Source organism: Moschus berezovskii, chromosome 16 (assembly GCF_049115385.1).
Source record: "Moschus berezovskii isolate FMDL1 chromosome 16, NW_MosBer_1.0, whole genome shotgun sequence".
Lineage (NCBI taxonomy): Eukaryota > Metazoa > Chordata > Mammalia > Artiodactyla > Moschidae > Moschus > Moschus berezovskii.
This window is the reverse complement of record NC_142475.1, coordinates 84,662,612-84,734,700: the sequence shown is the minus strand read 5'-3', so window position 1 is coordinate 84,734,700 and position 72,089 is coordinate 84,662,612. Positions and strand designations below refer to the sequence as shown.

General features: G+C 39.9%; 2 protein-coding genes and 3 pseudogenes across 2 annotated transcripts; 3 read left to right on the top strand and 2 right to left on the bottom strand.

The window, feature by feature from the left end:
* Window positions 1-32,502: 32,502 nt before the first annotated feature.
* Window positions 32,503-33,397, top strand: LOC129560382 (olfactory receptor 4C5-like). Its single transcript, XM_055432489.2, is given in 2 exon segments — window positions 32,503-33,114; window positions 33,116-33,397. Coding segments are annotated over 2 exon segments (894 nt in total).
* A 15,471-nt stretch (window positions 33,398-48,868) lies between these two features.
* Window positions 48,869-49,766, top strand: LOC129560470 (olfactory receptor 4C45-like; annotated as a pseudogene).
* A 3,815-nt stretch (window positions 49,767-53,581) lies between these two features.
* On the top strand, window positions 53,582-54,503 carry LOC129560454 (olfactory receptor 4C3-like; annotated as a pseudogene).
* A 6,009-nt stretch (window positions 54,504-60,512) lies between these two features.
* LOC129560408 (olfactory receptor 4C45-like) lies at window positions 60,513-62,774 on the bottom strand. The gene is made up of 2 exons (XM_088844630.1): window positions 61,967-62,774; window positions 60,513-60,616 (listed from the first exon to the last, which is right to left on the bottom strand). The coding sequence occupies exons 1-2, from the start codon at window positions 62,772-62,774 to the stop codon at window positions 60,513-60,515; spliced, it is 912 nt and encodes a 303-aa protein (XP_088700756.1).
* A 7,743-nt stretch (window positions 62,775-70,517) lies between these two features.
* LOC129560472 (olfactory receptor 4C3D-like) lies at window positions 70,518-71,424 on the bottom strand (annotated as a pseudogene).
* Between the last annotated feature and the right edge of the window lie 665 nt (window positions 71,425-72,089).

Here is a 72,089-nt window from a genome sequence, read left to right as displayed (position 1 = left end):
GAATATAATAACTGCTCTAATGTACTAGAAATTGTTATCAATTCGCCAACTAGACATAGAGTGAGACCACAACTGGCACTCACTGACTTCAGAAAATTAGGATGAAGGGTGAGGCTGCCCCGACTGCCCCATGGGTCCCATCTTTATTCTACCAAGCCAAAATTTTGACCTCTGCTTTTAACTTATACTGTTTATACTTGTAGCCAATAAATCCTCTGAATAATCAACCATATCAGTTTAAAGCAAAGTCTATTTCAACTTACTTGAAGTAATAGTAATACACACATTATTCAATTAAACTTTAAGGTAGCATATAAAACTAAGTTTTATAGGGCATTAATAATGGCATTATTAATGTTCACTTTTTTCCTGGATCTCAGATTCCATTATTCTCTTCAGATATTCTTAAAGCAAAAAGACAGTGAATAGTAAGATGATTTCTCCCAGTTTACACATGGTCAAGTTGAATAATGAGTTATGTGGAAAGGAAATCTCTCCCAGATGATCCCACAAACTCTCCATTGAGAAGCCAGCTTTAGAGTTACAAGCCCCAGGATGGTGGTCTCCCTTCTGGATAGCCCAGTGCATCACAGAATCCTTCCAGGGACAAGAACACTTGAGGAACAAGTTGAATATACTTCTAATTGCTAACTCTTCCCTAGAGAAGATGGCCTTTGGGAGAACCAAGAACCAAATAATATGTTTTTATAATTTCCTGAAGGTCTGTACCAAAGGTTGGGTTTCATGACCAAAATCAGATAGAAAATTCCAAACATGACCCACCTGTTCTCATTATTTCACTTATTGCTTCAGTTTCTTACAAACCTTGAAGTAATTAGAACTATGTTAAAAATAGTCCTATCTTATCAATGTTTTTGATATCCTCTATTAACTGACAGACTCAAACACATGATCATTTTCTTCTTCTGTACTAGACTTATCTGTGCCTATTAACACTCAAATCCTCTATGGTACATATTTTTGGAGAAATGAGAAACAGTGTAAATCTCACAGAGTAATTTTTATCTTTTATAAAGGTATTAATACTGCAACTGAGAGGCAATAACTTAAGCAGATAAACTTCCTTCCAAGCAGAGAAACCTTTATTACTTGTTTAAATTCCATATACTCAAACATTATAAGATACAAACTTTTACTATCAATCTGCTTTTTCTCATTCTTAATAGAATGCAGAGATTAATTTTCCACCATGTAGTTCTTATGGGCTTCCCAGGTGGCACTAGAGGTAAAGAACCTGCCTGCCAGTACAGGAGACATAAGAGACACAGGTTCAGTCCCTGGGTCAGGATGATCCCCGGAGGAGGGCATGGCAACCCACTCTAGTATTTTTGCCTGGAGAATCCCCAAGGACAAAGGAGCCTGACCAGCGATAGTGCATAGGGTCGCAAAGAGTAGGACACGACTGAAGCAACTTACCACACGTTGTTCTTATAATAATCTTTAAATGTTGTTGAGTTTTTGCTATGTGCTATCACTACACTATGCTATAGTACATGCTATCACTATTTACTACAGCTTTACATGCACTATTCCATTACACAACACCTTCACAACAATCCAATGAGTTTGGTACACTATTATCTATAGTCTAAAGAAAAGTAAATATGGTTAGAAGGTAAACAATTTGTCCAAGTCAAAATGATAAAATAAATAAATAAATAAAGTCTGTATTAAAAACCAGTATGTCTGGGTCTAGCTCTTTGGAATTTAGCTCTCCAGTGTAGATCCAGTTTACTTCTTGGAATCAGCAAGGTCAGAGTTTGGACAAAGCTACCACCTGTGACCATATGTAATCCATAGCAGTTATCTGGCTAAGCTGTGAGATGTACAGTTAGATGTTAATGAGTTCAGGATCTATTTAACAATTTCAGAATTTTGGTGCCTTAAAATTCTTCCAATACCAAGGGATAGTTCAGGAGTTTTGGATAGACATGTACACATTGCTAGATTTAAAATAGATAACCAACAAAGACCTACTGTATAGCACATGGAACTCTGATCAATGTTATGTGGCACCAAGGAGAGGAGTGGAGTTTCGGGGAGAATAGATACACATATATATGTATGGCTGAGTCATTGTTAATTGGCTATACCCCAAAACAAAATTAAAAGTTAAAAAAAATTTTTTTCCAGCACTTGCATTTTATCAACGCATATTCTCTTTAAAGATGAGGGGGCTGAGGGGGCTGAGGTCCAGAGAGGAAACACAGTTGATTTGTAGCAGACAAGATTCCAAGTTTTCTAATGCCCAGCACAGTGATTTCTTTTTCCCACCACCACACCTTACCTTCCTTAAGATGACTTAAGTCCAGTGTATACAAGGGCAATAAAACCACCTTATGGTGACAAAGAGAATTAACTTTCATCTTTTATCTTCAGCAATATGCGTCTTGACTCTCTAAGAGAAAGGTCTGTCTTAGGTCAGGGATGCAGAAATTCAGTCATATGGCAGAGACCACATCCATTCCAGCAGAAATAAGATCTTACCTGGTTAGAAGATCCAAGAATGTTTAAATAGAATAGAATAAAAAGTTCCCCAGAGCTTGGGATTTAATGTATATTCCCAACTACAGCAAAGGGTACATTCTTTATAGCATTCTTGTAGATGCCATATATTAACACATTTTCCATTTGGAATTCAATATTTGAGCAGAAGATTTCCTTCAAAGAACAAAATCTAAATGCTGACCTTCCCTTTAGTGCCAGGCTGACTTAAAAATTGACTTCAGAATCCACAAATTGTAATCCTATTCTGGATAAATTACAGATAAATCCATGTATATGAAGGAGAACAAATATTTCTGCAAAAGATCCAAGGGTATCTAAAAGTAATCCTCAAAATATTAGGAAGTAGATCTCTAATGATTTTCATTGTAAAAATTCCTTGGAAGAAAACAGAATTGTAAAAACTTGAAAAAAAAAAAAACCAAAACCAGCAATTCTAATTCACTTACCATGGTTGACCCTGCAGTTAAGGAGAATGCCCAAGGCATTTAGTAATAAGAAATAACCAGTATCATGCATTGAACCTGGACTGGTGATTCATGTCAATGTATGGCAAAACCAATACAATAATGTAAAGTAATTAGCCTCCAATTAAAATAAATAAAATAAATTTAAAAAATAAAAAAAACTTTTCACTGGAAAAAAAAAAGAAAGAGCCATTACTTATAATGTCAAATCATGCATATTTCTCAAGTCCCCACTGCCTGGACAATTCTACAGGAAGCAGAGATGTAAAGATGACACAAATGGACTCAGCATCCTCCAATGCCTTGGAAAACCACATCAAAATAAAAGAAAATGCTATGCTGATTTTGAAACGCAAAGTCTTATGTACTAAGGGGAATCTTCGGATTTTCAGAACTTAGTCTATGGCTAATAGAACAAGAGACACAAATAATTCCGTTACCTAATAAGCTTTTCTTAGTCTTCTCTTAAAATTAGGAAACATTTTCTCTATGAATCTTAGTGTTTAGAGAGGATACTGAGAACATCAAAGAACCAATCTTTCTGTCTAAGGCTTTATTCTCCCTGGAGTTAATTATCTCTGTTTTGTAATGTTTTGCCAGAAGCAGATATTCTGGAGAATTCATCCCTGAGCAACACATTGTCACCTTATTGATTCTTTCCCTACACCATAACAGCCTGCATTCCTGGTCTGGAAAATTATGTGATAAAGCTGAGGCATGAAGGACTCTAAATGATGGAACTATGGGGTTTCATCCAGGTGGAAAATCCCTAAGAAAATTTACTCACTGACTGAGGTCACCAGAGGAGGCTGAGATACATATCCAGTTCAGTTCAGTTCAGTCGCTCAGTCGTGTCCGACTGTCCGCGACCCCATGAATCACAGCACGCCAGGCCTCCCTGTCCATCACCAACTCCCGGAGTTCACTCAAACTCATGTCCATCGAGTCGGTGATGCCATCCAGCCATCTCATTCTCCGTCGTCCCCTTCTCCTCCCGCCCCCAACCTTTCCCAGCATCAGAGTCTTTTCCAGTGAGTCAACTCGTCGCATGAGGTGGCCAAAGTATTGCAGTTTCAGCTTTAGCATCAGTCCCTCCAATGAACATCCAGGATTGATCTCCTCTAGAATGGACTGGTTGGATCTCCTTGCAGTATAAGGGACTCTCAAGAGTCTTCTCCAACACCACAGTTCAAAAGCATCGATTCTTCGGCGATCAGCCTTCTTCACAGTCCAACTCTCACATCCATACATGACCACGGGAAAAACCATTGCCTTGACTAGACGGACCTTGGTTGGCAAAGTAATGTCTCTGCTTTTTAATATACTATCAAGGTTGGTCATAACTTTCCTTCCAAGGAGCAAGCGTCTTTTAATTTCATGGCTGCAATGAGCATCTGCAGTGATTTTGGAGCCCAAAAAAATGAAGTCTGACACTGTTTCCACTGTTTTTCCATCTATTTCCCATGAAGTGACGGGACCAGATGCCATGATCTTTGTTTTCTGAATGTTGAGCTTCAAGCCAACCTTTTCACTCTCCTCTTTCACTTTCATCAAGAGGCTTTTGAGTTCCTCTTCACTTTCTGCCATAAGGGTAGTGTCATCTGCATATCTGAGGTTATTGATATTTCTCCCAGCAATCTTGATTCCAGCTTGTGCTTCTTCCAGCCCAGCGTTCCTCATGATGTACTCTGCATATAAGTTAAATAAGCAAGGTGACAATATACAACCTTGACGTACACCTTTTCCTATTTGGAACCAGTCTGTTGTTCCATGTCCAGTTCTAACAGTTGCTTCCTGACCTGCATACAGGTTTCTCAAGAGGCAGGTCAGGTGGTCTGGGATTCCCATCTCTTTCAGAATGTTCCACAGTTTATTGTGATCCACACAGTCAAAGGCTTTGGCATAGTCAATAAAACAGAAATAGATGTTTTTCTGAAACTCTCTTGCTTTCTCCATGATCCAGCGGATGTTGGCAATTTGATCTCTGGTGCCTCTGCCTTTTCTAAAACCTGCTTGAACATCTGGGAGTTCACGGTTTATATACTGCTGAAGCCTGGCTTGGAGAATTTTGAGCATGACTTTACTAGCGTGTGAGATGAGTGCAATTGTGCGGTCGTTTGAGCATTCTTTGGCATTGCCTTTCTTTGGGATTGGAATGAAGACTGACCTCTGCCAGTCCTGTGGCCACTGCTGAGTTTTCCAAATCTGCTGGCATATTGAGTGCAGCACTTTCACAGCATCATCTTTCAAGACTTGAAATAGCTCAACTGGAATTCCATCACCTCCACTAGCTTTGTTCGTAGTGATGCTTTCTAAGGCCCACTTGACTTCACATTCCAAGATGTCTGGCTCTAGGTCAGTGATCAAGTTACCGTGACTATCTTGGTCGTGAAGATCTTTTTTGTACAGTTCTTCTGTGTATTCCTGCCACCTCTTTTTAATATCTTCTGCTTCTGTTAGGTCCATACCATTTCTGTCCTTTATCGAGCCCATCTTTGCATGAAATGTTCCCTTGGAATCTCTAATTTTCTTGAAGAGCTCTCTTGTTTTTCCTATTCTGTTGTTTTCCTCTATGGTTAATCGGTTCTATGAAGACCTACAAGACCTTTTAGAACTAATACCCAAAAAAGATGTCCTTCTCATTATAGGGGACTGGAATGCAAAAGTAGGAAGTCAAGAAACACCTGGAGTAACAGGCAAATTTGGCCTTGGAGCACGGAATGAAGCAGGGCAAAGGCTAATAGAGTTTTGTCAAGAGAACGCACTGGTCATAGCAAACACCCTCTTCCAACAACACAAGAGAAGACTCTACACATGGACATCACCAGATGGTCAACACCGAAATCAGATTGATTATATTCTTTGCAGCCAAAGATGGAGAAGCTGTATACAGTTAGCGAAAACAAGACCAGGAGCTGACTGTGGCTCAGATCACGAACTCCTTATTGCGAAGTTCAGACTTAAATTGAAGAAAGTAGGGAAAACCACTAGACCATTCAGATATGACCTCAGTCAAATCCCTTATGGTTATACAGTGGAAGTGAGAAATAGATTTAAGGGACTAGATCTGATTGATAGAGTGCCTGATGAACTCTGGACGGAGGTTCGTGACATTGTACAGGAGACAGGGACCAAGACCATCCCCATGGAAAAGAAATGCAAAAGAGCGAAATGGCTGTCTGAGGAGGCCTTACAAATAGCTGTGAAAAGAAAAGAGGCGAAAAGCAAAGGAGAAAAGGAAAGATACAAGCATCTAAATGCAGAGTTCCAAAGAATAGCAAGGAGAGATAAGAAAGCCTTCCTCAGTGATCAATGCAAAGAAATAGAGATACATATAGGTTCATGATTATTATATCTTAAGTAACTGACTATTTAATCATTATAAAATGTCTTTCTTGGTCTATAGCAACAATTTATGGCCTAAAGTTTATTTTGTCCTATATTTGCATTGTCTGTTCTTTCACCTGTCTTTTTGTTACTATTTCCATAATATGTATTTCTTGACATTTTCACTTTCCACTGTGTCTTAGAATTATGAACCTTGCAGATAAAATATATATGAATCATGTTTTTTTTGTCCATTCTGCCAGTCTCTGCCTATTAATTGGAATGCTAAACCATTTCTATTTTATATAATTATTGGTAAGATAGGATTTGCATCTTATATCCACTTCTGCTAGTCCTTTCCCCTTTCCACTCCTTCATCCTTTCCCCTGCGCAGGTCTATAAAATTCTGGGAAACTTTTGTTCAGGGCTCCCTCAATAATGCGATGACTCCCACATCTGTGCTAATCCACCTGACTCTTGACTACACAATGTTTCATGAGCGATAACGGAACAGGGGGAATTCGATACTTTAGTTTTAACCTCTCACTTATACTATGTCAGCAAATGATTAAGGCTGCTACTTTCACTTGTGGCTTTTTTATTCACTCCTCTGTCATCTGACAACTCAGTTCTCTCTTCCGCTCAGCTGAGCCCTTGAGTCTATATATAAAATTATGATATCTGTGAATAACGATGGTTTTCTATTTTATTTCTCATCTTGATACCTTTCATTTTATTTTCCTATTGTATTGTATTGTATTGAATAAGATTCCCAGATTGTGCTAGAGAACCCACCTTCCAATGCAGGAGACGTAAGAGACACAGGTTTGATTCCTGCATTGAGAAGATCACCTGGAGGAGGGCATGGCAAGCCACTCCAGTATTCCTGCCTGGAGAATCCCATGGAAAGAGGAGCTTGGTGGGCTACCGTCCATAGGGCCACAAAGAGTAAGACACAACTGAAGCGACTTAGCATAATATATTGGATAAGACCTCCAATACTATATTAAATATAATATTTAATATATCCAATGTTATATAGAATTTCTGAGACTTTTCAGAAAACCATGTCCCAGAAATCCACAGATTCTATCCTTTGAGTCCTGGTCAAGCCATTAAATTAAGTTCAGTTCCGTTCAGTTCAGTCGCTCAGTCATGTCCGACTCTTAGCGACCCCATGAACCACATCACGCTAGGCCTCCCTGTGCATCACCAACTCCCGGAGTTCACTCAAACTCATGTCCATTGAGTCGGTGATGCCATCCAGCCACCTCATTCTCTGTCGTCCCGATCTCCTCCTACCCCCAATCTCTCCAAGCATAAGAGTCTTTTCCAGTGAGTCAACTCGTCGAATGAGGTGGCCAAAGTATTGCAGTTTCAGCTTTAGCATCAGTCCTTCCAATGAACACCCAGGATTGATCTCCTTTAGAATGGACTGGTTGGATCTCCTTGCAGTCCAAGGGACTCACAAGAGTCTTCTCCAGCACCACAGTTCAAAAGCATCAATTCTTCGGCGATCAGCTTTCTTCACAGTCCAACTCTCACATCCATACATGACCACGGGAAAAACCATTGCCTTGACTAGACGGACCTTGGTTGGCAAAGTAATGTCTCTGCTTTTTAATATGCTATCTAGGCTGGTCATAACTTTCCTTCCAAGGAGTAAGCGTCTTTTAATTTCATGGCTGCAATCAGCATCTGCAGTGATTTTGAAGCCCAAAAAAATAAAGTCTGACACTGTTTCCACTGTTTCCCCATCTATTTCCCGTGAAGTGATGGGACCAGATGCCATGATCTTCGTTTTCTGAATGTTGATCTTCAAGCCAACCTTTTCACTCTCCTCTTTCACTTTCATCAAGAGGCTTTTGAGTTCCTCTTCACTTTCTGCCATAAGGGTAGTGTCATCTGCATATCTGAGGTTATTGATATTTCTCCCAGCAATCTTGATTCCAGCTTGTGCTTCTTCCAGCCCAGCGTTCCTCATGATGTACTCTGCATATAAGTTAAATAAGCAGGGTGACAATATACAACCTTGACGTTCTCCTTTTCCTATTTGGAACCAGTCTGTTGTTCCATGTCCAGTTCTAACTGTTGCTTCCTGACCTGCATACAGGTTTCTCAAGAGGCAGGTCAGGTGGTCTGGGATTCCCATCTCTTTCAGAATTTTACACAGTTTATTGTGATCCACAGAGTCAAAGGCCTTCACATAGTCAATGAAGCAGAAATAGATGTTTTTCTGAAACTCTCTTGCTTTCTCCATGATCCAGCGGATGTTGGCAATTGGATCTCTGGTGCCTCTGCCTTTTCTAAAACCTGCTTGAACATCTGGAAGTTCACGATTTACATATTGCTGAAGCCTGGCTAGGAGAATTTTGAGCATGACTTTACTAGCGTGTGAGATGAGTGCAATTGTGCGGTAGTTTGAGCATTCTTTGGCATTGCCTTTCTTTGGGATTGGAATGAAGACTAACCTTTTCCAGTCCTGTGGCCACTACTGAGTTTTCCAAATTTGCTGGCATATTGAGTGCAGCACTTTCACAGAATCATCTTTCAGGATTTGAAATAGCTCAATTGGAATTCCATCATCTCCACTAGCTTTGTTCGTCGTGATGCTCTCTAAGACCCACTTGACTTCACATTCCAAGATGTCTGGTTCCAGGTGAGTGATCACGCCATCGTGATTATCTTGGTAGTGAAGATCTTTTTTGTACAGTTCTTCTGTGTATTCTTGCCACCTCTTCTTAATATCTTCTGCTTCTGTTAGGTCCATACCATTTCTGTCCTTTATCGAGCCCATCTTTGCATGAAATGTTCCCTTGATATTTCTAATTTTCTTGAAAAGATTTCTTGTTTTTCTTATTCTGTTGTTTTCCTCTATTTCTTTGCATTGATCACTGAGGAAGGCTTTCTTATCTCTCCTTGCTATTCTTTGGAACTCTGCATTCAGATGCTTATATCTTTCCTTTCCTCCTTTGCTTTTCACTTCTCTTCTTTTCACAGCTATTTGTAAGGCCTCCTCAGACAGCCATTTTGCTTTTTTGCATTTCTTTTCCATGGGGATGGTCTTGGTCCCTGTCTCCTGTACAAGGACACGAACCTTTGTCCAGAGTTCATCAGGCACTCTATCTATCAGATCTAGACCCTTAAATCTATTTCTAATCTTATAATCATAAGGGATTTGATTTAGGTCATATGTGAATGGTGTAGTGGTTTTTCCCTACTTTCTTCAATTTAAGTCTGAATTTCGCAATAAGAAGTTCATGATCTGGGCCACAGTCAGCTCCTGGTCTTGTTTTCGCTAACTGTATACAGCTTCTCCATCTTTGGTTGCAAAGAATATAATCAATCTGATTTCGGTGTTGACCATCTGGTGATGTCCATGTGTAGAGACTTCTCTTGTGTTTGGAAGAGGGTGTTTGCTATGACCAGTGCATTCTCTTGGCAAAACTCTATTAGCCTTTGCCCTGCTTCATTCCGTGCTCCAAGGCCAAATTTGCCTGTTACTCCAGGTGTTTCTTGACTTCCTACTTTTGCATTCCAGTCCCCTATAATGAGAAGGACATCATTTTTGGGTGTTAGTTCTAAAAGGTCTTGTAGGTCTTCATAGAACCGATTAACTTCAGCATTACTGGTTGGGGTATAGACTTGGATTACTGTAATATTGAATGGTTTGCCTTGGAAACGAACAGAAATCATTCTGTCGTTTTTAAGATTGCATCCAAGTACTGCATTTCGGACTCTTTTGTTGACCATGATGGCTACTCCATTTCTTCTAAGGGATTCCTGCCCACAGTAGTAGATATAATGGTCATCCATGTTAAATTCACCCATTCCAGTCCATTTTAGTTCACTGATTCCTAGAATGTTGACGTTCACTCTTGCCATCTCTTGTTTGACCACTTCCACTTTGCCTCGATTCATGGACCTAACATTCCAGGTTCCTATGTAATATTGCTCTTTACAGCATCGGACCTTGCTTCTAGCCTCAGACACATCCACAACTGGGTATTTGTTTTGCTTTGGCTCCATCCCTTCATTCTTTCTGAAGTTATTTCTCCACTGATCTCCATTAGTATACTGGGCATCTACCAACCTAGGGAATTCCTCATTCACTATCCTATCATTTTGCCTTTTGATACTGTTCATGGGGTTCTCAAGGCAAGTATACTGAAGTGGTTTGCCATTCCCTTCTCCAGTGGACCACATTCTGTCAGACCTCTCCACCATGACCCATCCATCTTGGGTGGCCCCTCACGGCATGGCTTAGCTTCTTTGAGTTAGACAGGACTGTGGTCCATATGATGAGATCAACTAGTTTTTTGTGATTATGATTTCAATGTGTCTCCCCTCTAATGCCCCCTCCCAATACCTACCCTCTTCTTTGGGTTTCACTTACCTTGGTCGTGGAGTATCTCTTCACAGCTGCTCCAGCAAAGTGCAGCTGCTATACCTTACCTTGGATGAGGGGCATCTCCTCAAGGCCGCCCCTCCTGACCTTGAGTGTGGAATAGCTCCTCTCGGCCCTCCTGTGCCCAAGCAGCCACCGCCTCTTGGACGTGGGACAGCTCCTCTCGGCCACCACCCTGACCTTGGGCGTGGGGTAGCTCCTCTTGGCCACGATTCTGCACGTGGTCGGGTGTGCCGAGCCGGCGTCGCCGCCGGAACCGGCGTCTCTCGCGTCTGCACCGCCGGAGCCGGCGTCTCTCGCGTCTGCGCCGCAGCCGGAGCTCATAATTATTCATCTCCTGCATATATCACTTATAGAACAGAAAAGAACAGATTGACATCTGCCAAACTGCTAACGCCTCGTATCATCAAATGAGGTGTGGGCATTTTTAAAAGAAGCATTTCAGTTAACCAAATATTTCACCACAAACTTGTTCATAAGGATGTATGAGTTTGATAACCGTTTTATCTCCTCCAACAACTAAAAGTTAAATTTAATGAAAGGTATCAATATATTGATTATATAGCAATTCATTGATTGTTAACAAACTCTAGTTTCTCCTCTAACAAATCAGCTTTCATCAAATGAATATCATGGGGAGATTTTAATTCAATTTCCTAATATGTTTGATCATTAATATCAGTATTATCACAGATTTCACTGAAATCAAGTTAATCCTACAGTTATACCTGTATTGACCCCCAAAAAAGGTATATTATGATTTATTTATTGGCTCCCTTTTTAGCAACAATTATTTCTTTCTATTATTTGAATTAATTTTCACTCAGATCCCCTCATTTGATATAATCCAGGGTTCCCCTTATCTTCCAGTTACCTAAGGCCCATTTTGCAGACTCTATTATGAATTCATTGGATACCTAATAAGAATCAGTACAGTCCATCTTTTGCCACTACCATTATAATCCACTTCTCCTTCCACAAGGAACACCACTCTTCAGTCTACTCACTGAATGGATTTACATTTTCCTCTTCAGTGAATTAGTTTCTATGCTGCTGCTTACCAGATTGAGAGATGGCTTTTCACTCTTGAGCCACCATTTGTAAATAGTACTTATTTTAGGCATCCTCCAATAACTGATCATAGGGAGTGACTCCTTCAGCCATGCGGTTTTGATAGTCTTCAGGAGGATCTAGTATAGGGTTTGAAGGCAAAGCAGCCATTGTTCATACATGCAATGATTGACACATTCACTTATTCTTAAATTTGATTTCTTATTTGATAAAATAACTCTTCTGTTCATTTCCCTACATACTAAAATGATTATCTGACATAATTCGGGGTATTTTAGATCTCAGTAACATATGTCCTTCAGTAATAGAAAGCAGTTTCAGGTAAAGTTCGATTACCAGCCAGCAACTCATCTTTCAGTGTGTTCTTTTCAGTGTTTTAGGTAACTCTCAGTCCAAAACCCCACTCATTACCAATAAGTGGCAATTCTGGCATCCCCTTGCAAAAAAGCATTATTCAGAAAAGAAAATAAATTGCTTTCATGACTCTTATTAGGAACAGAGAAGCATCACTCTGAAGTGCACCCACATGTGGAGAAAAGGGAATGCTCCTATGCAGTTGGTGGCAATCTATATTGGTGCAGCCACTATGGAAAACAGGATGGATGTTCCTCAAAAAAAAAAAAAACAACTAGAGTTGCCATATGACCCAGCAATTCCACTTCTGAGCATGTACTCAGACAAAACTAATTCAAAAAGATACAGGCATTCCTACATTTATAACAACACTATTTACAATAACCAATACAAGGAAACAGCCTAAATGTCCATGAACAGAGGAATGGATAAAGAAAGATGTGGTATATAGAGAGAGTGGAATATTATTCAACCATCAAAAAGAATGAAACAATGCATTTGCAGCAACATGGATGGACCTAGAGATTATAATACTAAGGAAAGTAAGTCAGAAAGAGAAACAAATACCATATGATATCACTTATATGTGGAATCTAAAATATGACACCAAAAAATGCATGGGTATATGTATAATTGCTTCACTTTGCTGTACACCTGAAACTAACGTAACATTGTAAATCAATTATATGCTAATAAAAATTTTAAAGTAAATAAAATATGACACAAATGAACATATCTACAAAACAGAAACAGACTCACAGACATAGAGAACAGAGTTGTAGTTGCTCAGGGGGAGGTTGGGTAGGGGAGGGAAGGAATGGAATGGGGGTTTAAGATTAGCAGAGGCGAACTATTATATACAGGATGGATAAACAAGGTCGTACTATTTAGCACCAGGAACTATATTCAATATCTTGTGACAAATCATAATGGAAAAGAACACATACATACATACATATATATATATATATATATATTCTGAATCACTTTGCTACACAGAAGAAATTAACACAATATTGTAAATCAACTATATTTCAATAAAATTTGTTTAAAAGTAATATCCATATATTTTTTTTTCTTTCTTAGCTAGAATTGTGTTACACACCTATCCCTAAGTTTATCACTAGAAAGGAGAAAAACATAGTCACGTTATTTAAACTAATTCAGATTTACACTATGGCCTGGGGATGGACCACAATTTCCCCCAAACACATGGCCACCTGGCACCAGAAAAAATGGAGCTTTGGTTGAAAGAAAGAAGATGAGAAATAGCTACTCTGTGGACACCTAACTGTCTGCTATACCTAATAGGCCTCTACAGGTTACTCCCTTCTCACTCCTGTATCCATCACTTTATCGCTCCTTCCCTACCCCCTCCATTTCCCTTCCCTCCTCCTTCCTCTACCTCTTCCTCTTCTTTTCCTTTCTCTCAGTTTCTCACCCTTCCTCATATCCTCTCTTTTTAAGCTCTTCCCATTGGTATTTAGACATGATCAACTTTTTCCCATTTTAAAAAACAATCATATTCAATCCCATATCCCAAGACACTACCTAAGTACCTAATTTGATTCTGCTACTGCTGCTAAGTCACTTCAGTCATGTGCGACCCCATAGACGGCAGCCAACCAGGCTCCCCAGTCCCTGGGATTCTCCAGGCAGGAACATTGGAGTGGATTCTAAACAACCTATCAGTTCAGTTCAGTTCAGTTCAGTCGCTCAGTCGTGTCCGACTCTCCGCGACCCCATAAATCACAGCACGCCAGGCCTCCCTGTCCATCAACAACTCCCGGAGTTCACTCAAACTCATGTCCACAGAGTCGGTGATGCCATCCAGCCATCTCATTATCGGTCATCCCCTTCTCCTCCTGCCCTCAACCTTTCCCAGCATCAGAGTCTTTTCCAGTGAGTCAACTCGTCACATGAGGTGGCCAAAGTATTGGAGTTTCAGCTTTAGCATCAGTCTCTCCAATGAACACCCAGGATTGATCTCCTTTAGAATGGACTGGTTGGATCTCCTTGCAGTATAAGGGACTCTCAAGAGTCTTCTCTAACACCAGTTCAAAAGCATCGATTCTTCAGCGATCAGCTTTCTTCACAGTCCAACTCTCACATCCATACATGACCACGGGAAAAACCATTGCCTTGACTAGACGGACCTTGGTTGGCAAAGTAATGTCTCTGCTTTTTAATAGACTATCAAGGTTGGTCATAACTTTCCTTCCAAGGAGTAAGCGTCTTTTAATTTCATGGCTGCAATCAGCATCTGCAGTGATTTTGGAACCCAAAAAAATAAAGTCTGACATTATTTCCACTGTTTTTCCATCTATTTCCCATGAAGTGATGCCATGATCTTTGTTTTCTGAATGTTGAGTTTCAAGCCAACGTTTTCACTCTCCTCTTTCACTTTCATCAAGAGGCTTTTTAGTTCCTCTTCACTTTCTGCCATAAGGGTAGTGTCATCTGCATATCTGAAGTTATTGATATTTCTCCCAGCAATCTTGATTCCAGCTTGTGCTTCTTCCAGCCCAGTGTTCCTCATGATGTACTCTGCATAGAAGTTAAATAAGAAAGGTGACAATATACAACCTTGACGTACCCCTTTTTCTATTTGGAACCAGTCTGTTGTTCCATGTCCAGTTCTAACTGTTGCTTCCTGACCTGCATACAGGTTTCTCAAGAGACAGGTCAGGTGGTCTGGGATTCCCATCTCTTTCAGAATTTTCCACAGTTTATTGTGATCCACACAGTCAAAGGCTTTGGCATAGTCAATGAAGCAGAAATAGATGGTTTTCTGGAACTCTCTTGCTTTCTCCATATCCAGCGGATGTTGGCAATTTGATCTCTGGTGCCTCAGCCTTTTCTAAAACCTGCTGGAACATCTGGGAGTTCACGGTTTACATACTGCTGAAGCCTGGCTTGGAGAATTTTGAGCATGACTTTACTAGCGTGTGAGATGAGTGTAATTGTGCAGTAGTTTGAGCATTCTTTGACATTGCCTTTCTTTGGGATTGGAATGAAGACTGACCTTTTCCAGTCCTGTGGCCACTGCTGAGTTTTCCAAATCTGCTGGCATATTGAGTGCAGCACTTTCACAGCATCATCTTTCAAGATTTGAAATAGCTCAACTGGAATTCCATCACCTCCACTAGCTTTGTTCGTAGTGATGCTTTCTAAGGCCCACTTGACTTCACATTCTAGGTCAGTGATCACGTTATCGTGACTATCTTGGTCGTGAAGATCTTTTTTGTACAGTTCTTCTGTGTATTCCTGCCACCTCTTCTTAATATCTTCTGTTTCCTTTAGGTCCCTTCCATTTCTGTCCTTTATCGAGCCCATCTTTGCATGAAATGTTCCCTTGGAATCTCTAATTTTCTTGAAGAGGTCTCTTGTTTTTCCTATTCTGTTGTTTTCCTCTATTTCTTTGCATTGATCACTGAGGAAGGCTTTCTTATCTATCCTTGCTATTCTTTGGAACTCTGCATTTAGATGCTTATATCTTTCCTTTTCTCCTTTGCTTTTTGCCTCTCTTCTTTTCACAGCTATTTGTAAGGCCTCCTCAGACAGCCATTTTACTCTTTTGCTTTTCTTTTCCATGGGGATGGTCTTGGTCCCTGTCTCCTGTACAATGTCACGAACCTCCATCCAGAGTTCATCAGGGACTCTATCAATCAGATCTAGTCCCTTAAATCTATTTCTTACTTCCACTGTATAATCATAAGGGATTTGAGTGAGGTCATATCTGAATGGTGTAGTGGTTTTCCCTACTTTCTTCAATTCAAGTCTGAATTTCGCAATAAGGAGTTCATGATCTGAGCCACAGTCAGCTCCTGGTCTTGTTTTCGCTAACTGTATACAGCTTCTCCATCTTTGGTTGCAAAGAATATAATCAATCTGATTTCGGTGTTGACCATTTGGTGATGTCCATGTGTAGAGGCTTCTCTTGTGTTTGGTAGAGGGTGTTTGCTATGACCAGTGCATTCTCTTGGCAAAACTCTATTAGCCTTTGCCCTGCTTCATTCCGTGCTCCAAGGCCAAATTTGCCTGTTACTCCAGGGGTTTCTTGACTTCCTACTTTTGCATTCCAGTCCCCTATAATGAAAAGGACATCTTTTTTGGGTGTTAGTTCTAAAAGGTCTTGTAGGTCTTCATAGAAATGTTCAACTTCAGCTTCTTCAGCATTACTGGTTGGGGTATAGACTTGGATTACTGTAATATTGAATGGTTAGCCTTGGAAACGAACAGAAATCATTCTGTCATTTTTGAGATTGCATCCAAGTACTGCATTTTGGACTCTTTTGTTGACCATGATGGCTACTCCATTTCTTCTAAGGGATTCCTGCCCACAGTAGTAGATATAATGGTCATCCATGTTAAATTCACCCATTCCAGTCCATTTTAATTCACTGATTCCTGGAATGTCTATGTTCACTCTTGTCATCTCCTGTTTGATCACTTCCACTTTGCCTTGATTCATGGACCTAACATTCCAGGTTCCTATGCAATATTGCTCTTTACAGCACCGGACCTTGCTTCTATCACTGGTCACATCCACAACTTGGTAATGGCTTTGCTTTTGCTCCATCCCTTTATTCCTTCTATAGTTATTTCTCCACTGAGCTCCAGTAGCATGCTGGGCACCTACCGACCTGGGGAATTCCTCATTCAGTATCCTATCATTTTGCCCTTTGTTACTGTACACAGTTTAGCCAGGATTCAATAAATGATGATCAGCAGTATTATGTAGTGGAGAAATGCAAAATTTTCTCGACTTATTTCAGGAAATATTTTTATGCATAAAGTACTAATGGGTAATTTTATATGCTATATTTTGGTGTTCCTCCCAATAACCCCTATTTATTTAAGCTATATTTAAGCTGTTTAACAGGTTCTCATAAGTTCAATGACAGGCATAAAATCTACAGCAAATAGAACTGATCATCAATACCCAGGTTTGTGTCTTTAGTATATTATTTCTCTAGGACTCCACCATGCCCCATTCATATAGAAAATATCCCTGGTCCTAGGTCTGAACATCTGCTCAGTCTTCCCTTCTACTCTGAAAACATCAGGAAATTTCCAGAATGAAAACTCCCAAGAGAGTGCCTCGGAAGGTATCCCAGATGGGGGCCAAATGTGGGAAGGAAGATGAGAAATATTCTCTTTTCTCAATGGTCCTTTCTGATCAGTGCTACACAGGGGTCTGTCTAAGGAATATGTCTTCCCTGCCACTGGGGATAGAAGCCAAGCCTCTAAATAATGCACAATTGGTCTGAATCAGCACCTCTTCCCCCACCAATCCCAGCGCAAAAAACACGTCACAGAATGAGTGTCCAGTGCATTACAATAGCATAAATATTAGAGTTCAAGCTTAGAAATTAGACCAACTTGTATTTCTGTTGTAAGAGAAATGACACAAAGACAAGACACACAAAAGACAGACAAAGACACAACTCCAGCCGGAGGAAAAAATTCTGCACAAGCCCCCTTACTGTTTATTGTTATACCCCGGTAACTGGACACATCCCAAAATCTAAGCAATGCATTCTTCCACCAAATAAGGACAAAAAGCCAAGCACATTTCAAGGACGGGAGGAATAAAGGGGGAAAGTGACCACAGCATGTTTACTAAGAAGCCTGCCCAGAACCCTAGCCGCTTCCTTATTTTTAAGGAGGGCATGTTCCCTCGTATGCGAGCGGACCATTAACCTTGGATATTGTGTGCAGTCTTCTTGGCAGAACATCCTGTTTGCAAGCATGCTCTGCCTAAGCAGAGAGTCCTGTTTGCAGGCACATCCCCGCTTCCTTAACCATTCTCTCTCGTGGTCACTGCTGGGCTCCTACATTTCCCCCTTCTTTCCGAGAAGCAGTAGCAAACTGTAAGGCGGCAATAATGCATTGTCTGTCCCTCTCTAGTCGTTGCCTCTCTGCCAGCACCGGAAGACCAGAATAATAACACAGCATAATAGTATTATGAACAAAGCATTCCCAAAAGTAGTTCCAATTAGAGTAGATACCTGCCCAAAAGAATTCAAATTATTCATTCTCTCCTGCAAATCCTTTAACAGATCGGACCCAATAATGTCAGGTAGCGTTTTGCTAAATGTAGACAAAATTTGCTGCTCTAATTTCATAATTTCCTTGGTTAGGTTTTGATGCCCTGTTAAAGACCGTTTTCCCTTTTCCTAACCCTCACTTATGTTGAAAGGCACAGGTGTTATACATAATTGAGAGGAGTTCCAATCACATTTCAACACACTTCTTGTGGATAAAACAGTTAATTGATCCCCAAGCCAAGAAACAGTATGTTGAAAATTGAGTACATCAGTTGCAAGTTGGGTATCCAAATCTTGTTGTTGTTGCCATAATAAATCAGAGTCTTTATGCCATTCCCGCACAAAGTCTGCTGTTTGGATTCCTTGATGCAAAGGAAGTCCAGCCACGGCAGCGGTGAAGTAACTGAAGCCACTGCAAGAACTGAAGCTATGATTACTCCAAGCATGCGTCGGGATCAATGAAGCAAAGTCTGTACAGCGGTCACCAAATGAGATACAGCAAAAGAGTCTGATCAAGGTCTTGTCAGATTTACAGGTAGCCATACGTCGGTTCGAGTTTTAACAACCACCACTGAAAAATTAGAATTGTGGGTTTGTATTTCAAAATTTTTCCACCATGACTGATTTACACATTGTGTTAAATTACGATTACATGATATAGATCCCTCAGTTGCATTCCAAGCCCAATTCCTATACAATAGTGCAAAGGGGTATTTTAAACAAGCCGTAGCAGAATAAGATTTATTAATATGCAAGTGAACATGAAAGGGACCTGACCTGTCACTCGTATCCAAAGTACAGTTTCCCGACCATATAGTGAGATTTCCCAAAACTGCCCACAATTTCCAAATATTCCCTTGGAAGTGGGGATACCCTAACAATTGCAACTGAGGGGGAACGAGTGAAAACTGCTGCCATTTTACAGTTTTATTACCATTACCCATTAAAGTACCATTAATTCAATGCCATTTGAGAGTTTTATTAGACCATTTTTCCAAAATTTGGCTATGATCAGCGCTCCAATCTACAATAACAAATCCAGAATAGTTCATGACCTTAAAAGGCCAATGACCTCGGCAACTTTCCCATTCCAAAGATTCTAGAGAAGAAATAAAAAATTTAGAAGGGCATAATGGTATAAAGGTATCAGGATGGTGACTCATCGGCGTCGTAGAGGTGTTGAATCCCCTGGTGGAAACAAGCACAATAAAGACAGAAGGATGATAACTATTATATTGTAGCCCCCAGGTATTATAAGAGTGATGATTGTGCTTTTTTGTAGAGAGGCAAAAGGGATGTCTTCCAATGCACAAGGGGAGGCCCTCCACTGCAACAGTAACATTACTTATGTTATATTGATTATTATGATGATCCATTCCTTTCAGTCTCTCAGTAGTGTCCGACTCTTTGCGACCCCGTGGACTGTAGCCTACCAGGCTTCTCCGTCCATGGGATTCTCCGGGCAAGAATAATGGAGTGAGTTACCATTTCCTTCTCCAATGATACAAATGCTCAATTCCTCCACATGCGGGTGGTGGGAAGAATGCAGTTTCATTGATGCATACCTGTACTTCAGGTTCACCCCAAGAGACAGCTCTCACAAGAGGAGGATTAGGAACATAAGCCCAATAAGTATATTCTATCGCTTGCACATACATTACCTGACAGGTAACCACAGCCATCATAGCCAACAGCAAATTAGTAGGATTGAGAGGTTGACCAGTATTAACAAGGGTTTTCTTAGCCTCCTGTGTAAGCTTCTTCAGTTGCCCCCATGTTGGAGGGGACGAAGATTGGGTAGGGAAGGTAAAGCTCCGCTGTGCAGAAAGCTCTTCAAATTTTCGCACAAAGAGATCATCCATGATGAATCTTGATCAACCGAGTTGGTGTCCAAAACCTAAAATTATCAACAGATATGAAAGCATAACCTCGTCCTAAATATATCAGTGATGCTGGAACCCAACCTTTTTCTTTATACCAAATGAGTGTATTCAAGTTCTTCTTATCCTCTTCTTTCCTTCGAAAATGCAATTCTGCTGCTGATAGATTTTCTTGGCTCCAAATATTCAAAAAAATTAAAGTAAGTAAGGTTTTATTCAAGATATATTTTGGTTTCATAAATCTCTCCTGTTCCCCCTTTTTTATTTTTTAATATATTTACGTAAAGTACGATTAGCTCTTTTAATGATAGCTTGTCTTTGATTATTATAAGGGATGCCAAAAGTATGAGTTATATGATATTGGGATAAAAAATGAGCTAATTTTGCAGATTGGTAAGCAGGTGCGTTATCAGTTTTTAATTCAATTGGTATTCCCATAACTGCAAAGCAAGATAATAAATGAGTAATAACAGTGTCAGCTTTTTCAGAATGTAATGCAGTAGCCCATTGGAAATGTGTGCATGTATTTATAGTATGATGGGTGCATTTTTGTTGCCCAAAAGATGAAATAAAAATTATATCCATTTGCCATATCTGATTTGCTTGTAGTCCTCTTATATTGACACCTGGTGGGGCAAACGGTAAAGTAAAAGGCGCACATATGGAACAAGAGTGAAAAATATTTTGAGCTTGTTTTTGAGTAATAGCATAAGAATTTTTTTAATCCTTTAGAGTTAGTATGTTGCAGATGATGCTCTTGTTATGTTGCTTCTATAGGATAAAGTAATGCATCAATTTCAGCATTTCCGAAGGATAAGTGTCCAGGAAGGGCGGAATGAGCACGGATATGAGTAAAGAAAACTGATTCTGAACGCCATAGAAGCAATTGCTGTACCTGATAAAACAATTTATCAATATCTGTCTTAAGAGTTATAGGCAGGGAAACTTGAGGAAGCTGTAGACAGGAGAGAACAGCATATCGAGAATCTGAAACAATGTTAACAGGAAGTTGAGGAAAATCTTGCAAAACTAAATAAATAGTCCACAACTCAGCAGGCTGTACAGAGGAGAACGAATGGGGAAGAACTTTAGAACGTTTAAAAGTCCAATATCCAGCGGTGTTTTTATTTGCATCAGTAAAAACAGTGGGTCCTTTAACTGGAACATCTGAAATCAGAGACTGAGGTACCATGGGGTTGGCTCGAAGAAAATCAATCAATTTAGATGACGGATAATGATTAGAAAATGAACCAGGAAATGAAGCAAGGGAAATTTGCCAATTTTCTTTAAATTGTAAACATAAAGATATCTGAGCATTTGTTAATTGAGTAACAATCTGGTGTGGTTTTTTTCTTGATAATTGTAGAATACGATTGTGACCCTTTTGTATAAGAAAGGCTATTTATCCATATATGTAGTCAATTTTTTAGAAAAGCTATTAGGTTAAAAAACCGTTTTATTAATCTTTTATCTTGAGCAATTGCATCAGATGGAGAATGAGGGGTATGAAATATTATGAATGAAATAGGTTGAGATGCAGAAATATATGTTAAAAAAAACCATCGTTTAATCTTTGTTCAACAAATTGAAGCTCTTGCAAAGCCAAGGGGGTTAAGATTTGGGGACTATCTAAAGCTGTGTCTCCTTTTAAAGTAGAAAATAAGTGTCATAATTGATAAGTAGGAATCCCAAGTACCAGGCAAAGCCAATTAATATCTCCTAATAATTTCTGGAAGTCATTTAAAGTTTTTAAATGGTCTCTTCTAATTTTTGAGGCCGGATTCGGTGTTGTTCTAATATGGTCCCTATATAAGAAATGGGAAAATCCTTTTGAATTTTTTCTGGCTCTATATGCCAGTTATATTGTTTTAAAGCCTCCTGTACTTTTAAGAAGAATTTATCATGTTCAGCAGTATAGGGAACTGCCAATAAGAGATCATCCATATAATGATAGAGAATATAATCAGGATATTTTTGACAGATAGATTGTAAGGAATGAGCTACAAACTCTTGACATAAGGTAAGACTATTTATGATTCCCTGTGGTAAGACTGTCCAATGGTAGCACTTAACGGGCTGAGCGTGATTAAGAACAGGAACCATGAAAGCAAATTTATCTCTATCTTGTAATTGTAAAGGAATAGTAAAAAAAACAATCTTTAAGATCTAATACCATTAAAGACCAATTTTGAGGAATAAGAGCGGGAGAAGGAAGGCCCAATTGTAAAGCTCCCATGGGTTTAATAAGTTTATTAATTTCTCTTAAATCAGTCAACATTTTCCAGATTTTTTTTTTATAATAAATATAGGAGAATTCCAAGTGGAAGTAGAAGGCTCTATATGGCCAAGTTGAAGTTGTTATTGATTTCTCTAAAGCCTCGAGCTTCATTTTTGGTAATGGCCACTGCTCAACCCATTTAGGAGTATTAATTATCCATTTTAATGGGAGTGCTAGAGGAATTTGAGCAGTGGCTATTAGTTTTTTGACGGAATGGTTACAGAGGCTCCCATGGGAGAGAGAAGATCTCTTCCCCATATATTAATAGGTATACTAACAATATAAAAAGTGATAAAAACTGTTTTTCCATTATGGAACTGGCATTGTAAAGGACGAGTACTTTTCCAAACATCTGTAATGGAGCCTAATCCTGTCAGCCTTGCTGCTGCTGCTGCTGCTAAGTTACTTCAGTCGTGTCCGACTCTGTGCGACCCCAGAGACAGCAGCCCACCAGGCTCGCCCGTCCCTGGGATTCTCCAGGCAAGAACACTGGAGTGGGTTGCCATTTCCTTCTCCACCTGTCAGCCTTAGAGGACTCTGTTCTTTGCTCCAGTCTTGGGGCATTGTTGGGAGGATATGACTGAAACATTTGCCCCGGTGTCTATTAACCCTTTAAAGTTCCTTCCTTGTATAGTTAAGGAAAGAACAGGGTGAGAATCCTTGATGAGCGTTTCCCAAAATATATGTTGCCCAGTACTTCCAAAACTTCCTGACCTTTTATTAGAAAGAGCAGAAAATGGAAGATAAGATAAAAGAAGTATTTGTGCTATACGTTCTCTAGCCAATACTGAAATTATAACAGAAGTAGAGACATTAATTAAAATTTTTCCAACAAAATCAGAGTCTATTTGGCCTTCCCTACAGAATCTAACATAGCTAATACAAAAGGGGATTGGGGACCATATTGAGCGACAGCAGCTTTAAGATCCTTGAAAAATTTATATTCAAAAGGCGAATATTGAACATTAATCATATTGTTGGGAGCTGCTTGCCGTTGAATTGGAAATAACTGTGGAGGATCTGTAAAACCACCAGAGGGCGCAGGGATATCATCATCATATAACATGGACATGGGAAATGAGAAGGAGCGTCCCTCCCGGCCTACATCTGGAGCCCCATGAGATACCTGAAAAAGAGAAGCATAGGGAGGGGCCATAGGAGTAGCAACCCTCTTTGTTCCTTCATTCTGTGTTTTCCACCATTGTTGAAAATGTCGGGTCACTTTATCAACCTCGTTCCCTTCGGACGACAAGGAGGAATCACTAAAACTATCAGATTCAGTGTCCGATTCCCCATCCCTGGAATGCAAAGCGGCGGCTGCGGAAACGTCATTTAAAGTGATAGCATTTAATTCCTTTTGTTTCTCAATAGGGACTTCCTCATAAATTACCTCAAGTTTTATAGATTTAGTTTTACTATCTGTAGAAAGCAATGCAAGTGCTTGAGTGATAGCACTACATAGAGTCCACAGTTTCAAAGGAATTATGTTACCCTTCTGATGCTGTTGCTGTAATTCCTTCTGTATTAATTTCCATTCCTTTAAGTTTAATTGTACTTTAGGTTGGCACTTAAACCAATAACAATGCTGCTCCACAAGGTGAAATAACTCTGATAAACGGTGACTAGATGCCTTTACCCGATGGAGTGGAGAAGTCCTTTGACTAACTCCATGTATTGTGCCTTTGCTGATGGGGAATTCCCCATAATTTTTCCGAAAGTTCCCTTGCCTTGGACCTGCACTCCCCGAGGGGTACTTCCCTTTCGGTTTCTCTCATGCCCCACGTTGGGCGCCAGATGTTAAGAGTGAAATGATACAAAGACAAGACACACAAAAGACAGACAAAGACACAACTCTGGCCAGAGGAAAAAATTCTGTGCAAGCCCCCTTGCGGATTATTTTTATACCCTGGTAACTGGACACATCCCAAAATCTAAGCAATGCATTCTTCTACCAAATAAGGACAAAAAGCCAAGCACATTTCAAAGACGGGAGGAACAAAGGGGGAAAGTGACCACAGCATGTTTACTAAGAAGCCTGCCCAGAACCCTAGCCGCTTCCTTATTTTTAAGGAGGGCATGTTCCCTCGTATGCGAGCGGACCATTAACCTTGGATATTGTGTGCAGTCTTCTTGGCAGAACATCCTGTTTGCAAGCATGCTCTGCCTAAGCAGAGAGTCCTGTTTGCAGGCACATCCCCGCTTCCTTAACCATTCTCTCTCGTGGTCACTGCCAGGCTCCTACAATTTCAATCCAAGGTCTGTCCTTCTAGTCAAGGCTATGGTTTTTCCAGTGGTCATGTATGGATGTGAGAGTTGGGCTGTAAAGAAGGCTGATTGCTGAAGAATTGATGCTTTTGAACTGTGGTGCTGGAGAAGACTCTTGACAGCCCCTTGGACTGCAAGGAGATCCAACCAGTCCATTCTAAAGGAGATCAGTCCTGGTGTTCATTGGAAGGACTGATGCTAAAGCTGAAACTCCAATACTTAGGCCACCTCATGCGACGAGTTGACTCACTGGAAAAGACTCTGATGTTGGGAGGGATTGGGGGCGGGAGGAGGAGACGACAGAGAATGAGATGGATGGATGGCATCACCGACTTGATGGACATGAGTTTGAGTGAACTCCGGGAGTTGGTGATGGACAGGGAGGCCTGGCGTGCTGTGATTCATGGGGTTGCAAAGAGTCGGACTGAGCAACTGAACTGAACTTATTATTAGCTTTTTTATCTCAAAAGATGTTCCCAATAAACATCAATTTTCAATTACATAAAGTAGGATTAATATATCCCGCATGGAGATTATGTGAGAATTAGATGAAATACCACACTTAGCAGAGTGATGTAAATACAGAGTGCTCATTATCTGTTATTTCTCATTACATCCACATTTCCTGAATCTCTGGCAACCTTTCTAGACTCAACTACACTGTCAGAATTTTTAGTGAAAGAAGGCTGAACATTCTGAACTATAGTGACTTCTGAATCAGTATTCAATACTTTAAAACTGAAACATGCATATTATCACATGTGAAACGAATTGCCAGTCCAGGTTTGATGCATGATACAAGATGCTTGGGGCTGGTGAACTGGGATGACCCAGAGGGATGATATGGGGAGGAAGACGAGAGGGGGTTTCAAGATGGGGAGCACATGTACACCCGGGGCAGATTCATGTCAATGTATGGCAAAACCAATACAATATTGTAAAGTAATTAGCCTCCAATTAAAATAAATAAATTTTAATAAATAAATAAATAAAACTTAACTTTCCTTCTCTCTTAATTTCTGTATTTGTCCAGATTTTACCAACCATAAGAATAAAGAAGCCACGTATGTGGGTTGAGACAATTCTTTCCAGAAACTTGAATCAGTCAAACCATGTGCTCTGGTTTCCTGTACAGAAAGTGACAACAGGCAACAGTGAGCTTTTGCTTTATGCCAAGCACCGTTGTAAGCACTTTACATGTGCAAACTCGTGGAAACCCCACAATATCCTGTGACAGTACTCATATTTCCCTCCTCTTACAAGTGTTAGAACTCAGGTATAAAGAAAGAGGCTGAGGAACTTGCCCAAGATCACATAGTAAGCAAACAGAAGAGGCAGCAAAACTCTTGCAGTTAATCATGATTCACTATTCTATTACTAAAAGCAGTTTCTCTAGCCTGGCAGTTGCTCAGTCGTGTCTGACTCTTTGCAATCCCAAGGACTGTAGCTGCATAGGCTCCTCTGTCCCTGGAATTCTCCAGGAGAGAATACTGGATTGGGTTGCCATTCTCTTCTCCAGGGCACCTTCTCAACCCAAGGACTGAACCCAGATCCCCTGCACTGCAGGCAAATTCTTTACCATCTGAGCCACTCTAGCCTACATGCCTTAATCTACAGGGCATTAGCAGTAGAGTATCAGTTCTGCAGGGACTTAGATATTTCCACATGTTATCTTCCTCAATCCCCCCTGTAACTCTGTGAGACAGGTATGAATAAGGCTGTTTTATGAACACTAAGGGGTTCGTGCATCCATTATTCCATGACTAGGACCTTCTATGCCTTGGGTCCCAGAGTCCAAGATCATTTTCTAAACACAGTCTTAGAAGGACTACAAACCCACTCCAGATGCCCCTCCCTTGTCTCCATGATCACAGGTGCCATGGCCACAAGACAGAATGCATAAACTGCTTTGGTTGCAATCTTGGTTGAAGCTGCTAGTTCTAATCCTCTGGGCGTTGAGAGATCAGAGACTCCCTAACTCCTTGCATTTGCGTAATACGTATTTAAATATTTCCCTGTAACCACATTGGAAAGTGTTGATAAAGCTGAACCCTGGAAAACCATATAAGCGTAACCATCCCTGGATCACAGAAACTGTTTAGTTTTGAGTCTCCAACACATTTGAATCCAGACTCCCAGGAACCAACGAAGACATCTATAGGCTGAGCACAAGTTTAGTTAAAAAAAAAAAAGAAAGATTTGAAAGAGCTAACTTCAGGGAATTGCTACTTCAAATCAACTTTCATTTGTTGCTGATTTTATGGTGCTTGCAATTCCTAATTTTTCTACTTTAACAGTTTGCCATTTCCAGGGGTTTAAGTCAGGAGAGATCTCAGACCAAGTGGCTCTTTTTGATACACTTTGGGCACAAGAAAAACTGACAAATGTATAATAAGATAGCATAAATGAAAATTTCCTCCAATGGTTAGGTTTTTTCCCCATCACTTTCTTTTAAAATCTAAGGCTTTGGAAAGTGTCTGACTAAAGAAATGTGAGCTGAGATGTGTGTGCCTTACTCACATGATGGTATGAGCCAATGAACCCAGTCCATGAACTCAGCATTATTTAGGAATTCTCTTTCAGCAATCATTTTCAAATAATTGAGTAAAGAAAAAGAAATGTACACTTAAGATAAAAAATGAATAAACCTTTAAAGCAGCAGTTATTGTTAGGCCGATGATCACTACCTCCAAGCAAATTATGCTTTACAAGTAATGCCTTGTTATGAAATGAGCATGTTACTTATTTCCCAAATGCATCCAGAGAGGTAAGCACAATCTGTGATTTATTTATCACGTTTTCTTAAGGTGATACTTTGTTACTGTTCAGTCGCCATGTCCAACTCTTTGCGACCCCATGGACTGCAGCACGCCAGTCTTCTGTGTCCTTCATCATTTCCCAGAGACTGCCCAAGTTCATGTCCATTGAATCGGTGATGACAACCATCCATACTAGGGCATTCTAATTACAGGTAAGTTAGGTTTAAATATCTGTTTCTACTGTCAAAGATTTGTATGAATAATGACCAACATGCTGAGAAGAGAAGCCACACAGAATATTATCTCTTTTATTAAATTATTTTCTTATTATAGGTAGTATATTCTCTTTGTAGAAAATTCAGATCAGAAAACAAAATTTTTTACCCTATTTTTTTTTTAATTGGAGGCAAATTACTTTACATTAATATGTTGGTTGGTTTTGCCATACATTGACACGAATCTGCCCCGGGTGTACCTGTGTTTCCCCTCTTGAACCCCCCTCCCACCTCCCTCTTCCCCATATACTCCCTCCAGGTCATCCCCGTGCACCAGCCCCAACCATCCTGTATCATGGGTCGAACCTGGACTGGTGATTCATTTCACATATGATAATATACATGCTACAATGCCATTCTCTCAAATCATCCCACCTTCACCCTCTCCCACAGAGTCCCAAAGACTGTTCTATACACCTATGTCTCTTTTGCTGTCTCGTATACAGGGTTAAGGTTGCCATTCTTCTAAATTCCATATATATACGTTAGTATGCTGTATTGATGTTTTTCTTTCAGGCTGACTTCACTCTGTATAATAGGTCCCAGTCTCATCCAGCTCATTAGAACTGACTCAAATGCATTCTTTGTGATGGCTGAAAAATACTCCATTGTTTATATGTACCAAAGCTTTCTTATCCATTCATCTGCAGATGGACATCTAGGTTGCTTCCATGTCCTCGCTATTATAAAGAGAGCTGCGATGAACATTGGAGTACATGTGCTTCTTTCAATTCTGGTTTCCTCGGTGTGTATGCCCAGGAGTGTGATTTGCTGGATCATATGGTAGTTCTATTTCCAGTTTTTTGAGGAATCTCCACACTGTTCTCCATAGTGGCTGTACTAGTTTGCATTCCCACCAACAGTGTAAGAGGGTTCCCTTTTCTCCACACCCTCCCCAGCATTTATTGCTTATAGACTTTTGGATAGCAGCCATTCTGACTGGTGTGAAATGGTATCTCATTGTGGTTTTGATTTGCATTTCTCTGATTATGAGGGATGTTGAGCATTTTTTCATGTGTTTGTTAGCCATCTTTATGTCTTCTTTGGAGAAATGTCTGTTTAATTCTTTGGCCCATTTATTGATTGGGTCATTTATTTTTCTGGAATTGAGCTGCGGGAGCTGCTTGTATATTTTGGAGATTAATTCTTTGTCAGTTGCTTCATTTGCTATTATTTTCTCCCATTCTGAAGGCTGTCTTTTCACCTTGCTTAGAGTTTCCTTTGCTGTGCAGAAGCTTTTGATTTTAATTAGGTCCCATTTTTTTATTTTTGCTTTTATTTCCAATATTCTGACAGGTGGGTCTTGGAGGATTCTGCTGTGATTTATGTCGGAGAGTGTTTTGCCTGTGTTCTCCTCTAGGAGTTTTATAGTTTCTGGTCTTACATTTAGCTCTGTAATCCATTTTGAGTTTATTTTTGTGTATGGTGTTAGGAAGTGATCTAGTTTCATTCTTTTACAAGTGGCTGACCAGTTTTCCCAGCACCACTTGTTAAAGAGACTGCCTTTTCTCCATTTTATATTCTTGCCTCCTTTGTCGAAGATAAGGTGTCCATAGGTGCGTGGATTTATCTCTGGGCTTTCTATTTTGTTCCATTGATCTATGTTTCTGTCTTTATGCCAGTACCATACTGTCTTGATGACTGTGGCTTTGTAGTAGAGCCTGAAGTCTGGCAGGTTAATTCCTCCAGTTCCATTTTTCTTCTTCAAGATTGCTTTGGCTATTCGAGGTTTTTGGTATTTCTATACAAATTGTGAGATTATTTGTTCTAGTTCTGTGAAAAATATCATTGGTAGCTTGATAGGGATTGCATTGAATGTATAAATTACTTTGGGTAGTATACTCATTTTTACAATATTTATTCTTCCAATCCACGAACACGGTGTATTTCTCCAACTATTAGTGTCCTCTTTGATTACTTTCACTAGTGTTTTATAGTTTTCTATGTACAAGTCTTTTGTTTCCTTAGGGAGAAATATTCCTAAGTATTTAATTCTTTTCATTGCAACAGTGAATGGAATAGTTTCCTTAATTTCTCTTTCTATTTTCTCATTATTAGTGTATAGGAATGCAAGGGATTTCTGTGTGTTGATTTTATATCCTGCAACTTAGAAAATTTTTCAAATAATACAAAATTTATCTTAAATCCGTAATCCAAATGAGCATTACTAGTCTTTAGAGCATTTCTTTCAGGCGATTTTCTATGTTTATATGCCATTTTGGACCATTTAGATCATTAAAAAAAAAGCTGTTTAATATCTTGCATTTTCCACTCAATACAATGTTGGAAGAATTTTTTCATACCATTAATTTTTTTGTAAATAACCTCAATGTTCACCTGATATTTCATAACCATACTTTGCTTAATTGTTCCTCTTTATGTACACATTTGGATTGTTTTCACTTTATCATAGAAAATATGAAATATAGCCTGTATATACAATTTTTGTCCATAATCTTTGTAAAGAATATATTCCCAATCATAAGAAGTACTGAATCAAGGGGCATGATCAGTTATAAAGTCCTTATTATACAAAGTCAAAATTCTTTCCAGAATATTTTATATCAGTACAGTACTGAGTAATATAACTGTCATAAATCTTTGCTTATTTTCCAGTTTAAAATATTTCACTGCTTTTAAATTGTATTTCCTGGATGACTTAAGAAATGGGGATTTTTTTTTTAGGGATCTAATGTTTTTTCTAAGATTTTTTTAATTAAAAATTTTGCTAATTTTTCATTGTGTAGATAGAACATTTTTTGTAAAAACTACTTTATGATAATAGTTATCTATCATACTTGCTGCAAATGGTTTTCCAATGTGTTCTATACCTTTATGTATTTGAATCTGTTAGCTTTGTCCTGGTTTTTATACAGTTGAATCTTGCTTAAAATGCTCTTTCCCACCTAGAGATTAGATATACATTTGTTCATTTGATTTTATGTTTTTGAAGAAATCTGTTTTATTGAAAGTTGTTAATGCAGGCTACCCTTTTTTCCTCTATCTCTTTTTCTTTTTATTTTATTTGGTGATGACATAAGAAGACAGGCTTTACTTGAAAAATGTCTATTCAGTTAAAAAATCTTTTATGGAACTACACATAATATTTCTTAAAATTTTCTTTAAAAATAATGGCCTTTTACAGTTTGACCATACTTGCCTCTTATTGAGCTTGTCTGTGCTCATTCATTTCATTCATATTTTTAAAACTCTAAAAAACCTTTGAATTCACTTATCAAGACTACTAATTTTCTATTATTTAATATATTTATATCTGCATTTAACATTTTATGAATATAATTAGTTGCTTTTTTAACCTCATGAGTTGAGTACTTAATTCACTTATTTTCTCTCTTTGTTTTCTTTCTAAATACTAACTATAATAATCAACTATTTCAAGGGTAAGAATAATAATATGTGTTTTTTTTACTTTTATACTTTTATCAAAAATTGGGGTATATGTAAAGTTGTGCGTTTTACTTTTAGTATAACATTTTGACCTTTGTAATAATAATATTCTTTAATTCCTCCATACCATCTGTTATTTTTCCTAATTTGTATATGAAAATGTTTAGGTGTAGTGAGACTAAAGTCTGTATATAACATCACATAGCTGCTAATCAGTGAAAACAGAATTTTAAAATATCTGACTGTATAGAACACATTCTGCTAAACAAATTATAAAGCTTTAGTTTCCTTACCTTAAAAGTACCCATTTTCTAAAGAGATCTAAAGAATTTTTCATAGTCTTCCCTAAACCAAGCTTGATGTATAAAATTCCTCTGAAACCTAAACATGATAGAAATTATCCAAGTAGTGAATCATAATGTTTCAAATAAATCTGTTGGATATTGCGTTGCATCATGATATTTTATCCTCTTCAGAATATTATTTTTCCTTCTTGTGTGAAGGTATTCTTACAAAGTTTTACTTGAATGTAATATAAATTCATAAATCTAACTGCCAGTTATACCTTGAAAGTGAAAGTGCAGTTGCTCACTCATGTCCAACTCTTTGTGACCCCATGGACTGTAGCCTGTCAGGTTCCTCTATCCTTGGGATTCTCCAAGCAGGAATACTGGAGTGTGTTGCCATTTCTTTCTCCAGCGATCTTCCCTACCCAGGGATTGAACCAGGGTCTCCTGCATTGCAGGCAGATTCTTTACCATCTGAGTCACAACGGAAGCCCTCAGTTATACCTTAAGTTAGGAAGTATACCTTAGGTAAAGAAATTATACCTTAGTGGAACCTTAAACATTCATTCAGTTAAGTTTTATTTTGAAGTGTAACTATATTATCCCTTATTTTGAGTTGAATTTACCTGATGCTTTATATTCACCCTGAAACAAGTTAAAATTAAGAATAACAAATTCTGCAGCCTAACCACATCAGCACAAGTGACTAGAGAAGAGAAACAAGGGAATAAATTTTCATGAACTCAAGCCTCTGCTCCTTCGTATGAGTCCTCTTTTTATTCCTTTTTTCCTACAGGAGAATATATACGGGCATTTTGGGGGGAATATCCGTAAGTGTACAATTATAGAAAGATGACTGGAATGTCAACAGTGATAAAGCTGTGTTTGTGTATATGAATGTGTATATTCATGTGTGGGTGAGTGGGGGTGTGTGAGAAAAAGAGAGACAGTTAGGTGTTCATTTTGTGGTTAATAACAATGTGGCCCAACTTTAAGTCTTGGGTTTATCTACTTGATGTTTTTATCAGTTTTACAAAAAATAATTCTGAGAAAACTTACTGAAATTGGTTAAAACTGATCCTCACAATTGTGATCCCTGTGCTATTCTCAGAGAAATCGGTTATCTGAACGCCAGATTGGATTCATGGAGCAAATGAACAATGTGACGGAATTCCTCCTGCTTGGCCTGACACAGAACCCAGATGTACAGAAACTCTTGTTCATTCTGTTTACCCTCATCTACTTTCTCACTGTGGCAGGCAACCTACTCATCATTGTGACAGAGCAGAGCCTTAGGTTCCCCCATGTATTTTTCCCTTTCTTGTCCTTCACAGACTGCTGCTGCTCTTCTACCATGGCACCCAAAATGATATTTGACTTACTTGCTCAAAAGAAAGCCATCTCCTTCAGTGGGTGTATGACTCAGGTCTTTGCAGAGCATTTCTTTGGGGGAGTTGGGATCCTCTTGCTCACGGTGATGGCCTATGACCGCTTCGTGGCTATCTGCAATCCCCTGCAGTACACCATTACAATGAACAGACAAGTATGTGGCCTCCTGGTGGCCATGGCCTGGGCCGGAGGGTTTCTTCACCCTCTGATTCAAATTCTTTTAATAGTCTGGTTGCCCTTCTGTGGCCCCAACATCACTGACCATTTCATCTGTGGCCTTTTCCCTCTGCTGAAAGTCTCCTGCATGGACACTCATGTCTTTGGTCTTTTTGTTGCTGCCAACAGTGGGCTGCTGTGTATGCTCATATTTTTCTATTCTTATCACCTCCTATGTGCTCATCCTTTGCTCTCTAAGAACACACAGCACTGCAGAACAGACGAAAGCTCTCTCTACTTGCGCTTCCCATGTTACTGCAGTGGTCCTGTTCTTTGTACCCTGTATGTCTGTGTACCTTCGTCCCACGAACACCTTCCCCACTGATAAAGCAGTGGCTGTGTTTTATACCATGGTAACACCCATGTTAAACCCTTTAATCCACACTATCAGAAACTCAGAGGTGAAAAATGTCATGAAGAAGCTTTGGAGCTAAAGAGTAGCCTTGGGTAACAAGTTTTGAGAGTCCAGTTCAGTTCAGTTCACTCGCTGAGTCGTGTCCGACTCTCCGCGACCCCATGAATCACAGCACGCCAGGCCTCGCTGTACATCACCAACTCCCGGAGTTCACTCAAACTCATGTCCACAGAGTCGGTGATGCCATCCAGCCATCTCATTCTCCATCGTCCCCTTCTCCTCCCGCCCCCAAACTTTCCCAGCATCAGAGTCTTTTCCAGTGAGTCAACTCGTCGCATGAGGTGGCCAAAGTATTGCAGTTTCAGCTTTAGCATCAGTCCCTCCAAAGAACACCCAGGATTGATCTCCTTTAAAATGGACTGGTAGGATCTCCTTGCAGTATAAGGGACTCTCAAGAGTCTTCTCCAACACCACAGTTCAAAAGCATTGATTCTTCGGCGATCAGCTTTCTTCACAGTCCAGTTCTCACATCCATACATGACCACGGGAAAAACCATTGCCTTGACTAGACGGACCTTGGTTGGCAAAGTAATGTCTCTGCTTTTTAATATACTATCAAGGTTGGTCATAACTTTCCTTCCAAGGAGCAAGCATCTTTTAATTTCACGGCTGCAATCAGCATCTGCAGTGATTTTGGAGCCCAAAAAAATAAAGTCTGACACTGTTTCCACTGTTTTTCCATCTATTTCCCATGAAGTGATGGGACCAGATGCCATGATCTTTGTTTTCTGAATGTTGAGCTTCAAGCCAACCTTTTCACTCTCCTCTTTCACTTTCATCAAGAGGCTTTTGAGTTTCTCTTCACATTCTGCCATAAGGGTAGTGTCATCGGCATATCTGAGGTTATTGATTTTTCTCCCAGCAATCTTGATTCCAGCTTGTGCTTCTTCCAGCCCAGCGTTCCTCATGATGTACTCTGCATAGAAGTTAAATAAGAAAGGTGACAATATACAACCTTGACGTACCCTTTTTCCTATTTGGAACCAGTCTGTTGTTCCATGTCCAGTTCTAACTGTTGCTTCCTGACCTGCATACAGGTTTCTCAAGAGGCAGGTCAGGTGGTCTGGGATTCCCATCTCTTTCAGAATGTTCCACAGTTTATTGTGATCCACACAGTCAAAGGCTTTGGCATAGTCAATGAAGCAGAAATAGAAGTTTTTCTGAAAGTCTCTTGCTTTCTCCATGATCCAGCGGATGTTGGCAATTTGATCTCTGGTACCTCTGCCTTTTCTAAACCTGCTTGAACATCTGGGAGTTCACGGTTTACATACTGCTGAAGCTTGGCTTGGAGAATTTTGAGCATGACTTTACTAGCGTGTGAGATGAGTGCAATTGTGCGGTAGTTTGAGCATTCTTTGGCATTGCCTTTCTTTGGGATTGGAATGAAGACTGACCTCTGCCAGTCCTGTGGCCACGGCTGAGTTTTCCAAATCTGCTGGCATATTGAGTACAGCACTTTCACAGCATCATCTTTCAAGACTTGAAATAGCTCAACTGGAATTCCATCACCTCCACTAGCTTTGTTAGTAGTTATGCTTTCTAAGGCCCACTTGACTTCACATTCCAAGATGTCTCGCTCTAGGTCAGTGATCACGTTATCGTGACTATCTTGGTCGTGAAGATCTTTTTCGTACAGTTCTTCTGTGTATTCCTGCCACCTCTTCTTAATATCTTCTGCTTCTGTTAGGTCCATACCATTTCTGTCCTTTATCGAGCCCATCTTTGCATGAAATTTTCCCTTGGAATCTCTAATTTTCTTGAAGAGGTCTCTTGTTTTTCCTACTCTGTTGTTTTCCTCTATTTCTTTGCATTGATCACTGAGGAAGGCTTTCCTATCTCTCCTTGACTTCTTTGAAACTCTGCATTCAGATGCTTATATCTTTCCTTTTCTCTTTTGCTTTTCGCTTCTCTTCTTTTCACCGCTATTTGTAAGGCCTCCTCAGACAGCCATTTTGCTTTTTTGCATTTCTTTTCCATGGGGATGGTCTTGGTCCCTGTCTCCTGTACAATGTCACGAACCTCTGTCCTGAGTTCATCAGGGACTCTATCAATAAGATCTAGTCCCTTAAATCTATTTCTCACTTCCACTGTATAATCATAAGGGATTTGAGTGAGGTCATATCTGAATGGTGTATTGGTTTTCCCTACTTTCTTCAATTTAAGTCTGAATTTTGCAATAAGGGGTTCATGATCTGAGCCACAGTCAGCTCCTGGTCTTGTTTTCGCTAACTGTATACAGTTTCTCCACCTTTGGCTGCAAAAAATGTAATCAATCTGATTTCGGTGTTGACCATCTGGTGATGTCCATGTGTAGATTCTTCTCTTGTGTTGTTGGAAGAGGGTGTTTGCTATGACCAGTGCATTCTCTTGACAAAACTCTCTTAGCTTTTGCCCTGCTTCATTCCATGCTCCAAGGCCAAATTTGCCTGTTACTCCAGGTGTTTCTCGACTTCCTACTTTTGCATTCCAGTCCCCTAGAATGAAAAGGACATCTTTTTTGGGTGTTAGTTCTAAAAGGTCTTGTAGGTCTTCATAGAACCGATTAACTTCAGCTTCTTCAGCATTACTGGTTGGGGCATAGGCCTGGATTACTGTAACATCGAATGGGTTGCCTTGGAAACGAACAGAAATCATTCTGTCGTTTTTAAGATTGCATCCAAGTACTGCATTTTAGACTCTTTTGTTGACCATGATGGCTACTCCATTTCTTCTAAGGGATTCCTGCCCACAGTAGTAGATATAATGGTCATCCATGTTAAATTCACCCATTCCAGTCCATTTTAATTCACTGATTCCTAGAATGTCTATGTTCACTCTTGCCATCTCCTGTTTGATCACTTCCAATTTGCCTTGATTCATAGACCTAACATTCCAGGTTCCTATGCAATATTGCTCTTTACAGCACCGGACCTTGCTTCTATCACTGGTCACATCCACAATTGGGTATTGGTTTTGCTTTTGCTCCATCCCTTTATTCCTTCTAGAGTTATTTCCCCACTGAGCTCCAGTAGCATACTGGGCACCTATCGACCTGGTGAATTCCTCATTCCATATCCTATCATTTTACCCTTTATTACTGTTCAGGGGTTCTCAAGGCAAGTATACTGAAGTGGTTTGCCATTCCCTTCTCCAGTGGACCACATTAGGCTGTGGTCCATGTGATCAGATCAGCTAGTTTCCTGTGATTATGATTTCAGTTTGTCTGCCCTCTGATGCCCCCTCGCAATACCTACCATCTTATTTGGGTTTCTCCTACCTTGGTCATGGAAAATCTCTTCACAGCTGCTCCAGCAAACTGAAGCCGCTGTACCTTATCTTGGATGAGGGGTATCTCCTCAAGGCCGCCCCTACTGACCTTGAATGCAGAGTAGCTCCTCTCGGCTCTCCTGCGCCCGCGCAGCCACCGCCTGTTGGACGTGGGGTAGCTCCTCTCGGCCCCCAGCCCTGACCTCAGGTGTGGGGTAGCTCCTCAGGGCCACGCCTCTTTGCGTGGTTCGATGCACCGGGGCCGGCGTCTCTCGCGTCTGCGCCACCGGGGCCGGCGTCTCTCACGTCTGCGAGTTTTGAGAGTAGAGAAGATAAAACAAAATCTATTCATATCTTCAGGACAAGAGTGACTAATAGAATGGATAATGATTTTGAAGTTAAAATATGTGACTTTAAGTGTATTATTCACCACCTTGCTTTCTGGAATCTTTAATGGCTAATCTTTCATAAAATATCAAGATTTGATTAAATGATGACGAAAGGGGGCGGGAGGAGAAGGGGACGACAGAGAATAAGATAGCTGGATGGCATCACCGACTTAATGGACATGAGTGTGAGTTAACTCCGGGAGTTGGTGATGGACAGGGAGGCCTGGCGTGCTGTGATTCATGGGGTTGCAAAGAGTCAGACATGACTGAGCAACTGAACTGATCTGAAAGTTCTTCAATTAGAAACTTCTTTGCTTCTATAAATTACTAATCAAAGGGACATTGTTTTATTTATTTATTTTTTTGCTACACTGAGTCTTCGTTGCTGCATGCAGGCTTTCTCTGGTAGCAGTGAGCGAGGGCTTCTCTCTAGTTGAGGTGCTCAGGCTTCTCATTGCAGCCACTTCTCTGATTTCAGAGCACGGGCTCTAAGTGTCAGGGCTGCAGTACTCATGGTGCATGGGCTTTTGTAGTTGTGGCACACAGGTTTAGTTGCTTCTCAGTATGTGGGATCTTCCCAGATCAGAGATTGAATCCCTATCCCTAGAAATGGCAGGTGGATTCTTAACCACTGGAACACCATGGAAGCCCTCAAAGGGACATTGTTAGTCAACTTAAAGAATCACAGAGGCTGGAAAAACTTTGAGTTACTGTTTTCAGTAGAACAATTCTCTGTAAAGCTTCAGATATAGAGTATATAACCAATAGGCCAAATAATTAAAATAAGTCCTAACAACCACAGTATTTAAATAAACATTAAGTCCTAAGAACCACATTTATTTTTAATGAATAGTTTTAGTATTGTAGGCAAGGTAGAGCTATTATTGTGAGAGATAATGACCAATGAGAAATGAATGAGTTTTGAGAAATGAGAGTGACATAAAGGGAGGACTCATTCCAAAATTAGTACCAAGTGCTACACAATTCCAGGGGTACATTTTATAGTGTAACCTGGGCTCTTATCAAAATGAATTATTTTCTATGTCAAAAGCCAAGAAGGGATATAAAATTCTTCCAGACACAACTGTAGAGCTATCTTGCACACAATTTCCCAGGCAAAGTTTTGTGGAGCACTGTTTTTGTAAAAGATATCCAAATAGTTTTGGGGGTACTGATTTGTGCTTTAGATAATGGATAGAAAAGTATCTGGTACAAACAAAAATTAGGTTGGTGATAGGTAAGTGATCAAGTCAGAAAGCGTGCACATTCAAATTTGAATGGAAAATTTTAGACCAATTGTAAACCAATGAGATGGAAAATCATTTGAGATATAGACACAGTGCAAGTTTAAAGGAAATAACCTCAATAAAAGAAAGAAAGGGATCCAAATTGGGGCCAGGACTCAAGTCTTGCAAATCCATCAATGTCCTCTTACCTTCAGAAGGACTTTAATTAACCCAAATGACTCCATAGGCATACCTAAAGTGTTCATTGCATATACATTAATCTTCAAAGGTTTGCTGCTGCTGCTGCTAAGTCGCTTCAGTCATGTCCAACTCTGTGGACCCCATAGACGACAGCCCACCAGGCCTCCCCGTCCCTGGGATTCTCCAGGCAAGAACATTGGAGTGGGTTGCTATTTCCTTCTCCAATGCATGAAAGTGAAAAGTGAAAGTGAAGTTTCTCAGTCCAACTCTTAGCGACCTCATGGGTTGCAGCCTAGCAGCTCCTCCCTCCATGGGATTTTCCAGGCGAAAGTACTGGAGTGGGGTGCCATTGCCTTCTCTGCAATGGCTTAGTAAGTAATTTATTCTAAATGGGAGACACTCAGTCATGTCTGACTCTGTGACTCCACAGACTGCCGTCCACCAGACTTCTCTGTCCATGGGATTTTCCGGTCTAGAATACTGGATTAGGTTGCCATTCCTTTCTCCAGGGGATATATTCTGACCTAATGATTGAACCCACATCTCTTGTGTCTCCTGGGTTGGCAGGTGGACTTTTTACCACGGCACCACCTGGGAAACCCCTGAAATGGGAGATTTTTTTTTTTCAAATGTTACGTATCCATTTGCTGATCACTAAGAACCCATATGTTACTACCATATTTTCCAGACCCTTTGTTTTTAAACAGGAAGTGATGTGTGTCACAGTTAGGCTGAAACATTGAGAAGTCAGTATGTTCCTCGCCAGGACTATTTCAGTTCCTTTTTTCCTGCTGCAGCAAGCCTGGAAGACACACAACGAGATGGCAGGGCTTCCACACAGTGAAGCAAGCTGTCAACCAGGAGCTATCTGGAAGAGCGTGGTTCTAGAGAAGCAACTATCTTTCAGTGAATTAGGCCTGGACAGAACCTGAAAGTTGAAATGTTAAGCCACTGAGAATTCAGGATTCCTTTGTTGCCACAGCAAAATGGTCCTATCCTGACTAGTTACATTGGCTCATTTCATCTTTTAAAAGACTTATAAATATCAAGGCGAGAAAAGGTTTCCATCACTTTTGCAGTTATCTTCGTTCTCAAAATGCAGAATGAATAAATTGAGATCTTTACAAAACCAAGTCCAAGCAGAGCGTTTTGCTTCAGTGTAGTGCACGACAGTCACTGAGGTATGTAAACCACAAGCTCACACACAACCGTGTCTCCCCCAACCTGAGATACAAGGCGACCTTGAAGAAAATTACTAGCTAGCTATTGCTGCTCAGTCAGTCAGTCATGTCTGACTACGTGCGGCCACGTGGCCTGACGGTAGCCCTCCAGGTGCCTCTGTCCGTGGGATTTTCCATTACTTCCTCCAGGGGATCTTCCCAACCCAGGGATCTAACCTGAGTCTCCTGAAGCTTCTGCATTGGCAGGCAGACTCTTTACCACTGAGCCACCTGGGGAGCCCATTATTAACCAGGAGTGACAACAAAAAATTCAACTCTAATATGAACTACGTCTTCAAAACTTCTTGAGCAAACGTTCTGGCTGTTCCAAACAGTTCCTTCTTCCTACACATTCTTTTTAGTATATGTTCTAAATTTTCACTGATGTCCTATAAACTTTATCCCGACAAAATTTCCATGTATCTCAGGAGGATGCTATGCTCCCTACTTCTCAGGAAAAACCAGGACCAAAACAGAATCTCTCAATCTCAAACCTCTTTATCAATAATTACATCTATATCCCCTTTTGCCCTCTATTGCAAGCTATTAATATATATGCAAGGGTTCCTATTTAGTTTTAATGTAGCTATGTGTGTTCTGAACGCAACTACATTCTCTCTTAGAAATCTTAGTTTTTTAACTATCAAAATTTTAACCTTTGGTCATTAATCTTTATGCTCTAACTGAACCACCATTCACACGCAATCTGAGGCCAAAACAAGGAAACAGTACCTTTGGCTTCAATCTATGCAATCACATTAAATCCCTTCTCAGTTATTCCTAACCTCAGCCCTACTCTTACCTCTCCCACCAAATTCCCATTATTAGCTTATTTCCACGCCGGCCCCGGCGGCGCAGACGCGAGAGATGCCGGCCCTGGCGGCGCAGACGCCGCACAAAGAGGCGCAGCCGTGAGGAGCTACCCCACGCCTGAGGCCAGGGCCAGCTGCCGAGAGGAGCTACCGCAAGTCCAATAAGCGGTGTCTGCACAGGTGCAGGAGGGCCGAGAGGAGCTACTCCACGTTCAAGGTCAGTAGGGGTGGCCTTGAGGAGATACTCCTCATCCCAGGTAAGGTGCAGTGGCTGCGCTTTCTTGGAGCAGCTGTGAAGATATATCCCACACCCAAGATAAGAGAAACCCAAATGAGACAGTAGGTATTGCGAGGGGGCATCAGAGGGCAGACACACCGAAATCATAATCACAGGAAACTAGTGGATCTGATCACATGGACCACAGCCGAATGTGGTCCACTGGAGAAGGGAATGGCAAACCACTTCAGTATACTTGCCTTGAGAACCCCATGAAAAATATCAAAGGGCAAAATGATAGGATACGGAATGAGGAATTCCCCAGGTCAGTAGGTGCCCAGTATGCTACTGGAGATCAGTGGAGAAGTAACTCTAGAAGGAATAAAGGGATGGAGCAAAAGCAAAACCAATACCCAGTCGTGGATGTGATCGGTGATAGAAGCAAGGTCCGGTGCTGTAAAGAGCAATATTGCATAGGAACCTGGCATTTTAGGTACATGAATCAAGGCAAATTGGAAGTGGCAAGAGTGAACATAGACATTCTAGGAATCAGTGAATTAAAATGGACTGGAATGGGTGAATTTAACTCAGATGACCATTATATCTACTACTGTGGGCAGGAATCCCTTAGAAGAAATGGAGTAACCATCATGGTCAACAAGAGTCCGAAATGCAGTACTTGGGTGCAATCTTAAAAATGACAGAATGATATCTGTTCGTTTCCAAGACAAACCATTCAATATTACAGTAATCCAGGCCTATGCCCCAACCAGTAATGCTGAAGAAGCTGAAGTTGAACGGTTCCATGAAGGCCTACAAGACCTTATAGAACTAACACCCCCAAAAGATGTCCCTTTCATTATAGGGGACTGGAATGCAAAAGTAGGAAGTCAAGAAACACCTGGAGTAACAGGCAAATTTGGCCTTAGAGCACGGAATGAAGCAGGGCAAAGGCTAAGAGAATTTTGCCAAGAGAACGCACTGGCCATAGTAAATACCCTCTTCCAACAACACAAGAAAAGACTCTACACATGGACATCACCAGATGGTCAACACCGAAATCAGATTGATTACATTTTTTGCAGCCAAAGATGGAGAAGTTCTATACAGTTAGCAAAAACAAGACCAGGAGCTGACTGTGGCTCAGATCATGAACTCCTTATTGAGAAATTCAGACTTAATTTGAAGAAAGTAGGGCAAACCACTAGACCATTCAGATATGACCTCACTCAAATCCCTTATGATTATACAGTGAAAGTGAGAAATAGATTTAAGGGACTAGATCTGATAGAGTCCCTGATGAACTCTGGACGGAGGTTCGTGACATTGTACAGGAGACAGGGACCAAGACCATCCCCATGGAAAAGAAATGCAAAAAAGCAAAATGGCTGTGTAAGGAGGCCTTACAAATAGCAGTGAAAAGAAGAGAAGTGAAAAGCAAAGGAGAAAAGGAAAGATATAAGCATCTGAATGCAGAGTTCCAAAGAAGTCAAGGAGAGATAGGAAAGCCTTCCTCAGTGATCAATGCAAAGAAATAGAGGAAAACAACAGAGTAGGAAAAACAAGAGACCTCTTCAAGAAAATTAGAGATTCCAAGGGAACATTTCATGCAAAGATGGGCTCGATAAAGGACAGAAATGGTATGGACCTAACAGAAGCAGAAGATATTAAGAAGAGGTGGCAAGAATACACAGAAGGACTGTACAAAAATGATCTTCACGACCAAGATAGCCACGATAACGTGATCACTGACCTAGAGCGAGACATCTTGGAATGTGAAGTCAAGTGGGCCTTAGAAAGCATCACGATGAACAAAGCTAGTGGAGGTGATGGAATTCCAATTGAGCTATTTCAAATCTTGAAAGATGATGCTGTGAAAGTGCTGCACTCAATATGCCAGCAAATTGGGAAAACTCAGCAGTGGCCACAGGACTGGAAAAGGTCAGTCTTCATTCCAATGCCAAAGAATGCTCAAACTACAGCACAATTGCACTCATCTGACACACTAATAAAGACATGCTCAAAATTCTCCAAGCCAGATTTCAGCAATATGTGGACCATGAACTCCCAGATGTTCAAGCAGGTTTTAGAAAAGGCAAAGGCACCAGAGATCAAATTGCCAATATCTGCTGGATCATGGAGAAAGCAAGATAGTTCCAGAAAAACATCTATTTTTGCTTCACTGACTATGCCAAAGACTTTGACTGTGTGGATGACAATAAACTGTGGAAAATTCTGAAAGAGATGGGAATACCACACTACCTGACCTGCCTCTTGAGAAACCTGTATGCAGGTCAGGAAGCAACAGTCAGAACTGTACATGGAACAACAGACTGGTTCCAAATAGGAAAAGGAGAGCGTCAAGGCTGTATATTGTCACCTTGCTTATTTAACTTCTATGCAGAGTACATCATGAGGAACGCTGGGCTGGAAGAAGCACAAGCTGGAATCAAGATTGCCAGGAGAAATATCAATAACCTCAGATATGCAGATGACACCACTCTTATGGCAGAAAATGAAGAGGAACTCAAAAGCCTCTTGATGAAAGTGACAGAGGAGAGTGAAAAGGTTGGCTTGAAGCTCAACATTCAGAAAACAAAGATCATGGCATCTGGTCCCATTACTTCATAGGAAATAGATGGATAAACAGTGGAAACAGTGTCAGACTTTATTTTTTTGGGCTCCAAAATCACTGCAGATGCTGATTGCAGCCATGAAATTAAAAGACGCTTACTCCTTGGAAGGAAAGTTATGACCAACCTTAATAGTATATTAAAAAGCAGAGGCATTACTTTACCAACAAAGGTCCGTCTAGTCAAGGCTATGGTTTTTCCCGTGGTCATGTATGGATGTGATAGTTGGACTGTGAAGAAAGCTGATCGCTGAAGAATTGATGCTTTTGAACTGTGGTGTTGGAGAAGACTCTTGAGAGTCCTTTGGACTGCAAGGAGATCCAACCAGTCCATTCTAAAGGAGATCAATCCTGGGTGTTCATTGGAAGGACTGATGCTAAAGCTGAAACTGCAATACTTTGGCCACCTCATGCGACGAGTTGACTCACTGGAAAAGACTCTGTTGCTGGGAAAAGTTGAGGGCGGGAGGAGAAGGGGACGACAGAGAATGAGATGGCTGGATGGCATCACCGACTCTGTGGACATGAGTTTGAGTGAACTCCGGGAGTTGGTGATGGACAGGGAGGCCTGGCGTGCTGTGATTCATGGGGTCGCGGAGAGTGGGATATGACTGAGTGACTGAACTGAACTGAACTGAACTTTCTAATACATCTTCCTTCTATAAATTAGGAGACCAGCTCTTCCTACTGAATGCACCATCTCTTTGCATGATTTCACCATTCTATCAACTATCAGATAACACTCAAAGTGGTCTTGTTGTTGTTCAGTTACCAAGTCATGTCCCCCTCTTTGAGACCCCATGGACTGCCTTGAAGTGCGCCTGGCCTCCCTGTCCCTCACTATCTCTCAGAATGTCTCTGGGTATTGATAAATCTAAGGGACTGTGTACAAGAAGGAAAAAAAAGAAAAGGAATGATTACAAAAGCAGTTTCCTTCTTGTCTTTTCGAAATCAACGATCAATCATAATTATAATTATTCTGTGTCATTGTAGGAAGTTCCTGCTATGGATCAGTCATCCTGTGTCAGCTGGCATCCTCCTCCAAGGACAAAGCCCCAACCAACCAGTCACGCTGATGGAATCCATGTTCTACTTATATGAATAAGTGTTTCTCTAAATTCCCAAGGACTCTGACATTTTCCTCAAAGACAGTCTCTCAACAGGACATTTTTCTGTGGGTAGGGAGCATAACCATTCCTACTCCTGATCAATTCCTTAGGTCGAGGAACATCCTGAACTCAAAATAAATGCCCAGTGAATTACATCACTCCAGATGATTCCTGGAAAGATTTCAATCAACTCCACATCAGAGTCTGAAAAAGAGGAAACAGAAGCAAAGCTTTCCTGCTTACAGCGTTTTTCATTTTTGTACAGGGGTATTCTACAAAGTAGTTAGCTAGCTGGGTGTGATTTTCTCAGTCACTTCCGCACATAAGCATAATCGTTTACTCTATGTCTTCAAGACTCCCCATCATAGAGTAGGAAGCAAACCGTATTCTTCCAAACAGATTATGATATATTGACACATGGATCCTCATGAACAACAAAAAAAAAGTTATATAATGATGACTAGCCTATAAAATCCCATGGATGGAGGAGCCTGGTAGGCTGCAGTCCGTGGGGTCGCTAAGGGTCGGACACGACTGAACGACTTCCCTTTCACTTTTCACTTTCACACATTGGAGAAGGAAATGGCAACCCACTCCAGTGTTCTTGCCTGGAGAATCCCAGGGACAGGGGAGCCTGGTGGGTTTCTGTCTATGGGGTCACACAGAGTGGGACACGACTGAAGTGACGCAGCAGCAGCAGCAGCAACAGGACATGGGAGGAGGGAGGAATGAAAAAATATTATTTAATGAATACAGAGTTTCAGTCTGAGAATGAGAAACATTATGAAGCTGGTTGGTGAGGTGTTTGCACAACAATGTGAATGTATTTAATGCCACTCAAGTGTGTACTTAAAATGGTAAACTTCATTTTATATGTATTTTATGACAATTAAAAAATCAGAGGAGTGGGACAGACTGAGAGTGAGGGTGGCCACTAACAGAAGCAACACCGTTAACTGTTGAGAACAGAAATGAAAGCATTGCTTCTCTCTATGTTCTGAACTGCACTAATGCATCAGTTTGGTTTAAAGTTAAAGGTAGGTGAGAAAGAAAGATGATTTTGTGCAGAGTTCCAGCCAGCCTTTCATCATCTTGAAGCTCAGGGAGAGAAGACTATAGTGGAGCGTCCTTTCTGTAGTGTTTCTATTCTTTCAATTTGGATATCTTTATACACAATTGCTTGGCTGAGTGTGACTTTTTTCAAAGGCTACCCTGAGAAAGCATGGAGAACAGTAAAATCGCTCTACATTCCTGGGGTTCTTTCTGTGTGTGGCAGAGCTATAAGCTCTGTAATACATCATGAGGCCCTGTCACCTAGGTACTCATCCCAAAGATAGTTTATATGTTAATGACTTTTAAATTACTCGATGTCTGGGAGCTGGAAACCTGCTATTTAAGTCTCCTCGGTCAGTCACTAACAAACCTGTCACAATTTCCAAGGATAATCTGGCCCATAATTTTAAAGACTGGCATTTCTATTCTCGGGGTTACCATATTGTACCAAGCACTCATGTTTTCAGAGAGAAATCCATTCTCTGAACTCTGCCCTATGACTAAAATCACCTCATATCTCCTTTGGCAAGGTCACCAACATCGAAATGAGCAACAAAATCCTAATATCAAGATTTGCACTTACCTTACCTAAGTTTCATCCTAAACTATAGCCAAAAGTGTGTGTGTGTGTGTGTGTGTGTGTGTGTGTGTGTGTGTGTGTGAGTCAGTCATGTCTGACTCTTTGTGACCTCATAGACTGTTGCCCACCAGGCTCCTCTGTCCATGGGATTCTCCAAGCAAGAATACTGAAGTGGGTAGCCATTCCCTCCTCCAGGGGATCTTTCCTATGCAGAGATCAAACCAGGTCTCCTGCATTGCAGGCAGGTTCTTTACCGCCTGAGACACCAGAGAAGCCCATAGCCAGAAGCATATGTTTAACCAAAGTTCAACTGCGTTTCTAAAGCTGGTCTCTAATGTTGTTTGTGGGAGTCAAACAGGAGCAAAAAAAAGTCCTTGGTTGATGCTTCATAAAAGATTCCTACAGGGCCAATAATCCTCTGAGGATTTGAAAGGTCAATGTATTACCAAACCCTGAGCTTTTGTGAAAGTCTATTTAAACATTTCTCTAGAGTCAATGAAGAAAGAATTACAAACAAGGACCTTGAAGCAAATAGCAGCCACAGAGCCATGCGTGAACAAGGTGAAGGTCTGTTTGGGAGACACCGCTCCCAAGATTAGTATGAGTTAGAAGAAGGGCTTAAGTGAGGAGTAAAAGGAGATCCATGGGTTGGGAAGATCCCCTGGAGAAGGAAATTTCAACCCACTCCAGTATTTTTGTCTGGAGAATTCCATGGATAGAGGAGCCTGCTGGGCTACAATACATGGGGTCGCAAAGAGTCAAACACAACTAAGTGACTAACACTTTCACTTTCACATACATTCTACAATTTCATATACAAGTTTTTCTTAATTGGAAGAATCAAATTTGAATAATTTGATGCATATTTTTGAATAATATATGTTTTGAAGATGCATTTATAATCTCATAATAAGCCTAGAAAGTGAGTTAAAATTAAATCCGAAAGCTATCAAAGTTTCCTAAATGAAAGAGCTTGTTTTTTGAGTAAATCCAGAAAATGGGGGAGTTGGCTAGAGACATAAGAATTCCACTGTCCTCCTTGTTAGTTTGCAGTCTATTTGCAGCTGTGAGGCAAATGCCTGGTGGGAAGAAAGTGATGTCTGAGTTTAATCTAAAAACTGAAGAATCCACAACCAACTGATCCAAGTTGGTGACAGCTAATTATTTTACCCAAAATTTAAGAAGGTTAACTTAGCCAATTTCATTTTACTGAAATAATATTTGTAGTTAGATTCTGTAAATTGAAACAATCTTTCTCTCTAAAAATAACTTTGGACACAATGATGTGAAAATGTCAATAGAAAATACTGTCTGGAATGTTCCCAGTCAAGATGCTGTTGAGAACTACTAAAGTCACTTTTGCAAGATTGGGATTAATATTTATGTCTCACTAAGCAGACTGATTCTGAAGATCTCTGTAATTATTAAAAATTATTTCCCCTTTTCATGATTTCCATGCCACCACACTGAAGTCAGGATTTGTGAATTAAATCTTTGGAAAATGATTGGCCATAGTCACCATCGTTGGAGTCATGGAGAGAGTAAAACAGCTCAGGCATAAGCTTTCCTGTAAACTCTAAGCTATTTTTCCTCATCTTTATTGAAGCTGAGAGATCATGATGCTGGTTTCTGTGCTCAGAGATTTTTGTGGGGAAAAAATAAAATGTGATTATGTTTTTGGCAAGGATTAGGGAAAGAAGAGAAAAATAAAAATAATGAATAAAGTAGCTAATGATCTTGGTTACAACAATGTGTAATAAATCTTGAAAACCTATACATAGGCTCACTCCCCAAGAAAATAATGTATTCTTTTATATAGTCAATATTTTTACCAGTTAGTAATGAGAATTTCAAGTTCATCTTAATTGATAAAACTTATTCCAAAGGGGGAAATTGTATTATCTCAGGTGGTTCTAACATTTTTTCTGGTCCATAGGAAACTCAGGAAAACTTCATGACTTATTTCATAGCAAAATGTGAATAGGGTAATATAGCTAATCCAAGCATTATTCTGTACGTGATGAGAGAACAATTACACAGAAAGCTCATGTCAGAAATATTGAGAACTTTTCAGGGAACTTTGCACCACTTACATGTTCACATTCAAAGATGTGGAAAGAGTGAGCATAACTATTTTGTTGAGCCAAACACAACATTCAGGGCTGTTGAGTGAATGCTGCTCAAAAAGCTGTTATAAAGAGATTTTCTTGGCATTTTGAGGGACAAAACCTCCATCTGCAGCTCTGTCTCTGTGCGTGCATGTGCGTTAATTTGAAAGAAAGGAATAATGGGTCACAGAACACAGCTGGTATAGAGTAAGGCTTGACTGGTACTTTTCCTGTCTGATACAAAGTGGATTTTTAAAATATTGTGTCCATATACCTATGAATATTCATTCCAATAGACAAGCATTAATATAACTTTATAAAGAATTGTCAATGAAATTTGTCCCCCAAACTCAAAGAAAGCTATCTGTAAGACATTCAGAGCTAAAAGGAAAGTTTAGAAGTTAACTGCATGACAATATTCATTTAAAAAAATCTCACTTTTATTGTGGTATTTGTAAGGTATTGTCATGATGTATTTAAATTAATATGAATCAGGAGAGATTTAAACTCCTCCCATTCTTCTTTACAACAATCTGTAAAATGTCAGAGGTAAGAGAGAGGGGTAGTTCCACCAGTACCAGGGACCTGGACTAAAGAGACAATGAGATATTTTCTATCGAACTTAAAATATCATCACTCAGAAATACTGTGATCGTTCCAGATCAACCATGTGCTAATAACAACTAAAGATGAACTGATGGAAAGGATGAGCAGCATAACAGAATTCATCGTACTGGGCCTGACCCAGAATCCAGGAATGCAGACACTCTTATTTGCTGTGCATTTAGTCACCTACTTGATCACACTGTCAGGTAACCTGCTCATCTCCGTCACCATCTCCACCAGCCCAGCCCTTGGTTCTCCCGTGTACTTTCTTCTGTCCTATTTGTCCATGATAGATGGTTTCTACTCTTCCTCCATAGCACCCAAGTTGATGTTTGACTTGGTCTCTAGAAAGAACACCATTTCCTTCAGTGGCTGCATGACTCAGGTCTTAGATTGTCTTGTTGATTGTCATGACCTATGACCTCTATGCAGCCATCTGTAAGCCCCTGCACTGCATGACCGTCATAAGTCGACCTGTGTGTGCTCTCCTGGTTGTAGTGGCTGGGGCTTTATGGTTTCTCCATGGAGTGATCCAGATTTTGTTCATGGTTCAGTTACCATTCTGTGGCCCTGGTGTCATTGACCATTTTATGTGTGATTTAATACCTCTCTTGGAGCTAGCCTGCATGGACATGCACACTCTGGGGCCCCTGATTTCTGCTAACAGTGGGTCACTCTGTTTGCTAACTTTCTCAATGCTGGTTGCTTCCTATGTTGTCATCCTGCGCTCCCTGAGGACTCATAGCTCTCGTCACAAAGCCCTGTCCACTTGTGCCTCTCATGTCACAGTTGTCATCTTATTCTTTGTACCTTGTTCATTCCTCTACCTAAGACCCATGACCTCCTTCCCCATTGATAAAGCTGTGACTATGTTTTGCACCATAGTAACTCCTGTGCTGAACCCTTTAATCTACACCCTGAGAAATGCAGAAATGAAAAATGTCTTGAAGAAACTCTGGGTACAAATAATGAAAACCGATGATGAATAAATCTTGTGTGGAATATTTAGGCAAATAAAGAAAAAAATCTAGTGATATTTTACAGAACCCCTCCTCCCTTCTTAATTGATTGAACTGGGATGATTCTCCTGTCTGGATCAATTTTCTTTAGGGGCTCATACATTATAAGCCAAGGTTGATATTCAGAAGGCATAGTAGACACAGTGCCAAGAGCCCACAATACTCTTAGGAGGCCATGAAATGTTTTAATTTAATTTACAACAGAAAGAAAGAAATTAATATAATCTAAATGCAGCTTACACTATAGTCATCTATATAGCAATGCAGTCAGAAAAGATAATTTTTAACATTTTGATGGAGGAGAAGACCCAAGAGGATGAAAGTACCAAGGGTCCACAAAAATCATAGTGTTGCCCTGACTGTGGGTATGAAACAAATCAACAGCGATATTCTTGAGCACTCGTTACACCCAGCACCATAGCTAGAATGAATTTTCATTTTAAAAGAGGGAAAACAACTACACATGAAAAAAGACAGAATAGTAGGAAAAAAGTTTTCGAAAAGTACATTTATACACTTTTTCTGATCTTTCTAGGTTGAGAGGTTTATAAATAAAATAAACATAGCAATAAAAAGAAAATTTTACTTATCACAATCCCAAGAAGATAACATTTGTGCACAACAGTACTTTTTGAAAATTACATTTCCCCATTCCCTGTAGTAAACAAGAGTTTACAAAAAGAATTGGAAACAGAATTTGGATGGCATAAAATAAAAATAATTGATAAAGTCCATAGAGATAAGGCAGAAAATATCTATACATTAAAGTCTGGTTTTAGACATAGACAAAGGAAAAGAAGATTCTGAAGATAAAATAGTGGTTATAGGAAATTTCCAGTGGTTTAAGAACAAGTCATAGAACTGTTATGGAATAGCACAAAATCACAAATCTGAGCTAAAGAATCCATACAATGTACATAATGAAATTCTAGGAGATTCAAAAATAGTCAGAGATTAAGTGCTTTGGACCAAATAGACTTAATTTATTTTATCATCTCCAGCATTAATTATTCCAGTAATGTTAGCAGATTGCTTCACCTCTCTAATTTTTTTCATCTTTAATTAAAAAAAAAAAAATAGAATTTCCCAGGTGGCTAAGTAGTAAGGAATCTGCCTGCCAAGCAGGAGACACAGGTCCAATCCCTGGGTTGGGAAGATCCCCTGGAGAAGGAGGACTTGACAGCTCAAGCTCCAGAACTGTCTCAACAAGTGATCATGTGAGGAAAGAATTAGTCTCCTTCAGAGAAACTTAGCAGTGGTAATCACCATGTCATCAGGTCCACCTCATAAGTCACCCTTTGCAGAGGCAAGAGAAAGATCTCTGAGACTATGTTGATAAGTATTGTTAGTGGAAAACAGAGCCAAGAAACCAGCTATTTCTTTTTGAGGCTTTTCTCCCTAAAGTGAGCCACAGCTTTTTTTTTTTTTTTACTTCTCAATGATAGAGAAAGTAGATATTGGATTATCTACTATTATCGGTGGTGGTGACATCAGAAAACACAGAGCCTGGAGTATTGAGTGACCTGGGTTCCAGCTGTACCTCCACCAAGAACCGTCAGTCCAACTTTGGGTAATCTACACCTCGTCTTTCTGAGGTGAAATCCACCACCTTTAAAACAGAGACAACTTGAAAGGATGATTTTAAATGCCATAGGGTTCCTCAGGAAATAAGAGAGAAATGGATAATGGAACAAATTCTCAGCTGCTTGTGAATGAATTATGCCCTTTGGGTTTTCACCTAGTACTAGTCTAAGAAATTTTTAGCTCAGATACATTCCTGCAATCAACAGCACTTCCCCAATCTGAGATTTGCCTAAATGAGAAAAACAATTCTAATCTCATGCAGGAGTTTAAACACATGGAACAGTGATATTTGGAGTGATATGCTTGGAGCTGGTCCAGGTGACTCTTTAACAACTCACCATGTCTACCATTTCATGATGTTAGGATGTAAAATAACAAAAGCAAAGACAAAATACCCGACAGCGTGCTTGTGTCCTCAGATACAGTAAATGTAAGTTGTTGTCCATGGCATTGATGATGGTGACTTCATCGATACCATTGCTGGAGTGGTTGTCATATCCAGGCTCTGCACAAACACTTGACATGCACTGTTTTCACTGACTGTACTTTGCAGACTCAGGGTGTAGCAGTACTCTTATTTTCATTTTATAGATAAGAACATTGAGGCTTTGAGAAATTGTCCATGATTACACAGAAAATAAATGGTACTGGAAATATTCAAACTTAAGGGAGTTTATGTGACAGGATAGTATGGTGAAGCCCACAGCCTCTATAGCAGAACTGCCTGGGTGTGTCCTAACTCTGCAACTTATTAGCTGATTATGCCTCTGTAAGTTTCGAAATGTGTCTCTCACTTTCTTCCTCTGAAGAAATGAGGAGAAAAATAATAATCTACCTTATGGGGATGTTATGAGGTTTAAATGGGCTTATATATTTAAAGTACTTAGGACAGTGCTTGCAAAGACTAAGTGGCACTTATCACTGCCATTCATGCTTTTGGCCATAATGTTCTCCTCTGAAAAGGTCATCAGATTTGCTTCCTGCCGAAACTGTATTTGCCTTTGTAACCATGCTTGGAAAGAAAGTGTGCAGCTTCCTGATCAATATAAGAATCTTCTCTCCAGCACTTCTTATATTTGCGTATCTCTTCTTTGACACTCAATGATTCTCCTTTCATTCATATCATACTGAGCATCAAATCCTCAGCAAGTTGGGAGATTTATTTACTTTAAGAAGATTTATGTTTCCAGGAAAATAATAAACTGCTGGTGGGTGGGATGAGTGAGTTTTTTGTTTGTTTACTCAAAACTCAGACAAGCACAGACATTTCCTTCATATAATTAGGAGAATAAACCATGAGTAGGAATATTTTGTCAGATAAGATTCTAATATACAAGGACATTGGTTAAGCCAGGGCATCCCTTCTTCCTCCTCCTGTAGATTTCTTTATGTAGTGAATAGGCAGATAATCATTTAACAAAGTTTTTCACTGCTGGTCACTCTTTTTTTTTTTTTTACCTTTGACTCACCCCTGTAGCCTAGAAGCCTTTAACTAGAAGGATTTCACCAGGTCCAGGGAAAGTAAAGCCCAGACATACATACAGTGCATAAAGCAATGGGGAAGAGTAATTCAACTTCTTGTACATGAACTGCCTGCAGCACAGGCGAAAGTGGGAGTAAATGAACAAAGAGACAAACAGACCACTTGGGCAAGTCTCCAGCTGCAACCAAGTCAATGTCTCCCTACTCTACTTCAGTTTGCTTTGCATCAATTTGTGTTACTACTGGAAACACAACAGAAAATGTAGCAAACCTCATTGCAAAGAAGAAGAAACGGTTAATCCAAAGGGTATGAACTATGCATGCAGCGATTTCAGAAGATCCAAGTATTCACGGATTTCTTGAGAGCCTTTGTATCTATGTGGAACCCTGCTGAAAACTGTCAGAGATATTCTCTGGTTGAATTAGAAAATTAATGTCTGCCAAATGTTCCATTTCAGTATAAACAAAGTAAATTCTAGATAATTAAATAATTATTTTCAAGTAATAAGTTAGACATCTATTACCAAGTGATGCTAAAGTTAACAGACTTGTTTATAGTTTGTGCTTAACAAGATGAATTGGTACACAAACTTTGGAACAGAAAGGGTTAAGAGGGATAAAAAGAAGTGGGTTTAGCTGAAGGAAATCTTGTAACATTTTGTTTCTCTCCTAACTCTATAGGCAATACTGGACTTGCATCCTCAGTGTCCTTGGACTCTATGGAAATACCACACAATATCACAGAATTTTTCATGCTGGGCCTCTCACAGAATTCAGAAGTACAAAGAGTTCTCTTTGTGGCCTTTTTGACCATATATGGGATCACAGTTTGTGGCAATATTCTCATCGTGTTTACTTACATGCGTCTATCATCTACTTTATCTATAGTCCCACACTATTTTCCCCTATGTACTTTTTCCTGGCCAACCTGTCCTTTATTGATACCTGTTTTTCTTTTTCTATGGCCCCTAGATTCAAAGCTGACTCCTTACATGAGGGGAGAGCCATCTCCTATGAGGGTTACATGGCTCAGCTCTTTGGAGCTCATTTTTTTGGAGGTGCTGAGATCATAGTACTCACATGGTTGCCTATGATCTCTACGTGGCCATCTGCAAGTCCCTGCACTACACAGCCATCATGACCAGGCATCTCTGTGCCCTGTTGATGGGACTGGCTTGGCTGAGGGGCTTCCTGCATTCCCTGGTCCTGCTGGTCCTGCAATTACCCTTCTGTGGGCCTAATTTGATCAATCACTTTGTCTGTGACTTGTACCCCTTGCTGGAACTTGCCTGCACCAACACCTATGTCATTGGCCTGCTGGGGGCTGCCAACAGTGGCATGATCTGCCTGTTGAACTTCCTCCTGCTGGCTGCCTCCTACCTGGTCATCCTGCCCTCTTTGAGGTCCCACAGTGCAGAGGGGAGACACAGAGCCCTCTCCACCTGTGGGGCCCACTTCACGGTTGTTGCCTTGTTCTTCGTGCCCTGTATGTTTGTTTATGTGAGTCTATCATCTACTTTATCTATAGACCAAAACATGGCAGTGTTTCATGGGATCCTGACTCCTATGTTGAATCCACTCATTTACATTCTGAGAAATGAAGAGGTAAAGAATGCCTTCACAAAGTTATTCACACAGTAAGAACTTGCAGATAGTTAATAAGTTGGAAAGTAGGAAATAAAAATGACTTTATTTTGGAAAAAGGAACAAACCAAAACCTGTTCCTTATTGCCATATACATCTTAATCCATCTTATCAATTCTTTAATCTTCATGGACTTTATTGATTTGCTTAGTCTTTCAAATGAATTGCATATTTTGATAATAAAACAACTATATGAAATATATATGGTATGAATGATTATTATCTGACTTTAGAAATGAGGAAACCATATCTATTGATGTGGTTAATTGATTCATTAAAATTATCTATCTAGCTTTGAACTGCCTGAAACAAAACTCAGAATCAGTTATTTTTGATCCATCATACCGATCTTTAAATGACAATCTATGCTGACATCATTGGAATCTGTGTGATAATCATGGAGTTATAGAAATGAGATACAAAACACTTAAAGCAAACAATCTCACACATAGCCATATGTAGTAGTCTGTGTGCCTACAAGTTTGGCTTCTCTTCCTTCTCATCACCACTTATGGCATCTGCAGCTACTACAACAATAGAGCAGAGGGTAAAATCTCAGTTCTAGAGACAGACCAACCTGAGTTTGAGTCTTATTTCCTATACTGCTTCACGGCACAAACTTGAGCAAGTCTCCAAGAACCATTAAGTTCAAGAGATTATTAGGAAATAGTTATTGCTTTACCTGCACTTCTATGCATAACAAAAACAACAGTTGCACAATTCTTAGGCAAAATATTGTCTTTCTTAACTTTACCACATTTTGGTGATGTAGTTAATAATGGCTAAGTATAGAAGATCTTAAGACTTTACCAATTCATTTGTACTGTTAGATTAGAGAAATATAATTTAGCTAATTTTCTAATTAACTACAAAATATCAAATCATTGGGAGGGTTACTAAAAAGTAGCCAAGCCATCTTCCCACAGTTAAATCTCAGGAAGCTTTCTAGAAAAGAATACTTACTTCAAAAAACACTTTTATTTTTATTAGAGTTAAAATAGCAAATAGCCAAAAGGACTGATCTAGTGCCCCCTTGCTTTCTGTTGTTCAAGTCATGATTAGCAGCAGCTCAACAATCCTATGAATATTGCTCATTTTTGAAAAATTTCAACATGCTGGAATAAACACATAAGTAAATACCATAGGAAGTTTTCTAGATGATTTATAAATTATTGCTAATCTTGTTTACAAAGGAAGTGTTATCTCCCAGATGACGCAAAATATCTTTCCTTCTAAACACATATCTCTTTGAGAATTTAGGAAATAAGACCGGCAACACACACACACACGTACGTGTGTGTGTGTGTGTGTGTGTGTGTGTGTAAATTCACTTATAAGCCCACTGCTGCTGCTGCTGCTAAGTCACTTCAGTCGTGTCCGACTCTGTGTGACCCCATAGACGGAAGCCCACAGGCTACCCCGTCCCTGGGATTCTCCAGGCAAGAACACTGGGGTAGGTTGCCATTTCCTTCTCCAATGTGTGAAAGTGAAAAGTGAAAGTGAAGTCGCTCAGTCATGTCCGACCCTTAGCGACCCCACGGACTGCAGCCTACCAGGCTCCTCCATCCATGGGATTTTCTAGGCAAGAGTACTGGAGTGGCTTGCCATTGCCTTCTCCAATAAGCCCACTACCTAGAGGTAATTTCCATCAACAATTTGGTAAATATCCTTCTAACCATCATCTTTTTCTTCTCTTCCACTTATTCCTTCAGCTACAAACTTGGTTGAGCTTCTATCTTTCTAAAAGTTATCTGGAACTAAATTATTTCTTTGTTTAGTTTACAAGGCATCTTAGGCAAACGAATATTTCTGATCCTCAGTTTTCAAATCCAATAATGGGCAGTTTAGGGACCTCCCTGGGGGTCCAGTGGCTAAGACTCCACGTTCCTAATGCAGGGGGCCCAGATTCAATCCCTGGTCAGGAAACTAAGATTCCCACATACCACAATGAAGCCCACAAGCCACAGCTACTGAGCCCTAGGGCTCTAGTGCCCACAGGCCAGGACTAGAGAAGCACACATGCCTGAAGCAAGACCCAGTTCAGTTCAGTTCAGTTGCTCAGTCGTGTACAACTCTTTGCAACCCCATGGACTGCAGCAAGCCAGGCTTCCCTGTCCATCACTAACTGCCCGAGTTTAGTCAAATTCATGTCCATCGTGTCGGTGATGCCATCCAACAGTCTCATCCTCTGTCGTTCCCTTTTCCTCTTGCCTTCAATCTTTCCCAGTATCAGTGTCTTCTGCAATGAGTCAGCTCTTCCCATCAGGTGGCCAAAGTATTGGAGCTTCAGCTTCAGCATCAGTCCTTCCAATGAATATTCAGGACTGATTTTCTTTAGGATTGACTGGTTGTATCTCCTTGCAGTCCAAGGGACTCTCATGAGTCTTCTCCAACACCACAATTCAAAAGCATCAATTCTTCAGTGCTCAGCTTTCTTTATAGCCCAAGTCTCACATCCAATAATGACCACTGGAAAAACCATACCTTTGACTAGATGGACCTTTGTTGGCAAAGTAATGTTTCTGCTTTGAAATATCCTGTCTAGTTTGGTCATACCTTTTCTTCCAAGGAGCAAGTCTCTTTTAATTTCATGGCTGCAGTCACCATCTGCAGTGAATTTGGAGCCTCCCCAAAATAAAGTCTGTCACTGTTTCCATTGTTTCCCTATCTATTTGCCATGAAGTGATGGGGACCATATGCCATGATCTAAGTTTTCTGAATGTTGAGTTTTAAGCCAAGTTTTTCACTCTCCTCTTTTGCCAAAATAAATATTTTTAAAATTTTAATTTTTAATTAAATTTAACTTTCAATTTGTTAAAAAAATTAATTAAAATTTTTAATTAAAAATTTTGAAAAGCAGGGCAATCTAATCCTTATTACCTTATGAAAGGAGATTGACTGTGAAGAACATTGTATCTGACAGGTGATAAGAGTCTAGTGAATTGTCAAAAATATACTTGTGGAATAAAAAGAAAAAAAAACTATATATATCTGGCATTATTATTCCACTGGTCATGGTTACATGGCTATTGCTCAGCTACTTAATAAAAAGTTTACCATCTCTCTTGAACTCCCCTACCTCAAGCAGAGTATTATTTTATTTATTTGTATATATTTTAATGGACAACAGAAGAATAAATACATATTCATATCAAATCTATTTGCTAATTGAAAAAAAAACAAAGGAAAGTACTGCAATATAAGCCAATTGTTATGCATAAACTAATGCAGATGGAGAAGAAAACAATTTCAAAGGAATTTCCTATTACATAGGAATCAAACATTTTTGGAATTGCCACCCAGTCACTAGCTGGTGTTCTCAGACTCATGCATTTCAGGTCTGTGAAAGAAAGTCACTTTACAACTGGTTAACACATGAAGGCCAAAAGGTTTCAAGAAGAGAATTCTAAAGATTCAAGGGAAACATGAGAATTTTAGTTTATTGGCTGTTTATATTAGAGGGGGTTGCAAAATGATTTTGGTAAAGCACTAAGGCTGTGGGTCACATAGGCTTGGATTTAAATTCTTGTTCACTCAAACTTTAGATAACTGATCTCTAGCAATATAACTAACCTCCCTGACACTTCATTTCCTAATTTATGAAATGGGAATAGTAATATGACTGCAATTATTGGGCTGTAGTGAGAATTAAATAAAATGAATATAAACCACTTTGCACAGGGTGAAAACATAAGTAAGAAAAGCTGTCATAATTTTTTGCACTAATATTGATTTATTTACATTCACACCATCCTTAACATGAGTTCACCATATGTTCAGGTGAAGAAATATTTAAGACAGAGATAAGTTCTACAGTTTGAGACAAATTGAAGAAAGACAAAATTTAAGTTCACTAATTTGTTTCCTCCAAAACATATAAAATGAGTGAGTGCTCAGATAAAGACTGTATTCACAGAAAGGGCTCAGTAAATAGCTATCATTATTATCACTATTATCTTTGCTTTTACATCATCCTATTTCATTCCAGCTTTCTTGGGGACACTCACAGGAGGTTATGGCAAAATAAAATATCTATTTTTTAAAGCCTTTATATACACAGTGAGATCTAACTTGATAATAAAATCGTAAATGCAAATGAAATGCAAAGCCAGCATCGCCTGATATTCAAATTCTTGGTTGAGAAATCTCATGAAAACAAGTTTCTGAGCTCTTCCTCAAAAATCACAAGCTCTGTACAGAGATTGGCCTTTGGTCTCTGGAACTGAGCTGTCCATTCTCCTCTTTCTTCCAGAGGATGGGATCAGGACAGGATCCCCATCAGTGAGAGCTTCTGAAATAAGTGCTGCTCAAGCATCTCACAGCTGATCCCACCAGCTCTCCCACTTGTCACTGTAGAGATATTTAAGGGCATTTTAATCCCAGAATGGGGAGTCGATGAGGGACTAGCTCTCAATATTCAGAGACCTGCACACTGGCTGACATGACACATTTTGCAGTGAAGTGAGGCTGGGATGGAGGTTTGGTCTCCCTGTGGTTGTGGTTAGTGAATAACAGTAGTGGTTTCTGGGCTCCTCTGTCAGGAACGACTGCCCCCAGCATCCCTTATGCTCTGGTGGCATCTCTGAAGGGTGCAACATCTGAGCAATTTTAGATTTTCAGGATACTTATTTTCCGAATTAAGTCATTTAATCCTCAAAACTTAAGCACATACATAATGTTAGTTCCTTTTTACAGATGAAAAAGACAGAGAGGTGAAACAGCTTGCTAACATTGACAAGACTCATTAATGCTGTAGACAAGAAGAGAAACAAAGACTTTTTGAGTCAAAACACTTAATCTTTGATTTAAAAACAACTATTTCTGAATCTCTTGGAATTTTATCACATTTATGGTATAGATTATTTTCTATGACACAGGTTTGTGATTGCTGCCTATTCTGTGACGCATGTTCTTGTGCTTAGTCACTAAGTCATGTCCCACTCTTTGCGACTCCATGGACTGTAGCCCACCAGGCTCCTCTGTCCATGGGATTTCCTAGACAGGAATACTGGAGTGGGTTGCCATTCCTTCTTCAGGGGATCTTTCTAAACCAAGAACTGAACCCACATTTCTGGATTGGCAGACGGATTCTTTACCACTCCACCACCAGTGAAACGTTCTATAACACACACTGGTTCTTAAATCACTGGTAATTTCACAGAAGAACTGCTTCATTTTCAGAATTTTCTTTTCTTCTGTTGAAGTCTAAAACTAATTTAATGTGCAGGCATTTTCTGCCTTAACTGTATAGACTTTATAAATGATGCTTCTTTTATGCTCACCAGTACTCTATTTCCAATTCTTTTTGTGAACTATGGAATACTACAGGGAATGATGGAAATGCAATTTTTGAAAACTACTTCTGTGTGCAAATCCTGTCTTCTCAGGAATGAGATGAGTAAAAAGTTTGTTTGTTTTTTAAATTACTATAGCAGGAGAACATTTATATACCTCTCAAACCTAGGATGATCAGAAAAAGTATACTTTGATAAATGTACTTTTAGAAGACTCTTTCTTTACTGTTCTACATTTTTTTCATGTATAGTTGCTTTCCCTCTTTTAAAATAAAACTTCACTCCAGCTATAGTGCTTGGTATAATGAGTGTTCAAGAATATTGCTCTTGATCTGTTTCATACCCACAATCAGGGCAACATTATGACTTTTGTGAGCTCTTGGTACTTTCATCCTCATGGACCATTTCCTCCATAAAATATTAAAAATCATATTTTCTGACTGCATTGTTACATAGATGACTATGATCAAGTTGAATTTAAATTATATTGTTTTTCTTGCTGTTTTAAAATCAAAATATTTCAGGGACTTTTGAAAATATTGTGGGCTCTAGGCACTGTGTCGACTATGCTGTAATGGATAACAAACCTTACTTACAATATATGAGCCCCTGCAAAAAAACTGATCCAGACGAATACAGGAAATAAATTTCTACAAATATCGCTAGTGTGTGGTTTTGTTTTTTTTTTTAACCCGAATACTCCACACAAGGTCTATTCATCATCAGTTTTCATTATTTGTGTCTGGAGCTTCTTCATGACATTATTCACTTCTGCATTTCTCAGGGTATAGATTAAAGGATTCAACATAGGAGTTCAGTTCAGCTCAGTCGCTCAGTCGTGTCCGACTCTCCGCAACCCCACGAATCACAGCACGCCAGGCCTCCCTGTCCATCACCAACTCCCGGAGTACACTCAAACTCATGTCCACAGAGTCGGTGATGCCATCCAGCCATCTCATTCTCCGTCGTCCCCTTCTCCTCCCACCCCCAACCTTTCCCAGCATCAGAGTCTTTTCCAGTGAGTCAACTCGTCGCATGAGGTGGCCAAAGTATTGCAGTTTCAGCTTTAGCATCAGTCCCTCCAATGAACACCCAGGATTGATCTCCTTTAGAATGGACTGGTTGGATCTCCTTGCAGTCCAAGGGACTCTCAAGAGTCTTCTCCAACACCACAGTTCAAAAGCATCGATTCTTCGGCGATCAGCTTTCTTCACAGTCCAACGCTCACATCCATACATGACCACGGGAAAAACCATTGCCTTGACTAGATGGACCTTGGTTGGCAAAGTAATGTCTCTGCTTTTTAATAGACTATCAAGGTTGGTCATAACTTTCCTTCCAAGGAGCAAGCGTCTTTTAATTTCATGGCTGCAATCAGCATCCGCAGTGATTTTGGAGCCCAAAAAAATAAAGTCTGACATTATTTCCACTGTTTTTCCATCTATTTCCCATGAAGTGATGGGACCAGATGCCATGATCTTTGTTTTCTGAATGTTGAGCTTCAAGCCAACCTTTTCACTCTCCTCTTTCACTTTCATCAAGAGGCTTTTGAGTTCCTCTTCATTTTCTGCCATAAGGGTAGTGTCATCTGCATATCTGAGGTTATTGATATTTCTCCCAGCAATCTTGATTCCAACTTGTGCTTCTTCCAGCCCAGCGTTCCTCATGATGTACTCTGCATATAAGTTAAATAAGCAAGGTGACAATATACAGCCTTGACGTACTCCTTTTCCTATTTGGAACCAGTCTGTTGTTCCATGTCCAGTTCTAACAGTTGCTTCCTGACCTGCATACAGGTTTCTCAAGAGGCAGGTCAGGTGGTCTGGGATTCCCATCTCTTTCAGAATGTTCCACAGTTTATTGTGATCCACACAGTCAAAGGCTTTCGCATAGTCAATGAAGCAGAAATAGATGTTTTTCTGAAACTCTCTTGCTTTCTCCATGATCCATCAGATGTTGGCAATTTGATCTCTGGTGCCTCTGCCTTTTCTAAAACCTGCTTGAACATCTGGGAGTTCACGGTTTACATACTGCTGAAGCCTGGCTTGGAGAATTTTGAGCATGACTTTACTAGCGTGTGAGATGAGTGCAATTGTGCAGTAGTTTGAGCATTCTTTGACATTGTCTTTCTTTGGGATTGGAATGAAGACTGACCTCTTCCAGTTACTATGGTGCAAAACACAGTCACTGCTTTGTTAATGGGGAAGGAGGTCATGGGTCTTAAGTAGAGGAATGAACAAGGTACAAAGAATGAGATGATAGCTGTGACTGCACAGGTGGACAGAGCTTCAGAGCTATGAGTCCTCAGGGCGTGCAGGATGACAATGTAGGAAGCAACCAGCATCGAAAAAGTTAGCAAACAGAGTGACCCACTGTTAGCAGAAATCGGGGGCCCCAGAGTGTGCATGTCCATGCAGGCTAGCTCCAAGAGAGGTATTAAATCACACATAAAATGGTCAATGACACCAGGGCCACAGAATGGTAACTGAACCATGAACAAAATCTGGATCCCTCCATGGAGAAACCATAAAGCCCCAGCCACTACAACCAGGAAAGCACACACAGGTTGACTCATGACGGTCATGCAGTGCAGGGGCTTACAGATGGCTGCATAGAGGTCATAGGTTATGACAATCAACAAGACAATTTCGGCTCCAGCAAAGAAATGTTCAGCAAAGACCTGAGTCATGCAGCCACTGAAGGAAATGGTGTTCTTTCTAGAGACCAAGTCAAACATCAACTTGGGTGCTATGGAGGAAGAGTAGAAACCATCTATCATGGACAAATAGGACAGAAGAAAGTACACGGGAGAACCAAGGGCTGGGCTGGTGGAGATGGTGACAGAGATGAGCAGGTTACCTGCCAGTGTGATAAAGTAGGTGACTAAACGCACAGCAAATAAGAGTGTCTGCATTTCTGCATTCTGGGTCAGGCCCAGTACAATGAATTCTGTTATGCTGCTCATCCTTTCCATCAATTCATCTTGGTCCTTCTGGAAAGATCACAGCTTTTCTGAATACAGTCTCAAATTTAACATAAAATATTTCATCATATATACAGAATCAATCTATTTAGTGATATATAAATACTAATCACAGTTTTGTAAAGCAACTTGTAGTTTTCAACAGCAACTTTTAAGGAATATTGCTGTTGTTTAGTCTTTAAGTCATGTCTGACTGATTTGTGACCCCATTATCTATAGACTGCCAGGTTCCTCTGTCCATGGGATTTCCGAGGCCAGAATAGTGCAATGGGTTGTCATTTTCTTCTACAAGGGATCTTCCCAAACCTGGGATTGAACCCATATCTTCTGCATTGGCAGGCAGAGGCTTCTACCACTGAGTCATCAGGGAAGCCCTTTGGGAACATTATAGTGTTTCTTAATATCTTCTCATCATTTTGTCCAAATTCTTTTTTAGAAAGTTTAACCTTCAATTCACAGAATCTAACCATAAAAATTATCTCAGTGAAATGAAATTGACTAAATTAAGTTAACCTTCTTAAGTTTCAGAAAAAGAATTAGTTATCACTAACCAGGATTAGTTAATTCTAGATTCCTCAGATTTTAAATTAAGCAGTCGTTGCTTTCTTCCCACCAGGCATTTGCCCCACAGCTGCAAATAAACTGTGTAAACTATCAAGAGTAACATTGAAGTTCTTATGTCTCTAGACAGCTCTCTCATTTTCTGGATTTACTCAGAAAATGAACTGTTAGTTAAGAAATTGGTAGCTCTAGGATTTAATTTTGACTCGACTCACTTTCTTGGCTTCTTGTGAGGTTATAAATGCATCTTCGAACATTATTATGAAAAATTCTTCAAATCAGGAAGAACTGGTACATGGAATTATGGAATGTATAAGTAAATCAAATCCATTTGCTTGGACATGGTTTTCTCAGATCAACTCTGCCAAAGAGACCTTGGGAGCAGCAAGTCCCAAACAGGTCTTCGGCTTACTGATGCACTGCTCTGTGGCTGTTATTTATTTCAAGGTCCTTCTTTGCAATTCTTTCTTCATTGATTCTAGAGAAGTGCTTAAATAGATTTTCACAAGGCGTGGAGTTTGGCACATTGATCTGTCAAGTCCTCAGAGGATTAGTAATTGGCCCTGTTGGAATCTTTACTGATGTGTCAGTCAAGGACTTTCCTTTGCTCCTATCTGGCTCTCACAAACAACAAATAGAGGCCAGAAATGCAGTTGAGCTCTGGTTAAACACATGCCTCTGGCTATGGTTAAGGCTGAGGCTTGGTAAGGTAAGTGCAAAGTTTGGTGACAAGGTTTTGTTCCTCATTTTGGCACTGGTGACCCTGGCAGAGGATATATGGGGTGATTTTAGGCATAGGTCAGAGTTGATAGAATAAATTTCTCTCTGAAAATATGAATGTTCAAAAGGCTATGGTTGCTCTGAGAATGAAAATGACAGTTTTCAAAGTTATGTACCAACTTATCCTGAGATATTGTGACGTTTTTATGAGTGACTCACTGAGGAGACTTAGATGACAGGACTCTCAGTTCCCAAACACTGAGTAATTTAAAAGTCATAAGCATATAAACTTCCTCTGGGATGAGTACCTAGGTGACAGATTCTCATGGTTTCTGTGGTATTCTCATGGTATTCTCTCTACACAGAGAGAATCATGGGAATTTACAGTAAGTCCTAGGCTTTCACAGAGTAGCCAGTGAGAAAACCACACCCAGCTAGTCACTCATGTATAAAGACGTACAGAGGTAGAGAACAGAAGCACTACAGAAAGGAGGCTCCACTACAGCCATCTGTCTCTCTGCTTCTGAGGTGATGAAGAGCCAGCTGGGACCCTGCACAGAATCACCTTTCTTTGTTATCAACCTTTACCTTTAAGCCAAATGAAGGCATTCCTGAAGTTCAGAACAGAGAGGAAGCCACGCACTCAGCTCTCGCCACAAGAGTTAACAACTTTACTCCTGTTTGCTGCCAGCCCCACTCAAAGTCTGTCCCTCCCCCTTGATCCTTTTGTTGTCATACAATACACATACATGAAGCTTAGCATTTTAAGTGCGCCATTCAGTGGCATTTAATACATTTATTAATACATTGTCATGTAAATATCTTCATAACTTTTGCATCTTCTCAGATTGAAACTCCACATCCGTTAAATAATTGCTCCTCATTCCTGCCTTCCCCCAGCCCCTAGAAACCATAATTTTGTTCTCTTTGCCTTTAAGAGTTTTATTATTTTATACAATTAAATACATGGAATTATGCAGCATTTGTCCTTCTATCACTGACTTATTTTACTTATAATAATGACATAAGTATTCATACATGTTGTTGCAAATGGCAGGATTTCCTTCTTTTTAAAGCCTGAATGATTTTCCATGTAAGTATACACCACATTAGAAAATCCATTCACCTACTGATGGTCATTTAGGTTGTTTCCACGTTCTGGCTGTTGTGAATAATGCTGATAGTGAAAAGTGAAAGTTGTTCAGTCTTGTCTGACTCTTTGCAACCCCATGGACTATACAGTAAATGGAATTCTCCAGGTCAGAATACTGGAGTGGGCAGCTTTTCCCTTCTCCAAGGGATCTTTCCAATCCAGGGATTGAACCCAGGTCTCCTACATTGCAGGGGGATTCTTTACCAGCTGAATCACCAGGGAAGCCCAACAATACTGGAATGGGTGGCCTATCCCTTCTCCAGCGGATCTTCCTGACCCAGGAATTGAACTGGGGCCTCCTGCATCGCAGGTGAATTCTTTACCAATTGAGCTATCAAGGAAGCCTAAAAGTGAAAGTTACTCAGTTGTGTCCAATTCTGCGACCCTATGGACTATACAGTCCATGCAATTTTCCAGACCAGATTACTGGAGTGGGAAGACTTTCCTTTCTCCAGGGGATCTTCCCAGGCCAGGGATTGGACAATGCTGAAATAAACTTAATAGTGCAAATACTTCCTTGAGATCCTAATTTAAATTGTTTTGAATACATACTCAGAAGTAGGACTACAGGACATACAGTACTTCTAACTTTGATTTTTTGAGGAAACCCCCTCCTGTTTTCCAGAGGGTCTGTATCAATTCATATTCCCATGGACAGTAAGACAAAGTCCCCATTTCTCCACATCTTTGCAACACTTTTGTTTTATATAATGGATGTTCTAACAATGAGGGGATATCTCACTGTTGTTTTGATTTTCATTTCCCTGATGGTTAATGTTGTTAAACATCTTTTCATATACTGTTATTTATATTTATGTCTCCTTTGTAGAAATACATATTCAAGTCTTTTTCCCATTTAAAAAATTAAGCTATTTTTGAGCATGTAAACACTAGATTAAAGTGAAGGTGAAATCATCAGTCGTGTCTGACTCTTTGCAACCCCATGGACTGTAGCCTACCAGGCTCCTCCATTCATGGGATTTTCCAGGTAAGAATACTGGAGTAGGTTGCCATTTCCTTCTCCAGGGGATCTTCCCAACCCAGGAATTAAACCTGGGTCTCCGGCATTGAAGACAGATGCTTTACCTTCTGAGCCACAGGGAAACCCTTTAGGTACTAGATACCTAAGTTATTACATGAAAATAATAATTTAATTACCTAAAATTTAATTTGTTTCTACTGAATTGGAACATTTAGCAGACATTGATTTTTCTAGTTCAACCTGAGTACATCTCTGACAATTTTCAGCAGGGTTCCACATAGATACATGGCCCTTGTGTAACCCATGAATAGGATTTCCTGAAATCTCTGTATGTATAGTCCATACCTGAGTCCATATTTCAGTTAAATCTTTCTTCTTCTATTCAATGAGGTTTTCTACATTTTCTGTTGTGTTTCCAATAGTAACACAAATTAATGTAAAGTAAACTGCAGTAGAATGGGGAGACATTGACTTGGCTGTAGCTGGAGATGTGCCCTACTTCTCTTTTACCCCCACTTGCTCATTTACCCCCGCTTCTGCCTGTGCTGTAGACAGTATCACCCATAAGAAGTTAAATTACTCTTTCTCCTTGCTTTACACATTATATATACTTCTGGGTTTTGCTTTCTTTCAACTTGGAGAAATCTTTCTAGTTAAAGACTACCCATCCTTCTGCAGTCTAAAGGGATGAATCAATGTTAAAAAAAAAAAAAGTTTGTGACCATCAGTGAAAGATTCTATTAAACGACTATGTGTCTATTCACTTGAGGGAAGGAGGAATAACCAATGCCCTGTCTTAAGCAATGTCCTTGTAAATTACCAGATTCCTACCTACCCTTTATTCTCCTTATATTCAGGAAATGCCTGTGTTTATCTAAGTTTTGATAAAATAAAAACAGTCCCACCCACAAGCAATATACTATTTTCCTGGAAACATGAGTCTTCTTAAAGAAGCTAAATATCTCAACCTGCTGAGAATCTGATGATCAGTATGATGAGAGAGTTGGATGGCATCGATGACCTGGACATGAATTTGAGCAAACTCTGGGAGTTGGTATGGGAACTCCCAGGGAAGGCTGGCAGGCTGCAGTCTATGGGGTCGCAAAGAGTTGAACACGACTGAGCAGTTGAACTAAACTGAATGATAAGAAGTGGGGCCTCTCTGGTGGCTCAGTGGTAAAGAACCTGCCTGGCAATGCTGGAGATTTAAGAGATTCAAGTTAAATCCCTGGGTGGAGAAGATTCCCTGAAGGAGAAAATGGCACCCCCACTCCAATATTCTCGCCTGGATAATCCCATGAAAGAGGAGCTTGGCTGGCTACAGTCCGAAGGGTTGCAAGTGTCAGACATGACTGAGTCTCTGAGTGGTGGAGCATTGTGTGCCAATACCAGATCAATGCTCAAAAGCTATATATGACAAACCCACGGCAAACATTATCCTCAACGGTGAAAAACTGAAAGCATTTCCCCTAAAGTCAGGAACAAGACAAGGGTGCCCACTCTCACCACTACTATTCAACATAGATCTGGAAGTTTTGGCTACAGCAATCAGAGCAGAAAAAGACATAAAAGGAATACAAATTGGAAAAGAAGAAGTAAAACTTTCACTGTTCACTGATGACATGATCCTCTACACAGTAAACCCTAAAGACTCTACCAGAAAACTACTAGAGCTAATCAATGAATACAGTAAAGTTGCAGGATATAAAATCAACACACAAAAATCACTTGCATTCCTATACACTAATAATGAGAAAATAGAAAGAGAAATTAAGGAAACTATTCCATTCACTGTTGCAACGAAAAGAATTAAATACTTAGGAATATATCTACCTAAGGAAACAAAAGACTTGTACATAGAAAACTATAAAACACTAGTGAAAATAATCAAAGAGGACACTAATAGATGGAGAAATATACCGTATTCATGGATTGGAAGAATAAATATTGTAAAAATGAGTATATTACCCAAAGTAACTTATACATTCAATGCAATCCCTATCAAGCTACCAGCAATATTTTTCACAGAGCTAGAACAAATAATCTCACAATTTGTATGGAAATACAAAAATCCTCGAATAGCCAAAGCAATCTTGAGGAAGAAGAATGGAACTTGGGGAATCAACCTGTCAGACTTCAGGCTCTACTACAAAGCCACAGTCATCAAGACAGTATGGTACTGGCATAAAGACAGAAATATAGATCAATGGAACAAAATAGAAAGCCCAGAGATAAACCCACACACCTATGGACACCTTATCTTTGACAAAGGAGGCAAGAATATAAAATGGAGAAAAGACAGTCTCTTTAACAAGTGGTTCTGGGAAAACTGGTCAGCCATTTGTAAAAGAATGAAACTAGATCACTTCCTAACACCATACACAAAAATAAACTCAAAATGGATTAGAAAGCTAAATGTAAGACCAGAAACTATAAAACTCCTAGAGGAGAACGTAGGCAAAACACTCACTGACATAAATCACAGAAGGATCCTCCAAGACCCACCTCCCAGAATATTGGAAATAAAAGCAAAAATAAACAAATGGGACCTAATTGAAATCAAAAGCTTCTGCACAGCAAAGGAAACTATAAACAAGGTGAAAAGACAGCCTTCAGAATGGGAGAAATTAATAGCAAATGAAGCAACTGATAAAGGATTAATCTCCAAAATAAACAAGCAGCTCCCGCAGCTCAATTCCAGAAAAATAAATGACCCAATCAAAAAATGGGCCAAAGAACTAAACAGACATTTCTCCAAAGAAGACATACAGATGGCTAACAAGCACATGACAAAATGCTCAACATCCCTCATAATCAGAGAAATGCAAATTAAAACCACAATGAGATACCATTTCACACCAGTCAGAATGGCTGCTATCCAAAAGTCTACAAGCAATAAATGCTGGAGAGGATGTGGAGAGAAGGGAACCCTCTTACACTGTTGGTGGGAATGCAAACTAGTACAGCCACTATGGAGAACAGTGTGGAGATTCCTCAAAAAACTGGAAACAGAACTGTCACCAATCACACTCCTGGGCATAGACACCGAGGAAACCAGAATTGAAAGAGACACATGTACCCCAATGTTCATTGCAGCTCTGTTTATAATAGCGAGGACATGGAAGCAACCTAGATGTCCATCTTCAGACGAATGGATAAGAAAGCTTTGGTACATATACACAATGGAGTACTACTCAGCCATTAAAAAGAATGCATTTGAATCAGTTCTAATGAGGTGGATGAAACTAGAGCCTATTATACAGAGTGAAGTAAGCCAGAAAGAAAAACATCAATACACTATACTAACACATATATATGGAATTTAGAAAGATGCAAATGATAACCCTGTATACGAGACAGCAAAAGAGACACAGATGTATAGAACAGTCTTTAGGACTCTGTGGAAGAGGGTGAGGGTGTGATGATTTGGGAGAATGGCATTGAAACATGTATATTATCATATGTGAAATGAATCACCAGTTCAGGGTTGATGCATATTACAGGATGCTCTGGGCTGGTATGTGGGGATGACCCAGAGGGAGGATAAGGGGAGGAGGGAGGTGGGAGGGGGGTTCGGGAAAGGGAACTCATGTACACCCGGGGTGGATTCATGTCAATATATGGCAAAACCAACCAATATAATATTGTAAAATAATTATCCTCCAATAAAAAATAAAGAAAAAAAATAAACCATACACCATGTAGGGGTGTATGTGTGTGGGTGCAAGTGTGTGTGGTCACATGTGCACACTGGACATTTGTTTCAGAATTTCACACCACGTTATAGTTAGTACACAGTCATGCTTATATACTTCCATGACTTAGTTCAGTCAATCTTAATTGTATTCCCTGTTTTCTCAAAGTCTCATCAAACTGTAGATTCTTTCTGATATCACTGTCAGTATAAATCAGGTGCAAGTGAATCATCAATAACTGCTTTGATCAGTACTCTGAAGTGGAGAGTTGGAGGATCAGGTTGGTAACATTTCAATAAGGAGATTTTTCTCATGATACATTCTAAGTACCCCAGCCTGAGGAAGGCTCCATCTCAAAAACACATTGGGAAGAGAAATGTGGTGCCTCTGTGTTCTGCAGTTTAGAACAAACTTAAGAATTAAAAACATGAAGAGGCATATACTCACTTGCATGGTCAACAACACAGAATATTGATATATTAGGTATAATTTCAAACATTCAAATCAGCTTTATTCTGAAATTTTTTGATGATTTCTCAACTTTCACAATGACTAAGAATTCTTCTCTGAGAGTGACTGGTCGTTTCTTTCCCTAGGTTCCTGTATCCTCCATCCACAATTGCTCATTTTTTCCAGAGATTTTTCAGGGCATATTTCACCTCTGCATTTCTCAGGCTATAAATCAGGGGGTTGAAAATGGGTGTCAAAATACAGTAAAGCATGGCCACCATGTTGTCAATGAACAAAGTAGATGATGGCTACATGTAAATAAATATACAGGGCATGAAGAACAAGGCAACAACCGTGAAGTGGGCCCCACAGGTGGAGAGGGCTCTGCGCCTCCCCTCTGCACTGTGGGACCTCAAGGAGTGCAGGATGATGAGATAAGAGGCAGCCAGCAGGAGGAAGTTCAACAGGCAGATCACGCCACTGTTGTCCACCACCAGCAGGCCGATGACATAGGGGTCAGTGAAGGTAAGTTCCAGCAAGGGGTACAAGTCACAGACAAAATGATTGATCATGTTAGGCCCACAGAAGGGCAACTAGAGGACCAGCAGGAGCTGAACCAGGGAATGCAGGAAGCCCCCCAGCCAATCCAGCCCCACCAGCAGGGCACAGAGATGCCTGGTCATGACAGCCATGTAGTGCAGGGGCTTGCAGATGGCCACGTAGTGATCATAGGCCATCACCATGAGCAGGATGATCTCAGTTCCTCCCAGTAAATAGGCAACAAAGAATTGAGCCAGGCACCCCTCAAAAGTGATGACTCTCCCTTCATACAAGGAGTCAGCAATGAGTTTGGGAATCATAGACGAGGAACAGCAAGTATCAATAAAGAACAAACAGGAGAGGAAAAAGTACATAGGCAAGCTCAAGGTGGGGCTGAAGACAATGGTGATCATGATAAGCAGGTTGCCCCCAACAGAGACCAGGTAGACAATCAAAAAGAACACAAACAAAGCTCTCTGCACCTTGGGGTTTTGTGAGTCCCAGCATGAAAATCTCCATGACATTTCTTGGACTATCCATGAATCGAGAGCTGCCACAAGAACTTGGATGAAAAGAGGTTTACCAAAAAAAAAAGTGTTACTACCTCTTATAAGACATTTCAAAAAAATATATTGGAGGAATTCAATGTGCAATACAATTAAACCAAATCCAGAATCCCAAAGCAAAGGCATACAGATTATTTTTTGTGCTTTAAATTAGCAATTTTGCCAAAGTACAAAGTTAAATTACAGACAAAACAAACAACTCCCCCAAATATTACCTCTCTTGATTTGTGACCATTAAGAATAAATTCTCATTCTTCTTAGATTGATATCCTCATGGAGTTTTTTATAATAAAAATTATATATATATATATATATATATACACACACACACACATATAAGTTCATTAGAAATACCCAGTTATGGGAAACTAGTTTTCTTAAATATTTTTCATAGCCACACTTCCAACTCCCAATTGCACTGTTCAATGTGCCTGGTTACCTTCTATATTTCTTCCACCATCTACTATAACCATGGAAATCATCCGTGACTTTTCCTTTTACTAGTTCATCTTATAATCCAAAATGAATCACTGCAACTTTTCAAATCTTATTCCTTAATCTTCATCCATTCATTGATTCATTCATTTATTTATTCCATAAACATTTTTGAGTACCTAACACACTGCAATCACTGTGGAT

What these genes read in the sequence shown, in the direction of transcription:
- LOC129560408 (XM_088844630.1), bottom strand. Translation starts at nt 62,774, where the DNA reads ATGGAAAGGATGAGCAGCATAACAGAATTCATTGTACTGGGCCTGACC. An exon ending in GACTGTGTTTTGCACCATAG is followed by an intron (nt 60,617 to 61,966) that starts TAACTGGAAGAG and finishes CTGAGCTGAACT; the next exon opens with GAACTCCTATGTTGAATCCT.